The sequence below is a fragment of the Vanessa atalanta genome, chromosome 1 (genome assembly GCF_905147765.1).
Source record: "Vanessa atalanta chromosome 1, ilVanAtal1.2, whole genome shotgun sequence".
NCBI lineage: Eukaryota > Metazoa > Arthropoda > Insecta > Lepidoptera > Nymphalidae > Vanessa > Vanessa atalanta.
In genome coordinates this window covers 4,278,822-4,339,769 of record NC_061871.1, presented here as the reverse complement: position 1 = coordinate 4,339,769, position 60,948 = coordinate 4,278,822, and the positions used below count along the sequence as shown (strand labels likewise).

Genomic DNA, 60,948 nt, shown 5'->3' with positions numbered 1-60,948 from the left:
GCGACCGATATATTGGCACTTTTTCTTAGATACTTATGTTTTTAAATGTGTAAACACTGTATCTGTTTATTTTGAGAGCCTGAAACGATGGTCACACTGATATGTAAACGAATTATATATTATTACAAATATGATGCACCTTTGTAATTGTATAATATTATGATTAAAATATATATGGATATTCAAAAATATTGTCTTGAAGTCTAATTGTCTGTTAGTACAGAATTAGGGATTGCAATACCAGGATCTAGAAACAGTGGGATTCTGCATGATTTTTTCTTTTCATTTAATCCTACTAGTAAATTAATCTTGTCCGGAATATACGGAGTTGGAGTAGGATTTAACAGAACACATTGTCAGACAATGCCGGGCCAGATTATGATAATACTTTACAATAGAAATCCTCTAATTATCTTCGCGATGTCGATGTCGCAACCTCTCGCGTGACTAAGCACTTGCAGTCCTGCAAATACCGGGATTTAAACTATATTGCAAAATTGCATTCCCCTGTGACACTTAAGCGAGATCGCCCTGTGACTCATTATATATTATTATCATTTGTCTAATTTATAACTTTGCTACCTACTGCAAATTATGTTAAGTAAAATTTATTAATTCTTACTTAAGAAATTTATTTTAAGTTAGAATATTTAATAAACTATGTACTATTTTGACGAGATTAACTAATTTGAATTTGAAGTAATTTTACACAATCTTTTTAATCTATAAGGGTTTTATTATAAATATCATCGATATTTGCTTTAGGGAATGGCTTATACTGCTTGCAGTGCCAAAGTTTAGATGTGCAATAATGACCACATACTATCAGGAGACGTATTAGCTCTACCTTCCTTAAAAGGTATTGAGTATATACTAAGTATTTTATCTACCTAAAAATCAAAATAAAATTTGAATGGATTACAATGAATGTATACAACTATAATTAATTATGTGCTATCATTTTAGTTATTAGCTACACACCTAGTATAACTTACTTCCGGAAATTAAAAAAGTTTCTAATGTGACTGCAGGGATATAACATTATTGTTATAAAATCGCAAGTTCAGCTACTAGCTCATAATCTTACTGACATAACATATCTTTAACATAATTAATGGCTAAGAACAACCTACTTTATATATGTATATTTTTATTATGTTAATCCGCATAATTTTTCGTAAACAGTACGCGTCTTCTGTGTCGTATATATAATACTCAAGTATTCGATATGTAGGTTATTAAATATAAAGATCACAAACAAAAATCTAAGAATAAGTATAATATGCAGGTTAAGGATTAAACAATAAAATAAATCAAACGGTTTATCGTTTCGTAAATACCAACAGGCCTTATTTCTGAAAACCGTAAAAGCCCAGCCTGCGACATACATTGAGATTTGTAACTAATAAATCATCTCACATATATTGTTATATATTTCTTTATTTAAGTTTAAAAATCTATCAAAAAGTATTTCCTACAAAAATGTAGATCTATATACATATAGTTAGATGTAATAAATTTGGATATCGATTCAAATTCCTCTTAAGTAACTTAATTCCTCTCAGTGTCGCTATCAAGTTTAGTTTATGGTATGTATTTATAAAAATATCAATGTAAAAACTTGTAATTTGACAAAAGAATGTCTTGTAAATAATAATATCAATTTTATTCCGTCATTAGTTTTCAATCTCCAGCCTCCGATTACTTATTTAATGAAACTTTTTGTACTTATATCCTTAAATTTTTTCAATTATTCATTTATAAAGTCTCATATACGGATTATCAGAATATTCGTAACATTTTAAAATAAATATATTTTTCTGTTGCCTGGCTTAAAATGCACGTTGTGAATATTAACTTATTCTATTTAAATTTTATATTAGTACTTGTTTTAACTGTAACTTAAAATATTTTCGTGTCAATTTTCACGTAGAAAATTTACAAAATAAAATATATACATTTATATATGTTAGTAAAAATCTCGCTTGTAATGAAAAAGCAGATTTAGAATAGATGAACAAAACATCACCCAATTATTTTAACATAGGCAAAACTAGGTCGATGTCAAAAGTATAGTTTTTTTGTATAAGCAGGTAAATCATCGCATCAGTTTTATAGGTATTCTTGTTCTTAATAATATTTAATTGTAATAATATTTAACCTAGACCTTGCATCATACTTACTTAAATCAATAAGTTTTAATACATTTAACAAACACTTCACAAAATTCAAATTTCCCGCGATTAATGTTATTGCTTTACATACACGGTCGTCATGACAACGCACGATAAGACAATATGGCGCACGGTGCGCGCGCACTGAGAACGAACGTAGACTGCCTGCGCGTGCGCCGGCCAACGACCACCACCCAGCTCTTCAGAAAGCGAGAGGAAGAGCAAGCCTCAAGCAAGTTTTTATTGTGCGAGGACATATTTTCATTAATCCAGTACTTGTGTGAGGCGCTTTATTATTGCAGCTTTGTTACCGAAGTTTGATCATAAGGCTTCAACTGATTAGGCAATCCTTTGTAATCAACTTATATTGTGTATATGAACGACCTTCCCCTTGAGACGTCAGCTAATATTATATAAAATTGACGGCTATGCCAAATCTGTACGGACAATAATATATACATAAATAAGTCACATCATAAGATCTTCGGATATATGTACGGGTAGGACTTATTATTAAATAAAAAACAGAAATACAATAATACCATTAGATTTATTTCAATATATCATAAAATACAATGAGATAAAATTTTGTTACTTAGTACTAAATAATTGTCTAATATCAAAAGTAATATTGGATAGAAAAGTTTACATTACCTTATCTATAAAGATTAACAAAAACCTACATAAACTAGATGTGCCTTATGTCCATTCCATATAAAAAAGTACCCGTTTCGGGCAGATCTTGTGAAACAATGTGGGTGAATGATGAAATGGTCTAGGTTAAATAGAAATCTAGACATAAAAACGTTACAAAATACATGCTACGTAATATGTTATAAGTAAAAAAAAACGCGGATACATTAATTCGGTAACGAAATTAAAATTTAATTAAAACAAATGATATGATGCATTCTTGTAGCGTTCGACACGAACTTGCGACTCGCAGGACCTCAGAGACACGTGACGAGATGTTGCATATATAAGTCCTCCAAGTAAATGTATCATTCTAATGATAAAATCAAAACAAAACGAGGCATTAACGCATGCAACACACATAACGAGTCTCCCACATTATATGATAAAACACTAAACTAAAATAATAACAAAGCAAATATGATATTGTTAGAATAATATTCGAATGCAATAAGCTTTGAAAAATATATAACAAAACAAAATTAACAATATTAAATTGTATTAAAAATTAATTTTACACAATCACAAGTACCAATAGCACAGTTTACGATTTAACCTTTAAACCATATGTATCTTAATATCCATATAACAAGATAAAATTTACAATCAGTGGACAAACAGTATATTATGTATAATGACAATGCCACAGTAATACTTACACTAAACTCAGCACCACTGCATTAAATTTAATTTAAACTAAACGGTATTAACGACTTGGTCGAAACATTTTGCGACAAATTGTTCCTTTTCATCCAACTTTTTGACATCTCCACTTGTGTGACGCGTGAGCATCGCGTCCTGGAGGGCGTTAAGTGCTTCAGACGTAAACCTTTTCCCTTTCATATGGGTGATCACGGATGCCTCCCCGTGGAATCCTGATTCGACCAGGCCAGGAGGTATGTTAAGAGTGACATCATTTATAAGACCTTTTTCCACTGTCATGCTGATAACCAACTCTTGAGCGGCTGAGTAGACCTTGGATGGCGCAAGTAGCTCCGACGGCACGGGAAAGGATCGGCTCACCGTGAACATAGGAGTGCGGCCAAACGACCAATCCCACGTTTGAAGATCGTTCTTCAATTCTGATAGACCTGACAAAAATAATTAAAATGTTAATTAATTCTTATGTAATTTCTAAATTAAGCAGACAATCTTAACATCTTACTTGTAACATAAATGCAGTTGACCCAGCATAATGTAATAAGGATTTTATCTGTATATCATGCAAGTTGTAACTAATATGCTACCTATCTAAACAGATTTAATTTGAATATTTATCATAAAATTAATTCCAAATGCAAATTCAATAAAAAGCTCATAAAAACACACGATATTATATTTTACCTGGAAACCAGTCTTCAGTGGGATTTATGAATTGAAATCCTCTCTGTTTTGAGATGTGTCGTTCACCACCATCTTCCAACTGCAGAGCAGGTGTTCGGAGATATTCATAGCCGACTGCAGTTTGAAGACTCTCAACAGTAACCCGATTGTCCAAGTCCGATAAATTCACCACGGGAGATGGCGTGGACGGAGTCGCGTTCGTCTGTATGCCATGCTAAATAGAATTAAGTGTTCTTAACTTGTGTGCATGGAAGGAATAGGGCAGGTATTAATGTTAGTAGCACAGACAGGGTTAAAAAAAAATAAAAAATAAAATGTAACTTAGTTACAAAACTACATATGATACAAAGTTGTATGTTAATTTTATTAAAACATTATTAAAGCATCTTCTATTAATGAAGACAATAAAATGAGTCATATTCAAGTAACATGATCTCTGACTTTAATGAATAATTGAAAATGTAAATAAACTGTAGTGTGGCTATTAGGTTAAATACTGTCCTCAAATTTCAAAACATTGTTTTTCATTTAAAAAGTTGCTCTAATGTTCAAAGATGGAGTTCATAAATAGTATAATAGGCCAACATACCTCTCTTTTAGCTAGTGCTTTGCTGAGATCTGCCTTATTGGCATTGACTAGAAGTGTGCAATGATGATATGCTGTTAAACGTCCTAATTTTGCAGCCGTTCCAGAAATCTTACAGCATCATTAAGGAAACAATCTTGTATGTATTTTATTACAATTATTCGTCTAATTCAAGTCATTACACTTTTATTATTGTCATAAGCTGTATCTATCATTGATTTAAACTTTAAAACTAATTTAAGATAAGAATATATTTAAGACCCTTTAATTTAGTAGCATAACCATAATTCTATATTCATCAGCATGAATACAACCAATGTGACTAGATTAAAAAAAATATAGCTTCTACTTTGTACTTGCACAGATAAACATACATTTAGAACAAAAGAGACAAAAGCTTCTATGTACTGTGTATATACACAATGAAATTAATCTTAAAAAGTAATGTTGTAGCAGTAGTAGTCTATTGTTAGATAAAGTAAATTTTTAAAAAGGATACTTTGTATTTATCTCTGACTATAATGTCATGACGATCATTGATGATAGATTTAATTCCAAAACCCCTGAATAATGCTCTTTTAATGAGCTCCAAGTTATACTTTCTGTCATATCTTTCTCTAGGTGTAAAGAAAGTAATATTTAAGTTGCCACGGTCATGATATACAGTACCACCTCCACTGTTGCGTCGAGCCAATGCTATTTCCTTCTCAGATAAGAAGGGCACATTAGCTTCAAGCCAAGGGTTCTGGTGTCTTCCGATGACAACACATGGCTCATTTCGCCAAACCATCATAACATGATGCTTACTAAAGTCCATGTTACGGTACATCCAATCTTCTAGAGCCAAGTTTGTGTATATGTCTGTTGACTGTGACATAAATACTGACTTTGTGATTTCCTCTTCTGGTGGTAAATCATTACTGGTCTTCTTCGCCATCAAATTTTTACCTGTAGCTAGACTTCGAGAGCTAGCTCTTCTTGTCAAACCCACCATGACAAACATGTTGCTCAAAGCAATCTTTCTCATCATTGATTGTGCCATGTTTGCTTTTATAATTATTTTATGATAAACGGATACTTTTTTCTATGAACCTATGACAGGCAATGCCTTATATCTAAATTTCTTAAATTAAAAGTCTTAAAGTCACAAAACACTATAAATACAAGTCCACTAATGCATTGAGCAACAAGCGTCAGTATCAGCCGACGAGAGGGAGATCAGGTATTCGTGTAAGGCGATAGTCTGATGCAGCCACTTCCAGGTCTGATGCAGGGTGTTAATTCGAAAACGAATCCCCAAACAGTCCCGACAGTCACTTGGCATTCCTCCTCTTGGATGCAGGATGGAGAAAAAAATCACCAAACAAGTTAATTAAACACTAACTTGATATGTTTTTAAAGAAAATATACAAATTATAATGGCTATAAATAAATGAAATCTACCAAATGTACAAACGTGCACGAGCGCGTAACTTAGTGTGAATTCTTTACCTTCCGTCGTCTCATTTTATTCATGCTGATAGTGATAAGCGGGCCAAGGAACTAGGAGGTCGGGCGAGGGCATTCGAAGTTCACTTGAAGACTAGCAAACAAATATATTGATAAGAGACACGGATCGGGCACGAACAGCACTGTTTTATCATTCGTTGTCGTGTCGTTGTATTTATCTGCAACATCGTATCATGATTAAAACGCGGTATTGTTATATCTGTAAAATAAATATAAAATCTAGTTTTCTTGATAAAAACCTATGAATTCTAATACCTACAATTATATAATCTACTCTTTGATTAATCAATTAAACATTGTGATTATATTCACCGGACTTGTTTAAATAATATATTAGAAGATAATATATTTTACATTTTGTATAAGTATAGTACTAATATATATAGGTGGTCATTGATAATATGTTTATCTCAATTATATACTCTTTTTATTAAAGATAAAGGTATACTCCTAATGTTATTCCGTAAATAAAACTGTCAATGTCAAAAATAGAAAATAAATCATCTATATCAAAATATACAGATATTATCTTTGATTTGTCCTATCGATAGACTGTTAAAGCCGAGATTCGAGAATACGTCGAAAAAATAGTAACTAACAGTTGGCCACTAAGTACCCGCACACTAGTAAAATAGTATGACGTTTGGCGAGTGCCAAGTGTAACTGTCACGCACACCAAGATAATAAAATTGACTCGTTTGTTTTATTTTAATTCTTTACTAGTACGGCGCTCTATCTAAACAATCTAAATATAAATAATCTAAGGATCTTATATTTATTATTTTCATAACTAGTTAAGAAACTTTCCTAGTCAATATATCCAAAACATACAAATATAAAGAAGTAGGTTTTATTTAATTATTAATTTGTTTAATATGTAATGTAAAAGTATAAATAAATCCAATTAACTTGGCAAGTACGAAAAATCACTAAAGCGTACCTGTAAGAAATAACTCACAGTTAATTTACATTTTCAAGTGAATATAAGGGAAAAATAACGTCAACTGTTCATTAGTCTCCTGCCACAAAGTATAAATTCTTATTAAAATATATTACTAATTTTATACTCTTTATATAGATAAATACTGCCTTTTACACTTTGCAATATAAACCAGTAATTTTTAAAATATTAGGATATATTAAAAATTAGTCATTAATGTGTGTAGTATAAAAAATATTAAAAAATCTTACGCAATACTCGCATGCCCAATGTATAACATAATAGTGCATGTTAATTTAATAATGTCTTGAAAACAATATTATAGATAATTATTTTGTTGGATACTTTGATTAATTTTATTGTATCAGCTGTCTAAGCTCTTTCAAATTGAAACATTGATTTTTCGACGACAATGTTATTGTCACTGTCAGATATCGTCCCAGTGACACAACTTTAATGTAGTGCGAACGTCAGTTTCTATCGCCCATCTTCCGCAGAAAAAATATTTCACTTCCGAAGTATACGAGTTTACGCTTATCACAAATTATAATTGATCATCATGGCCTTAAGGACTACTGCTGTGCTTTGCAGTAGGTGTTTGTTTCTTAATAGATGTTAATTTTCTTGCGATTTTTTTCCTGTTATATAACCCTTTTTAATGATTTTCAGATAGCCTGAGTAAATGGGCTTATAACCTATCAGGATTCAATAAATATGGTATGTTTAATTTTATTAATTATTCAGTATTTGCCCACAAGATTACCCAGTTTTAAATCGTTTTTTTTTTAGTACCACCTTTGTATTACTTTGAATTTTTAACTTGTATACTTTTTAGATCTGCCTAGAAATAACTAAAAACTCTAGCCCCGCATATTTGCACTTTAAAAACGCTTATTCCATTCCAGGCCTGCATCGTGATGACTGTTTGTATGAGAATGAAGATGTGCAAGAGGCACTGCGCCGTCTACCTGGACATGTAGTAGACGAACGTAATTTCCGTATGATTCGTGCTATTCAACTTTCCCTGCAAAAATCTATCTTGCCAAAGGAGGAATGGACTAAATTTGAAGAAGACAAACTCTACCTTACACCTATCGTTGAACAGGTCAAGAAAGAGAGGAAGGAACGTGAGGAATGGGAGAAGGAATATTAGACTCTTTGCTTGTTAATATATTAATTTAATTAAATTTAGCAGTACTATATTGTTTATTTTTATTTTAAGAAAAGACAATAGATTGAAAAACATTTTATTTAAAAAAAAATATAATTAATAAAATATGGCATATAATATGGTAATTTATAGCCTTAAAGGCAAACAATTGGTGTTAGGTATATAATCAATACACAAATTTCATTAAAAAATGGTCCCAATAAAATAATAATTTTTACTCCAATAGTAATTATAAACTTCATAATAATTACAATGCTTAAAATTATTCATGCAATTCCCAACAATTTTGTTCAACATAAGCATTTTTTTAATAATTAATTATCATTAATATGTATTAGAGTTAGAATATTTAAAAATTGGATAAATAATATATATACAAATAAATCACATTTTATCAATTATAAAAGCCTCAAATGGAATTTAAATTTAAAGCAGATTGAAAAAGTTTTTTTATAAAATTAGGTGTGATTTTCAAATAAAGAATGAAAAGAACTTCATAAAAATATAAGAAGACATTAGAAATCATGTTTAATAAAAGAGATTGAATAGAGACTCATGCAAAAACTACTAAACCAAACATAACATTAATCACTTTTTTAACTTATTGTTTACTACAGCATTTGTGGGAACAATACAATCCTGTTAAGATAATAGATGAAAGGTAACTGTATAATTCTCATTTTTACATTAAAAAAAATATCACTGATAAAATCTAACTAAAACTGTACCAAAATAGGGGCATTGTGGTACTAAGTAAAAGACCCGAGATAGACTTGGATTTAACATAAGGAAAGATAATGTCCATGCTATATTTCACAACTTATTCAAGAGATTATTGAGATACATAATATAGTGTAATTATAAAAAAAAACACTCTACTAACAAATGCAATTAAGTCCAATTAAGTGACTTTACAAAGTTAGCAAGGTTTTACCCCCATACACATTTATGTTGAAGAAAAGCAATTCTCAATCTGAAGTACATTACAATCCAGTAAGGACATTAACATAACTACGGTAATCTATATGTTATAATATGATGCAATAACAAAATATAAAATGAAACTTCGTGCAAATTTAATTAAGAACCAAAACTCCACGATTATTTTGGTATATTCATTAAAATTTCATTTAATTATTTAAACAGTTGTTTTGCCTTCCTATCGCAATTTTTTGTGGACCTTTACACTAACAAAAATTATAACATCACGGACTTCATATTTTAAATACATTCGTTGAATGATTTTAAATAAAATTTCAGTCTGTTTTAATAAAGAATTCAACGTATTATTACATAAAATATTAATTAATAATCTTCAGTAACATAAAAATAAATGAAATATAACTGAATTACGTCATGGCCCTCGGCTGCTGATGCCTGATACTCTATTGACCAATTCCTGCGCCTTACCGTTTTTATTTTTGATACTGTTTATTATTGATGTCAATGACGCTGATTTAAATTATAGTTTTATGAAAAAAACAATATTTATAGTACATTCCTATCAATTCATTGGGCGTATAATTTCGCGTTGATCCGATACAGCTATTAAGTCCAGTTTGTATTATATAAATTAGTAGTCTTTTTTAAAATTTGTATTTTTTAATATTATTTTGAATGAACTTGTCTGGCTAGTTGAACACTGTTGTAGCAGTAGGTGGCAGGCGAGGTCATGCACACCGCTCTATCAAACATATTGACTTGCTTTGCGGAATTTCAACAGCCAAGGGTTAAAATAATTGACTGCAAATCTTAAAAAAATACTTTTCAATACATTCAGTACGAAATATTTGTATTATTTTCTTAAAAATAAAATAAGTCTCTTTAAATTTAAATTATTCTACTACAATTGTTATGAAATTTATCATAGAGATTTCAATTGAAATATAATCTACACTTAGGTACTATTTTACTACTGAAATCTGTTACAAAATGTTTTCTTGATTTTACACTAGTTGTCTAGCTTTCCTACTGTTAGATCTTAAAAATATATTAAAAAAATCATGTTTAATTGAGCTCTCTCAAACACACCAAACCTTCATCATTAAAGTATTTAAATGCTATTACCCTATTCATTTTCGTTACTTAATTGTAATAAAATTAATTTTGAGACATAAATATATATAATTTTAGTTACATAAAAATGTATGAAATGTATATATAAAAAATCTTATTTTTTTTTTTAAATATATAAATTTAAATACTGAAGCAATATACATTTAGGTTGAATAAAATCAATTCTTCGACATTTCATAATGGACATATGGCAAGTTAATGGCCTAGATTGGAATAGACAATATTATAAGTAAACAAAATCATAGCCGTACTTTTTCTTAAATATAATTTCTAATTTTTAACTAGAAAATCTTTACAAGGATTATTATTTATTATCTGTACAAATTCGAGATAATTGGGGCATGCATATATTCTATACAGTATTGGCAACGGAGTTTATAGAGATTTACTCTTTAGAAATAAATTTAAAGTTCCTCGTCGCCTATCGCTTCGAAGGCGTTATTTTCCACGCAATCTTTTCCCGATTTGAAGGCAACTGACGCAAACTTTTCCGTAAGCTTCTGAACAGAAAATATTTCTCTTGAACTACCCGATGAATCGCCATTCTGGAATATTTAAATATTGGTTGTAATTATAAATTTCATGTATTATTATGTTTTTTTTTTGTATTAAAATACCAAAACAAATTATTAACCTGGAACAAAAGGTAGATTGAAAACAAAAATAAAACAATTTTTCCTCAAATTATTGGGAGGAGTATATCATAATACATAAATAAAATAGCGAATTTCTTTATGTACTAATAAAAAATATTAATGATAATTATTTTTTTTACACTTTTAGTTTTTATTAATAATTATGATTTAATACATTAAAAGTTTTGAAAAATAAGAGTGAAGTGAGGTAATAGAAGTCAAATGAACAAGTTTGACTTATAAAATGGACTTAAGGAAACCGGAAAAAATGCGTTTTTAATGTCGATACATGTTTGGGGGCAAAATAACTAGGTAAAATGAGGTTCCACTAAGATGAACGCAAAACTATAAAGTAAAATATTAAAAAAAAAAAATAACAGCCTTAATGTCTCTTCGCTGGACTACGGTCGAACCCAAAATAAATTATAAATACAAATTATATTCTTCTAAGCACATGAAATTTCAGAGGTTAACCTTAATCTTCAATGAATATTCACCTGGGCCATTTTGGCTCAAAACCTTACCACATAAAAAATAAAATAAAATGTCTAACTAAAATCCGTTTAATATTTCAAGTAAATATTATCTCTTTATTAACTTTTAGGTATTGTGAGACAGTTAGGAACATTATTATTCTATATAGAGGTTCCTTTCGGGTTCAAGATTTTCTGAGTGGACTTACCACGGAGCTGAGCGTGTCACTGGAGGAGGATGGCGTAATGAGGTGCGTGGAGCCGTCTCGCCGCAGATAGGCGAGACTGGCGCGCTTGCAGCGCGGGGACGTTGGACCCTCACCGCTCTTCTGACGCATCAACTCGTCTACTATCGACTGAAATTACACACTACGTTATAGCCATGGGGACTGGTGAGTGGTTTAAGCCCTGTCCCATTCTTGAGCGTTTTAATCTGTAATGTTGTCTTAGATTTTCGCGATTATTACACATTGAAATAAAACTAGTTTTTAACGGATTTAATCACCCGTGACCACGAACACTGCTAAGTGCTCGAAACGTCGGGATGTTAAAATAATTAATATACGCGATTAAATCCGTTTAAAAACTAGTTTTATTTCAACGTTTTAATCTGTGTTATTAATTTTTACCGTGTACCAGCCAGTGGCGTAGCTATCGTAGGGCCAGTTGGTGCAGTGCACCAGGGCCCCTGAGCTCTGGGGGCCCTCTAACCTAAGCTATGAAAAGAGCTTTGAACAGAGATGAAGTATGGATTTAACTTACTAATGATATGTTCAACTCACTGTATCCTGTATCCTATTCTTATTCCTATCTATAATTTTGAAGGCCAATATACGTTGAAGAGGGGGCAAGGGCACGATTCTTTTTCTATGCACTGGGGCCCTTACCCACCTAGCTACGCCACTGGTACCAGCGTGAGCACAATAATTAATTAATTTTAGGAAATTTTAACAATTTGCCTCTGAACAGCAATAGACGGATAAAAAATCTAACTTTTACATTAATAAAGTGTATCTAATAAACATAGATCATTATTTAAATAAATGTTTTAAATAGCTTGTAAGTGTTGTAGCCCACAGCTGGGCTAAGGCCTCCTCTCCCTTTTGAGGAGAAGGTTTGAAGCCTACCCCACCACCTTGCTACAATGCGAGTTGATGGATACACATGTGGCAGAATTTCATTTAGATGAGACACTTGCAGATTTCCTCGTGATATTAACCTTCACCTCCGAGCAAGAGATAAATTATACACACAAATTAAGCACATGAAAATTCAGCGGTGCTGGTCCCTAGGTTCGATCCCGCAATCGTCGGTTAAGTTGCACGCGTTTTAATCACTGGGCCCTCTTTTATTTAGATACTTATTCTAAAAATGTAAACAAGTCATCGCATGTGCGTCATACCTGTAAACAAACACTTATGAATATTGCATGTTCTGTCCGAAGTGTGACCCATACTAAATTATCTTTGCTAATGAGATATTCAAATGACAGCTCGAAGTTTTTACTCGGTACATCGAGAAGAGAATCGTGGCCATTTGCTTGCGATCGTTCGACCTATAATTCAAATAAAATAGTTAGTATATTAATAATTATTAATAATTTTACTATTTTTTTTTTCATCAACTCCGCTCTTATGTTCCTTTTCGTATACAAGTATACCACACACCGGAAAATCACTTTACTAAAAATCACAAGATTTGGTTGCTCTGAATACTGGTTGAAAAATAACATTTCGCATTTATGATTATTTTTTAATAATTGTACTTATTTTAATTATATAATGCCAAAACTGCTAAGCGATTTCGAATGAAGCTTGAAGAAGGAGAAGAGGTCAACAAACCTTTAAACACATTCCGTGTGATTTGTTATTTTGCTATATTATATACATATATAAAAAAACGATTCTCGAATATTTTATCTTTATATTTACCTTGCCGCCATTTAACGCGAGCATTTAAAAATACATTGAAGTAATTAAATGGTTGATTGTACTTAAATATTTAAACATGAGAAACAATAATATTATTATTTTATTACGTCAGAGTTTAAACGCATGTGAAATGCATAATAATACAGTTAAATAAAGGAATTATAACTAATATGTTATATGAAATGACATATCTGAAACTCCAGCAGTATCGAGTTCTATAATTTTATCGACACCTACGTGAGCATGTGACCTACATCATATGGATTTGATTGACATCTGCCGAGAATGACGTCAGGACAGCAACATAATATTGCAGGTAATCATTTGTACATTTTAAAAAGATAAAACTTATAGCAATTCATTCCATTCATTCGTTTAGTACGTTTCCGACAACACTTTAATTTTATTTTATCTTTAAATATAAATTTTAAATAATTTTTGCAACATAATAAAAACATTTTGTCATTGTAAATGTGCTAAGTTTTCCCTTGTGTTCTATAACAGTAGAGTTGCCATTTTTATAAGAGTCCATAATGAATACATTCGATTTTATTACTTGTGCAAATTTACCACCTCATCTGAGGTATTGGGAAGTAATAATGACCTGATGAATGAGAATAAGTCTCAGTTGATCCATTAAAGGTCTAATAATATCTTGCTTTTTTTTAAGTTACTTTACTTACCATCGCAATTTATCACAGTAAAGACTGTAGTGACCATTTACCATCAGTTGATCCATTTGCCTGTTGTAAGCTACCTATGAAAAACTATTGTATTATTCACAGAAATCTTTAGAAGTTAAATACTTACATTATGTAAGGTTGTAATACGCCAGCATCGCATTCTAGTGACCTTATATCTCTGTTCATGGCTCGGATGAGTGACACTCGTCAGGGTTAATTCTTTGGATGCTAGGGAAACTCGAGCACGGATAACAGTCGTATCCGCCTCACCTATGTTCACGGCATCAGTCAAAGCTTCCCCAGCTGGAATGCTGCCATAGTGCCTCAGGGAACGAGCAAGTTCAATATACTAAAAATAATTTAATGTGGCAATTTAATTAATAAAATACACACAGAGAAATATTTTCTTTGACAGAGGTAACTTTTTAAATATTTATTGAATTATTTTTGTTTGACTTGTTTCAATATGATGTAGGTACCATTTTATATAATTTTATTATCATTCCGAAAGTTCGAAAGTCGAAATCTTCCGAAAGTCTTTCTGTTAGCTTCTCATTTCCGCAAAAACTGGACAAATTTGGAGTAAGTTTGGAATAGACACACCTTATTTCTTAACTTCTAACATATGCTACTTACACTAGTTATTATTAATGGAGCGGCATATCGAAATCAGTTGGCAACCTGATCTTTTATGACGATAGCCAGTGTTCCCGATTCTACCAAACATTGCTCCATAAATGACGTACATAAAAACAATTCCCCATAATAATAATGTTTCGTTTCATTTATTAGCTAAACGAAATACATTATTTCCGGAAATAATTATAACTTATTGCGAAAGTCTTACAGTAATTTGTTATCTAGTAATTTGGTTTTAATCAGTTTAAATATACTCACGTAATAAATGATGTAAGTTATTTCTAAGAAATTCAATTTCTAATCATATATATTTTAGAATTACAAAAGGCCTGTTGACATTATGTTATGTTCAACAGAATTAACTCATCGACAGTTGACTCATCACACACTAAGATCATTGATAATAATAAAGGGAATGAATATGATAAAATACCAATATACAGATTAGTGACCATATGACTAAAATACATGAATATAGCAGTGTGTGCAACTTGCACACATGTGGAATTGAGTTTGTGACTATGACTTTATTTTTATTTTCTTTACTTTGATTATTAAAATAAAATAAATCTATCTAAAGGTGCAAAGGATTATTGAAATTAATGCAATAGTTTTAGAATTTATCAGTCACAAAAAAAAACTTTCCGCTTTATAATATTATAGTATAGATAAATACATATTAGCCATTTCTGTTATTTACACGAGATCATTTTAAGCTATTGTTTATTTTTGGCTCAATAAAGGCACTAAACACTCATCATCAACATTTTCAGTCATGTTTGTAATATGATGTAAGTTGCATTTGAGCTACACAATATATTAATAAAGAAACTGTGAAATGAGCTCAGAAAGAAGTTATTAACTAGATAGAAACCTTCTTAATTTATCACTCTTTCTGTTAATGAGAACAATATCAAAATCCATTAAGTGGTTTAGAAATAAATGGAGTGGTGATAAGTAACTGATACAGACAAAAACAGAGAACACTTTGTTTTATACTATTTATCAATGAAGACTAGAATCGGTTTCTTGATAAACAAATGTTATAATATAAGTTTTATTTTAATTCATAAGGAGATTAATAGTTTCCCAATTGATTTCTTAGCTTGATGTAGCTTTACCTTTTAGCCATACTAACAGGGCATGGATTATTTTTAAAACGTCATTTTATGGGTGTATTTTTTGACTACATATAAAAAGACATTAAATGGAATAGTATTAAATCTCTCACCTCTCGCTTTTGCTTTTGAGCTTCATATGATGACAGAATTTCTTTGGTTTGCTGATCAGCAATTATCCAACCCAAATCTACTTCTTCAATAAGCTGTAGGTATAATAAGTCTAATGATACCCTATCTATCATTAAGTCCATATCATAACAAGGGTCCCAATAACTGTAACAGTAAATATTAAATTTAACAACCTGTTGCTATTCATAACAGGAATTATTTATATATAGATAATTTAGAATAGTGTTGGTCGTCATGTACCTTTTCCTTAAAACAATCTTATCCTCAGGCCTGACATATTTTTGTGATATGTATGGAGATTCATAGTCTTCTAATTTCTTTAAACAAGGTTGCCCATCTTTGGCACAGCTCCAGTTAAGTAGATACAAAGAGAAATATTTTGTCAAGTCTTTTGATAAATTCACAGAATTACAAGCAATATCTAAAACGGTACTAGAAGAATCTGTAGATGACACAGACAGAGGTATTCTATAGCCATTCATTAGAGATATTTCTATGTCTACTACATGAACTCGAACAGAGTGAGTTTCCTGTTGAGCCGAAAATAGGAATGTGATCAGAATTCCCGAATTTGCAAATACAGGATTTTGTCCAACTACAACAAAATTTTGAAATTTAATAATACATATTATCACAAATTTATCAAGAAATAACTGCAAATAAGTTTGTATTAATTGTACATTACCCAATTGTATATATTTTTCTAACAATATTCTTCTCTCCTCTAACTGAGAACTAGTTAAGAAAAATTTCTTGGATGGAAACCCAGACAACTTTAAATGCGGGTATTGAGCCTGCAATTGTTCGTGAAGGCTGAGTAGTTGTTTGTACCGAGCGGTGCAGTGAAAGAATCCATCAATATAAATGTTGTAGCCCTAAAACAAGGAAATAAAATAAAAATTAGTACACTATATTTTAAGACAACACTATTCAGTTTTCATTTTTACTTTATTAATAAAAATAATTGTAATTAAATATTAATTAGCTAACATAATTTAATCGAAAAAAATATGTTTGCAATTTGTAAATAATGAGACTAACCGTATAAGTGATCCCGTTGTCGTCGCGAAACTGTTGCAAATCAGGAATAGAAAAATGCATTTTCTTGATATATAGACGTAAAAAATATCATAACTCTTCAATCATGAAATATTTGTTGAACTTCACAGTCTCATTTTATCGAAACTCCGAAGACAAAAGCAAAACAGAAATTCGCCCACTTCAGGCTGTCACAAATCAGACATCAAACTTCAAAGTCAAAGTCAAAATGTCAAAGTCAATATTTAAAAACAATGTTTTTTTTCTTAATAATATGTTTAAATTTTACTGTAAAACCTTAGGTTAGATTTTAGTATATGGAGTATAGTATTACGAGAAATTTCTCAGTATATCTCTTGTGACCCGAAATGTCTGAAATAAAGGCAAAATTAGATTAATAGAACAATATGAAAACGGCGTCCTTTGAAGGGGAGTCTCCAACATTCTTAATGTAATTCAATTTTATTGTACTGACTAAGTGACTACTGAGTATAAGCATGTTCTTTCAATTTCACGATGTAGCTCAAGTGGCGCTTTTCAATTATATACATTTTCAAAACATGGAATTTTGAATGTTGGTGAAGTTGATATTGGAACTTTGGAGGTAAAATCAAACTGGATAATATAATAGTAAATTTGAGTGTTATATAGATATATTATTCGATAACTGTCTGTATTGCATATAATAGTAGAGCAATAAGGAAATCGTATGCATTATGTAAATCTAAGGTTGGTTAATCCTTACTTCTTCTTCAATTGAATAGAGTATAGCATTATATGATAAAATTCTTGATGTTGGCATCCCTTCCCTGATCGCAATGTCACTTGTCAACATATTTGTAAAATCATTCAAATAATAACTCAACTTAAATTTTAATGATATCTTATTTATAAAATATCACATACACAGAATAAAATACTATTATTTAAGTACTAAAATATAAATATGAGTAAGTTATTACCGGTTATTAGCATACAGTGGGATTGGAATGATGTTCTGAGGTAAGTTCTATTGCATTAACATTTTCTGGAATTCTTAAGAAAATACATTTTATAATTCATATATTAAATACTTATCCCAATTTTGAATGTCTCATTGTTTGCAGATTGCCGAATGAAGAGGCTTGGATATCGTCAAAATATTTAAATTCAACTAGTACTCACGATAAAATAAGGACAACAGTAAATAAAAATGATGGAAAAATAAAAGTCAATCTATCTGATAACTATCAATTTATTTCACTATCTAATTTAAGTCTTGTTATTAAACATAATGAGTCTGATCTGAAGGTTGCGTTTGTTGCACCAACAAAAGCACATAATGTTCACCAGAAAGCAGTACTTTCTGTTTCCACAGCTGAAAATGCTTTAGCAGTATCTTCATGTGAAGGGGATAACCTCATTGTTTGGGACAGCAGGACAAGTAAGATTTAAAGTACATCTACAAGAAAATATTACTTTGATTACATAAATATATTTTTAAAATTAGTCACTTTTAAAATAAATTAGCCTAATCAACTTTCTTACTGATTCATTGTAGCCATTTAGTTTTACACAGTTGTGATGTATTGAGAATAAGCGATCAGCTTAATGTATTATCTTTTTTAGATGAGAAACTTTTAGATCTCAAAGGTCATGGAGGCCCCGTTTACAAATGCAAGTTCTTCCCTTCTGGCATAGTTGTGATATCTGCAGGAGCTGATGGTAGTTGCAGGATTTGGTCCGCTGAGTCTGGAATAAACCCAGTCACATTAATAGGACATACCATGTCAGTAGCAGATATATGCATAGTTGATAAAGGGAGAAATGTCATCTCTGTTAGCAAGTAAGCTAAATTACATATCAATACAAGCTTCTATTCAGTGTAAATTGAAAAAACGGTATAATATATTTGTGTGCCTGTGACTATTTATTGTATATTTTCCAAATCAATATTATTATTTATGAATGATTTAAATAATTCTATGAATTTTTTAGCTATGTTACTTTTTCTTGAATATTTAATAAAGAAATATGTATAATGTTGTGAATTAAATTCTTTTCAGGGATGGTTTAGCCAAGTTATGGGATGTTGGTGAATCCAAGTGTCTGGATAATATCATTCAAGCAGAAGGACCAATAAATTGTTGTGCTCTTACTGTTACTACAGATAATGTTTTAGTTGAAAATGATAGAGAAGTAAATCCTAAAATCTTTTATACTAGTATATTATATTCCAATGGCAGGAGTAAAATAAGTAATCCTTACTAATAGCTTCACCTTAATATGTACTATATTAAGTACATATTAAGGTGTGTTAACTGTTAATATTACAAAAAGAATATTTAATTTAATATTTATAATGTGTTTGATGTCAACTATTACTTCATACAAAAGAATATTACTTTTTGCTCAACGGCTTAAGTTCTTAAAATCTCTGCAGGTGGCGACTGGTGACAAAATTTTAGTAGTGGGTTGTGAAAATGGCCTTGTAATATGTGCTCATGTAGCGAAAAGAGAAGAAATATTTAGAAAACAGCTTGGCCATGCTTTTAATGCCTGTAATGCATGTGCTATTGTTGATCGAACAATTATTATTGGATGCAGTGATGGAAAGGTATTAATAAAATTATATATGTATTATATATTATATATAAATTATATAACTTTGCTTATATATATTAAGCAAAGTTTAAGATGAAGAAAGTTAATGTAAATAAGTTTAGACAATTAATGTCTTTAATTTATATGAATCAGTATTTTATTGTTTGTTAAGAATCACCTTAACAAATCATAAATAGATATGCATACATTCTATTAGACTCATGTTAAATAGTCAACTCAAACACAATTACACATTCTCATAATAAATATTAACTATTCCTTCCATGGGAACTAAATTGTTTATGACTGTATTTTACTGTCTTAATCACTCTTAAAGTCATAACACCGTGTTATAATAAAAAAGTATATATTATAAGTGTAAGCCTCCTTGATGGTGTCCCTCCTTGGGGGTAAATCTTGCTTCATACCAAATTTCATCAAATTCGGTTCATTGGTTGGGATGTCTAACAGCAACAAATAGACAGACAGAGTTACATCCTCATTGATAATGATGTTTGCATTGCTATTTGATAGAAGATTATCTTACAAGTGGTTAGTCCCTAGCCAAATAAACTTATTCACTTAATAGTAATAGTATATAAATTTTACTGCTTTAACTTTACAGATAATATTGCTCAATCTTGAAGGATCGGTTATAAGTGAAATTCATGAATCAGCAAGTCCAATTCTTAGTATTGCAGCATTACCTAATCAATTATTCATTGTTGGAAGACAAGATGGTAATTGTAGTGTTATATCCTTACAAGAAACATTCTCTTTAGTTAGAGTACAACTTACTGGATCTGACTGTGATGGAATAAGGGATTTAGCTTTTAATGGTAAATGGATCTTTGCTGGATGCCGGGATTCCTATATAAGGAAATATGATTTTAACCAAATTAATGTACATTTTAAATGACATAAATAAACATTAATACTAGTTTAAGATATATAATTAAGATTAACAATAAAAATGTATAGAACCTTCTAGGCTATGATTTAACTCTTTGTATATTTTAAATAAAGAAGACTTATAAACATGGATAAAGTGTGTGTAATAAAGTTTATAATTATAATACCTGTACCTGTGTATTTGTATATTGAATATTTTTTTCTTTTATGTGGTTTCAAGGAAAATTTAACACATTCAGAGTGAAAATTAATCTTTAAATCCTTCTGTTATATTCTTATATATAACATAAAAAATATAAAAAAAGATAATTTTAGTATAGTTGTTGTCATTGATGATGACATAACTCAATTTCGAACAACTAATCAAAGGCAGTAGTAACTAATAAAGATCCAAGGCAGTTAACCTAACGAATTACTAAAGTTTTATATTTTCAAATTGTACACCAGTAGAAAAGAAATTGCAAATTTAGTCAAAAAAAAGGTCCTGTGCGATATCGTTAGTAGAGATTTGGAACAATCTGCGATATTTTTTATGGATACACGAAAATATTTCGTATTAAAGTCATTGAAGTTGTTATCGGAACTATAAAAGTAAGATTCAAGTGGATTTACGTAGATATATGTGGAATAATGTTGTATTATTAAGAAAGTTATATTGTTATATTCATATCTACTAATCCCAGGCATTAAGGTTTATTTTCTATACGTGAGCACCATGTATCCATAATTTCCTAAAATCCTGAATAGGTCGGTAATAACACAATAACATGGAAAGAGGGTAAGTCGACATTCGAGCGGCGTAACGAATTTGAAGGGATAGCACTCGAAATTCGATAGACAGTTCAGTTTAGATATGTGAATTTTTTGTGGACAAAATACTTCCAAGTTCCAATAATAATTTTGCAACGGTTCGAGGAACGTAACAGTTAACAAATATTTATTAATTATTCGGATTTCATCTACTGTGTGCATTACACTATAACAAACGCAAAAACATCTTCAAGCTCATTTAATCGCAGTGAACCAACCTTTTTTTGCGTGAAAGACAATAACTAAATACCTAAGTTATTTTAAAAGCAATACTATCAAAAAAATAGTGGCTATCGATACTATCGATAGTTTTGGTCTATACGATTGGACTATAGTATCGATAGGATCGTTTTTTCAATATTCAATAGTATTATTGCTAGCTAGTATAAGTGTATCTATGATTATTGCTCACGGAGAGCTATCAATACTGTCAAATGTCAATAGTATTGACTCGAGACGATACTGTCAATGTCTAATCGATACAACACTCGTGTAATTGTATTTATAGTTCAACTTCGTACCTGTTGCAAGTTGTAGTGATTAAGGTAAGTGAAGGAAAAAATATTGACAAATACTGACAATGATAATGTGAACATGGAACTGTTAGAGGTAAGAAAACGTAAAAGACGACCGTTTTCGTCAACAGAAAAGACTTTAATTTATAATACATATAACGTTTTAAGAAAGTCTTGTCCCTTAGAAACTGCTAACAATGAAGTAGCACGAAATGTTGGCCAATCTATGGGTATTCACTGGAAGTCAGTGTTAAGTATTGTCAGCGAATTAAGTGTTAATGCAGAACCTTCATCACCAAAGAAAAAGCGGCCAAGGCCGACAGCAGACCAGAAGATAGATGAGTTTACGAAATGTGCCCTTAGAAGAAAAGTCTATTTTTATTATTCCAACAACGAAAATCCTACTTTAGATAAAATTCTGTCAAAAATAAATGAAGATGTTGATTTACCGGTTTTCAGTAGAACGACTCTGCATCGTATTTTAAAAGCACTGGGGTTCAAATACACCACAACAGGTAAAAAAAGCCTGGTATTAGTAAAGCCAGAAATTATATTATAATCCAAAAAATATTTGGAAAGAAAAAGAAAAGTCATCAAATTGTTTTACAAGGATGAAACCTGGATAATTCACACCATGTTTCGAAAAAAATACGACAAAATATGACTGTATATTCATAGACAGAGGTGTTTGCCATTTTTAGTGGGAATGTCTATCAGGTATGTGATCAGAGTTTATTAAAAGGCTGTTATCATTTGTTTTGAAAACTAAGGATGTTACGATAACTATCACTAAGACATGAACTCAATAATATTAAATAAATAATTTCCTTTGTATTTGTTATCAGTAAATTTTTCTTATAATTACATAGTTTTGACTTATGTGATTCATTGATTTGAGATAAAATATGGGCTATTCTGGCCAGGCATTGCTGCTAAGCTGAGAAAAAAGTTAAAAATCTTTTTTGTATTACAGTGGGTGTATTCCTGAAGGTGCCGTTGTGGATAACATACTATACCATCTAGGATTCTATAATCTGAATTCAAATACAAGAAAAAAAATATATTATTGACTGACTTCAAATTAACAACATATGGGATATACAGCAAGAATTGTTAGAAATTGTAAAATAATCTTGGTTATAAAAAATTGTAGATGTCCTAGTGAAATCAATAAGATATTGTCATAAGATTGCCACAATATTATTGCATACCCAACCCATTTGCTCTTATATAGGCTCAAACCAAAGACATGCTGGGATGCTAAACAGACAATGTTTACTAATTGTTAAAAAACACGAATAGTTTGTGTAGGTCTAGTTCTGCTTATTTTATGCATGTTGTTAAGAATTATTCTTATCAGAATGCCATATAATAGAATCATTCATAATTTATGTTGGTCCACTTTTTAATTCTGAGGAAGACAATGTATAATGATAAACACCAATTTAGGTATATTTCATAATGTTAATTATTGTAATATTTATAAACATAGAATTGTACGATTTAGAACAAAGTACCTGTGGGTTTCAGTGTAGTTATGAAATTAATAAATATTTCAGTGTATATTATTTTTACAGCTCAAAATCATTAAAAGATTATGTTGCATAAAAAAGTTGTTTTTATAAAAAAATATGCATAGTGGTTACCTACCAGCATGTAAACCTTCCCTTTAGAGTTGACCGTCTAAGCTTTTCTAGTCATATGCATAGATAAATGAGATAAATGAGATAAATTCGCGTGTATTATCTAATACGATTGAAACCATGGTACTGTAAATATAAATGTTAATCCTTTTCAGGTATTTTTGGACGTATTATTTTTCTGTTGGATGTGTGATATTTTTCATTATCATCTAAGTAATACGTAAACAGAACACTGCTAGATTCGCCGGCGCGCGAACCCATCACTAGCTGTAACTTTTTTTTATTACACACTGATATAATAAAGAAAAGAATAATTAAACTAAGGAAGAATTACTTCGTAAGAATATTTTTACACAAGAATTGTTGATTTATGTTAAAAAAAGCAACTTACCCTAGGCTTTACATAAAAACTTTTATAATTAGTAATTCCTCTTCTAAGTCTTTTGCTTATTTTTCTCCAAGTTTTAGAATCCAAATCGATGTTAATTATCAGCTTGGTCCACATATATTTATTATCTTCTTTGCGTTTATCAGCTTTATAGACTATATTTAGGTTTTTATTATTTTAAAATAATGTTTAAATGTCGACATTTAAATTCAAATGTTTTATCAATTATGACAGAAAAAGTGAGTTAATAACGTTTATAAGTAATCCCGTACTCAAGTAAAAGTTTTAAATTTTTTCAAGTTTAGTCCAAATTACAATAAATATACTTTTTGGGAGCTTTTCTAAACTATTCATTGAAATAATGCTTTTATAACATCTATTTACCTTTATGGTTGAACGATATGATGTAATTACACGTAATTTCCACCCATTCTATCCATAACTCCAAATTTTGCATCACATTTTCTAACCCATGGCACCATTTTCGAATTTCAGATTCTTTTATATCGTATCCTTCAGGAAGATTCATATCTTAATATACTATAAAGTTTCTTATAAAAACGCAAGGGATTTATTTTAATTATGACATGAAAAACAATATAATAATATGTTGCACTACAAAATATATAATACATATTCTGAATCATATTACTTGAGACATATTTAACAATTGGATATATGTATATCCTATTGTTAAATATGTCTCATAAAAGGTCGACGTGGATATAGTATAAAGTTAATAACAGTTTTATTCGTGTAATAAGAATGTAACGATACAAAAAAATACATAATCTTTGTATCTTTGTCGCATCGCATGGAAGTGTGTTTTACGTTGGTCACTATAATCTGCTGATCGTTTATTCGTCATAGTTGGTTTGATATTAACTTCAGATAATCTCTTGACTGATTTCGTAGTCATGTTATATACTTATACCACAATTATAATCACAAACTCTCAGACCCTGGCTACCGACGGCCAGTCACGACAGATAATCAGTAGGTTGAGGTTGGCCACCACTCTTGTCAAAAAGGTGGCACAGTAAATTTTATAGAGACAAATACTTTATAAATGAAATACCTTTAATGAAAGTACCACAACTGCATATCGCTTTAGATTCCTTAAAGATTTTATAGCTCGGTAAAATGTCTACTGTTGAGGCGATTTCTGTAAATATAAACTCATATAGGTTCAAGTAGGTTTTAAAATATGTTTAATGTATGTTTATATTATCAACTATAGTCCATTCCACGAGTCCTCCTACAGAACATGATCGGTCAATAGTCGATGCACACGGCTAGATATAAAATTATAAACTATACGAATCCTAAGAAATAATTTGGTTACTAAAGGTCACGCGCTTTAACCAATAAGCGAACATGGGCAATCTCCTTTGGGAGGTTGTTTCGTGGAATGTTTTTCAGTTGTGACTTACGTTTAAAAATATTGTTGATAACTTCTTGTTCTGTTTGTATTGATTTTTCATGAGTTAGTCTGTTATAATGAAAATTTTCTTTTGGATATATGTCAATTACTGGCATACGCTCTATAATCAGTTTTACAGCAATATTCTCCTTTTCAAATGTATCAATTTTCGCTATTTGTTCTTGTACTACATCAACATGATATGGTGTTGTTACCGCGAAATTATTCTGTTTATAATGTTTATTTTTCGTATTTGTATAATTTTCCCGTGTATATTTTTCCGTTTCAGTAATTACTATATTTCCATCGTCTTCTTCTATTTCCTCGTTCTTGTCAGCTTGTATTGTATGAGTAAGTGATATTTTTCTGTCTTCATTCGAAATGTTATCTTTTTCATCGGTTGTTAATTCTTTCTCTTCGTTTTCTAAAATGTTTCCAAGCGACATAATAGACTTACTGACGCTAACGGTAGCTTTTAATACGGGGAATTGTAAATTTTCAGGCCATGACTCATCGGCATCACCTATTAATGTAATATCTATTAGAGATCAAGCATTATAATTAAGACATCAAACAATTTTCATACACTTACTAAGCAAATTGTCATTGGGTGGAGCTAAGTGTAATTCAGGTTTTATACTTCCATCTTCGGAGAGGTTTATTGGCATATGATAATGACCCTCACGAACATAAATACTATTGCTGAAAATCAATTTTATTATTATTTTAGATATTAAAAATCTTTAAATGACATATTTTTGTATTATTATGTTTACCTATCGTCGCTTATGCCTGTTTTTCTGCTGTTAACACCTAAAAAATAGTTTGTTACATAAAAAGGTCTTAAATAAGTTTAATTTCATATTTATAAATTGTACTCTTGTATTAAGCTAATATTTATGTATCACTTTAAGTTATTACCGATATTTAAATTAGAAAATTTTACTTTTTTAATGCTATCATCAGGAGTGGTCTGCATTTCTTCTTGGCTTCCATTTCTCGATATATTATTATCTGCACCGTTTAAGTTATTTTCCACTTCTGTGCTAGTTTTTATTATTCCTATCGAGCCTTCATCTGAAGTCGCCATAATATTGATTTGTTTAGTTATATCGCTATCATCTAAGTTTTTGCTGTCATTGTCAATGTTATTTGTATTATTTATTTGCGAATCAATCTCATTTACATCTAATTTCTGAACAACATCCACATCACTTCTATTAAAATGATGATGCGATGTTTTATTTTCTTCTAAGGGTACATTAGAATCTGTTACATTCTCATAATTATTTTCAATTATATCATTGGAAGTATGCAATGTTGCATCTTTTTTATTTTTATTCACACTGTCTTCTTTATCTGTACCCAGCGCCTCAACATTGTACGCTATATTGTCTAATATATAATCTATTATTGATTCATTCTCATATTTGTTATCCACGGTGTTGGCACCAATACCATTTTTATTGCTCTTACTTTGTGTATTTATTATAAGACTTTGTTTTTCAGTCGAAACTGACTTTGAAATAGATGATAATGATAGCTGACTTATACTTGAGCTAACAACAGTCATGGGTTCACAAACAACCTACAATTGTTACTTTGTATTAGGAACATTGTTTCAAAAATATTAAAATGATACATTAAAAACTTACCACAACATTATCTATTAATTGATCGATCAAATCCCATACCGGCCCTTCCACTTCTTTGAGTTCTAGGATGATACATATTTTTTTAGTACAACGTATTAGTTTTTATGATATCAGTAAAAGATTGCGGGATCAAATTGGGGTAATTCTACTTTCTAGCTTTCATATACTGAATTATTATTCATAATTCATTTATTATGTTCGACGACCAGTTATTAACATCGCCAAAACCTGCATTTGTTAGGCGTTGTGGAATAAGTTCCAAATCTCGATAAAAAAGGAGTTGTCTTTTGCTCAGCGGTGACTATTTACCCTACGGTTTGTAACCTGTTTACTACTATAATATGACAAGACTATACCTTGAAACTCTTCCATTAATATTTTGTATGCCGATTCTTCAAGTATACTTGTTATCCAAATCGTTACCTTCACAAAAATAAAAATTAGATTTTAACATATGAAGCTGATAGTAAATAATATTATTCTGGGCAAACTTTTAACGTATTCTTGATACATCTTAAATTGATATAGTAATAAATTCGAAACCGTCGGGAAAAAGTATAAAATAAGGCATATCAAAGTATGGTTTCATATCTTATTGTCAACTGATTCAACCGTTTGTAGGACCAAAATAGCATAAATTTAACAACTATATATTTTGTTATTAAAGGTAAATTTGGTCCATTTGGTTATGATGATGTCCGGACCGTTTTAGGAAACTAACTATTACACAGGATATATTATATAATATACTGGATATGCAAGGGTATGCGCAAACACGGGTGCAATTTTATTATCTTACTCTCATAATCCGATTGGACGGCAAATCCGACTAATACAAAAATAGTTCAGGCGAAGGACCTTTACAGGTTTTACGTGTTTGCTGGGGCATGGGAGTATATGCTTTTAAATTCTAGACTACGCGCTGCTACTGAGAATTTTTCAACATAATAACTCTATAACTTATTATCAACCAGGGTCTTGGGATGAGACAGACCTCCCAAATCGATACACTAAATATAGTTTATACTACGTTAGATAAACGCTAGGTTTTATATTTATATAACATTTTTAAATCATTTTAGCGGTGGGCTATGATGATTTTCTACTTGCCGCATCTGCTATTTCAGTTTGAATTTTAATATTTGTATTCAATTCTGTTTTTTTTGGGTTGTACAATATACTTGTAATATCTTCGTTAACAACTTGCGACAATGTTTTCAATCTAGAAATATAAAATAAGTCTCAGTTCACTTTGTGACTTGTAATATATAATGGTCTAAAAATTCATTATTGTGTTACTGTGAGTCCAAAGTTAAATTAAGTGGTCGTTGTAACTTCTGTATTACTTTATACGACAATAAACCGCAAAATAATTTTATTTGATCTTGATGTTTCGTATTTATGTATCTTTTTGAATTCAGTCTGTAAATAACAATAAATTCAATTAACAATTCTTTTTTTACTTTTCGCGTCCAAAACATACGCTGGTTACCGAGACTTTGATAACTTTTGCCTTTTGAAACAATTAATGGCATCATATATTTTTACGATTGGCTTTTCATCCATAACAATTCTTCTTAACCTTTCTACCTGTCAAAAACGCAATCAACAAACAATAAATCAAGAAATCTAATATAGTATATATTTTAAATCATGTATATATTAAAAGCGCTCAATTATACTATAAATCATAAATTTTCATTTCATGAAGTACCATGAAGTCAGGAAGAATATCTCTATTGCTTCTCCAAGTTTCCAAGCAATATCTTTTAGTTGGCACAGATAACTGCATTATTCTCATGGGACATCTTATTTTAGTGCGTTGGGATAGGATTTTCTTTCTTGTTTTCCTTATAACGGTATGGTCTCGTATGTTATGTTTCCTGTATACAGTGCCTTTGTAATTGCTAGTAAATCCAAATCCTGTACTAAAGTCCCTTTTATGATTACTAAAAAAGGTGATTAAATGCGATATATAAGTTAAAGTTAGAATAAAAATAGTGACGCAGACTAAGATCAGAAATTTTTAATTATAAACTTACCTTTCGAGATTGTGCCAACGACTTGTATTCGAGCATGATGGCTCACCAACATCAATATCATTGTAGTTATTGGATATTGGACGCAAAATATTTTTTTTTTGTCTTATATTTATTCCTTTTAGTATTTCTCCATCAACAGTGTTCAAACAGTCAAAATTATTCATTATTATATAAAGTATTGCCTATAGCTTATTAACTGTATACCATGTTCAAATTAAACTATTGTGGCGCCCTATTGTAATTTTACACTCACAAAAATTTACTTCTTGATGAATACCCCAAATTTATCTTTGTTAGATATTTGTTATTTCTAAAATTAAGTTAATTTTTTAAACAAACTAAATCTATAAGGCTCTGAAATTAACCTTAATTAAACACTCAACTTTTATTGAATAATCAATGTGGTTATTATGAAGGTATTTTAAGTTTTAGATTTAATATTTCGTCACTCAAAAATATATTATCCATATTAATAGTTTTAGTATTAGAATTATATTATATTATTTAAACATGGTTATGAGAAGGTAAAAAGAAAAATAACTTAACGAGGAGTGTGTGTGTTTTATAGTGAAGCTAAATAATCGTTGTTACAGAAGGAAGAAACATTTCTAAAGCTATAACTATGTTCACATCACTTAATGAAAACGAGAAGAAAAGATAAAAAAAAAAAAAAAAACGGAACGAGGGGCTAGTCATTGGCAAACGAACAAGTCTCTAGTGGCTTTCGTTGTTTTTTTACAATTTACTACGCGTCGTCAATATGTTAGGTATAATTTTCAATGTCTTTTTTATTTCAATAAGTATGTGTATTTTGTCGTGTTAACCTAAGCAGTTTATAATTATCTCTATATAAATTTATTATGTTCTATTTATCTAATAATATTTATTGTTGCTATTATGAAACCAGTCATTTCATCAGATAGTATTCATTAAATGGAAATCGATTTTCATTCGATCATTGCGAGTTGACATTATATTTCAATTGACAACTGATGTATCTAATATGACAAAACGCTTATCGTAATGTGTCAAATTTTAACAAATACAAACCACAAACGTCAAAATAACAACACTGGACGGAGAAGAATTAACATTGATGATTGAACATCCTACTGCAGTGACGACTGTCCGCTTTTTGTTGTTATCGCTCCTTTTGTGTAATCGTTTCGTATGTTTTCTCATATATATTTCACGTGAATTATAAAATTAACCTTGAATCAAACGGGATAACAAACAGCAAATTATAAAATAAATCTGCTTCTTGAAATTATTATGCCTTAGTAATAATTATCATAGAAAGCCTTTGTTTACAAACAATAAAAAAAATGTGGTCACATTTAGAACGTGGCAGTTCCCCAGTGGACTGGTGTGAATCGAATTATTCTATATCACCAGTTATAGCCGAATTTGTCAACACCGTAAGTACCTATAATATTTTTATTTATAAATTCTCAAATACTTACATAATTAAATCTGATTAAAAATCATGGAATTTGTGAGCAAACTAAAAATTGATTATATAGTTTTTCACAGACAATGATATTTAATTATATTCCTTAGTAATTATCTATTGTAATTTTTTTTCAGATTAGCAATGTATTGTTTTTCTTATTCCCACCAGTACTCATTCATTTATTCCAAGAATATGCCAAATTCTTTAACCCAGCCATAAATGTTCTGTGGGTTCTTTTAATGGTCGTAGGACTGAGTTCAGCTTATTTCCATGCAACACTGAGTTTAGTGGGTATGTATGATACATATTACTGCATGAATATATCCCTGTTTTCTGTAAAACCCTTTTATGCATTAAAACTATTTTTTTAGGCCAATTACTTGATGAGCTTGCTATTTTATGGGTATTCATGGCTGCCTTTGCAATGTTTTTACCTAAAAGATATTTCCCTAAATTCTTAGGAGGAAACAGGTAAGATATTTTTACTACTATACTGTTCTTATAATTTAATAATTGAAGACAAATCAATAACTGATAATTTCATTTGCAAGTAAAAACAATTATATTTTGAGTGTTTTTTAGTTACAAAGTTTTTATTGAACAAAAATAGCCCTGACCTTACTATACCTAAGTACACCTAGTCACCTAGGCCTATAGCGTAACCGCTTTATGATATTATGATTATAAAACTATACATAAATATTTATAATATTGCTATGGATACATAACAAACAAATATTTATTACAAAGCTGTTACAAGCTAATAATATTGAGTTAATTTTAAATGTATATTAATCACATATTTTTTATTTTGATCTATTTATCATATATTAAACATAATTAGTGTCTATCGTAATATTATTGCAAAAATTAATTACTTTTACATATTTTTATAAACTATCGCATCACATCAGACTCGATAGTGGGTCGTATTAGGTGACGCAACAAACATTTCTCGTCTTTTGTAATGTTGGGTAATATGGCTACGATATGCACGATTCTCATTTTCGAAAGCACAACAGTATCTATTAGTATAATGAATTATCACTTTAATTGTTTTCCTAATAGGATATATGAATAAGCTATAGGCAATTAATTGACTTACGAAAGTAATTTAAGACGATTTCAAAAAAGGTAGCATAAATGCTAACAACTTCGGATCTGTTTATTTGTGTGTAGTTTTTTAAGATATTTTCGCCGATTGTTAACCGTGTTAAATTTTATGACTGAAGCAATTTATATTTGTGGTTCCCATATAAATTTAAAGATAAGTCTACCGAAAGAGTAAGAAGGTTATGAAAACTAGAGGAGAAATCACTTTGAACTAAAAAAAACAGTTGTATCTACAACGAGCTGACTTATGGCTGATACATAATCTGGATGCAGCCATATATTTTCATACAAAAAAATATATTGATATAGTAGATAATAAAATTATTTGATATAATACATATCTAAATCTAACTCTAACGGAGTCGCGGCAGCTAGCTACGAATATGTTCTCTATAATAAATTTTTCACGTAGGTACATAGATATTATATTCTTACACTAAGTTATTTTCAACTGAGTCTCGATTAAGAAGTGGAAACAGCTTCACGAAGAGTTGATTGTCGACATCTGATTACTTTAACAGATTAAAACAAAGTTTCTTAATCAACATTTTATACGTAACGTAAATGATGTCAATTTACTTATGTTTTGAATATTAAAACTTATTGTATACTTTATACATTTACTTTGACGCAAAAATCCTTTAATATTGGTATAAACTAATGAGTTTGTTTCGGCTAAATTTATTAAATCTGGTACAAAATTATGAAACAACATGCAAAGTTTGAAATTATGCAGATTATTTAATTAAATCACTCATTTCGTTTCGATAATTACTTCAAACTGAGGTTAAATTCATACATAGTTAGCAATGATATACTAAATATTAACGTTCTTGTAAATGTGCCAAATTGTATAGCACGCATTGTATTGTGAACAAGCTGCAGTCTCAATATTGTGCGATTTTTTGCGGTGTACTGGAATTACATTTTTAAATATCATATCAATATAATATATATTGTATTGGATATAATATAAAAAGTAGAAAATCTTCTTGGTTGTTCAATTTGACTATACCTACCTATAGCCTATTCCAATGAAAGTAGGAAAAAAGATAAAAAAAACCTTAGATTTACGTATTTCATGCGATTTGCTAATAACTCAGCTATATTATGCGCTACTAAGAGTTTATGATTAATATATCTTTATTTATAATACAAGACTATTCCACTTAACCACTTATTTCCACTTAAATTTTACTTCCAAAATTCCGATAACAATTTCGTCGACGTTCAAAACGCAATTTTTTCGCAATTCTATAGTGAATGTCATTGATTAATCAAGCTCTCAACCAATGATATCGCGTCAATTTGCTGTCAAATGTTGTTTACTTTGATTTTTTCCTGCTATGGTTGGAATAGAGTATATAAGTAGGTTAGTCATGTACAATATTATCAACTATGATAAGATAAATTTGGTACATACAAAAACTAAAATAACAAACATGAAAGTCTATGAAAAATATTATATTTCATTACAAATAAGGTGTTATATGCTGGTTGTAGGTGTTCGATATTTGTCTTCCGCGCATTTAACATTTTTCAGTGAAATTAGTATACGAACGTAGATGTAATAAGAAGGATTTGTTTTGAAAATAGTCTATTTGTTTTTAACTCTCAGTCCTTTGTAATCTGTACGACATGCATTAAACTGGGGGAAAATTCTACTAATTTATAACGCTTTCCATACGTACCGTGGAATAGTCCCCTTATACAATAAACAGTTGTGACCAATATTTAAACGATAACAATAACTAACTGTTCTAACATGTTTGTCTTCATATTATATTAAAATAGAAATAATAATACATAATTAAATAATAATAATATATGCTGGTTCAACCGCAAAAATATTCGCATTAAGAGGTATATAGATATATTCACTTAGAAGGTGCGCCCCGCGAATTTAAATTATTGACGAAATGCATTATGCATTGAGAATAAATGTGTCTCTGTATTTATTATCATACTAAGTATACAATATAATGTATATTCATTGCGTAAAAAAAAATAAAAAAAATACGCGAAACAAATTACGAATAGGTACCTATAGCCTATTCCAATGGAAGTAGGAAAAAAGATAAACAAAACTTAACATTTACGTATTTCATGATAATTGCTAATTTATGATTTACTTTATTTATAATACAACACTATTAATCTTAATAACGTATAACCACTTTAATTTTACATCCAAAATAAACTATACTAACTATAAATCCATAGTGAATATCATAGATTAATCAAGTTCTCGACCAATGATATCGCGTCAATTTTGTTGTCAAACGTTGTTTATCTGGCTTTTTTCCATAATAAATAAACTATTATGGAAATTTTCGAGAATAAATGTACGTGACATGGCAATTATTTCCCCTGATATAAGACTCATTCGTGAAATCGAAAATCAAAGACGAAAAGTCAGAGAAATCGTTACCTAACTTCGAACACAGTTGAATGAAATTGAAAATTATTTTTGTTAAGGCACAATCGTAAATATTTTATGGTCACATTAATGCAATATTCGTATTTAACGCTAGCAAATTTAAATTACGTCTGAAATCTCTGACATTGGAGGACCATCGACTCATTTTCTATTTATGACTATTGTACCATAATTACTGGGGCACAAAGCATAATTTGCAAGTTTATTTCTATGGATATCTACATCAAGCATCTTAAAATTAAAAAGTAAATAAATATTTTATTAAATTAATAGTAAACACTTATTATTCGTTTGCATTAATAGCAACTGATTGACTAGTCGCCGCCTAGCTATTAATAGCAACAGGGTCGAGCTATTCGATCTTAAACCTAAGGCCTTCTCTCCCTATTGAGGAAATTTGCATTTCCTAACGAGGTTTTCCTTCATCACCGAGCATGAAATGAATTATAAACTCAAATTAAGCACATGAACCCGCAATCACGGGTTAAGATTAATATGTTCTAACTACTGGTCCATCTTCTGTTTTATCATTTATACTTTAGCTGTTATAACTACAATTATAGAATAAAACCAATACAGGAGTCACACTTTACAGTAATAATACTTTGTATGCCTTATCTCATGAACTTGGATGACGTAAATCTTTATTCGCCTGACAAAAACACGTATCAAATAATTGCGTCAAATGTAAGTTGTTCCTTACAACCTTGGCTATTTTTTCTACGTCAATTAATTCTACACCATTTGTCACTAGTTCCTATCCAAATAAAAGATACAGAAAAAAATGTTTTTTGCAACTTTATTGTGCCTTAGTTTCGTAATATTGTACGCAATAAAATAATAATTTTTTCGTTTACAGGAGGGTGTTAGCATTCTATTCGAGTGTGATTTCTGTGGTGTCGACCGGACTTCTAGTGATGCACCCGAAAGCGAATGCATTTGCTCTCATGACGCTTGCTTTACCGGCAATCGGATTCTTGTGTAAAGAATTAAACAGGTAACTAATATTTACAAAATATATACAAAATTACAACAATGTACAAAATACACATATCATTATTAAAATGCGTAATATTCTTCGTTTCAGAGTAAAGTGTGCACGCGTTTATCGTTTGGGCTTGCGATGTGTGGCGGTCTGTTTCTTAGCAATATTCTCTTGGATAATAGACCGTATGTTCTGCGATACATGGCTCTCCATAGATTTCCCATACATGCACGGTGTGTGGCATATTCTTATATTCATAGCTAGTTACACTGCTCTCGTTCTCTTCGCATACTTCAACGTGTCTGAGGAGCGACCTGAACAGAAACCTCAATTGAAATATTGGCCCAGTAACAATTTCGAACTTGGCGTTCCGTATATAACTATAAAACATCCGTGCAAGAAAGATACACATTTAGCCATTTAAATGGTTCTATCTGTCAATGAATTAGTATTGAAATGCAAGTAATGCAATCAAATCGTATTATAATCGCACGTCAATCTAACAGCAGCTCGACACGTTACGTTGAATTTAATTGTTTGTTTGATTTGTCAGATGTATTGAATATGTCTGTGAGTGATAAGACACGTTTGTAAGGCCTTTTTTCTTCCCAAGTAGAGTTAGATAACTGTGTTTTGTTTGATCCTAAAACGTGTGCCAATCTGTGATTATTAGGCTACTCAATTGCAATGATAAAATTAATTATTATTATTTTTAAATTTATATTTATTAATTTTTTTTTTTATGACAGCAGCTACCTGCACCTACACTTGCAATAGCTCGACAATTTATTATCTATATAGGTATATGCGGTAAGATATAAATTATTGGAGCTGAAATATCGATGTATTATATGTTAAGTCTTACCGTAACGTATGCAAACAATATGGTCTTATTGATGATAGTTTTAGAGAATATTATGAAAGTTTTAATAGTCTTCTGTAATCTGAAATAAATTTACATTTTTTTTAATATATGTATTTAGGTAAATGTTACCTTTTTTAAAAACAATTTACACTCAGGTCTTTTTTTAAACTTATTAAAGTAGTGTTTGTCGCAGAAACAAATAGAAATCATTGATGATTTTTTAATGTATTATTTTTTTAATAAATATCACAAGTATTTCTATCTCGTTATTTGATATAATTGTGCTGTCGATGTCTTTGGATTAGCTAAAGCAGAGACCTCCCCTACGACTTTATGAATCTAGACAAGACATAAAACCTAGAACATTAGGTTTTATGTCTTGTCTAGATATCATAGAAAGCCTTTGTTTAAATAAGACATAAAACCTAGAATATTAGGTTTTATGTCTTCTGAAAATGTTCTAGATTGTTTAAAAAACCGTGTATTTAAAACAAATTATTTAACAGTATCCTAAAATATGTATTAGAAATAGTAATAGTTAATTACAAAATGTTATATTTTAGTTACCTTGATTTAGTCAGCGAAGTATTTATAATAATAATTTAAAATTGTAATATTTGATGTGTTATGCATTTAGATATATGTGTACCAATATATATGCACATATAGCCTATTGCAATGGAAATAGGATATACAAACTTTAGATTTACGTATTTCACACAATTTGCTAATAAATTAGCTATATTGTGCACTACTAAGAGTTTATGATTAATATATCTTTATTTATAATACAATACTATTACACTTAACTAAAACGTTTAAAACGCAATTTTTTCGCAAAACCAGAAAGAATGTCATAGATCAATCAAGCTCTCAACCAATGATATCGCGTCAGTATGCCGTCAAATGTTGTTTATTTAACTTTTTTCTTGTTATGGTTGGGATAGAGTATACATATTATATGAACTAATTTGACACAACAAATTTGTTTTGATCACCCGTGATAATTGACACATAATTGATTCTCTTTGTTCAACATCAGTCAGAAACAGAAAACAATATTTATATGTTGTCAAATTAGTTAAAGATTTGATCTGAATAAGCTTCCAGTGCTATTTTTTAGTAACAAATTAAAATGTATAAAATTTGCTGGTTTGATGTAAACAATATGGGTTGAAAATGATCCAGTTCTTGTTAAAATAGTTCAAAAATATTTTGCAATTACCATTTTTTTTATATAGAGTGCAATATACAGTATATTTATAATTGAGACTGGTATAGATCTATAGAAATGTTTTGTAATTCTAGATTAAATATAGTATTTATTAGAACCCACTATATGTGTGTAGGTATTTCACATGACAAATTCAAATTTTACTTTTAGGATTATATGATAATAAAATAAAATTCATAAATAATAAAATATTTTTTTTATTGTACACTAATTTTACTAACATTTTTATTAATAGTTTCTAATTTATAGTCGTCATGAGAAGCGTTCCACTTAATCTTAGTCTAAAAATTATTATAAGCGGAATGTTGTCCAAAATTGAAATAAAAATTTACAATAATGTAAAAATATCAGATCATAAGAATAAATTCAATTTAAATCATAGTGTTTGTTATGAATCAGTCAGAGTCAGATGAGACATCGTGATGATTTGGGTGTAAACTGGACGAGTCAAATTTCTTCTTTCGGTATGTAGATCCGCCACGGTAAACTACATGATTCTTTTCAGTTTCTAATATTTTAACTTCATGTAATAGTTGAGGCTTGTCCATAATTTTTTGCAACTGATCCCAAATAAATATTGCTAAGTTTTCTGTTGTGCTTACCTATGAAAATATAAAGGTTCTTTATTTATTCAATAGGAGTTGTGAAACCAGTTCACTAAACATTTATCTAAATGTCAACAAAACTATTTTGTATGTGAGATATATTCGAGAAATTGCAGTAATTCCTGGAAGCTCTTTGTTGCTATGTATAAATTAATCTTATCACTTAGAGTTGCATAAATAATAAATATATAATTATAAACAATGTAATAACAAAGAATCATACCACGGTTTTAAAGTATGGTACATCCTGGTCCAAATTTTTATGGTCTAGTGGGTCCATTATTGCCTGGTGCATGTACTGTTTCAGATCATGGACATTCATCACCATACCAGTTTGAGGATCTACTGGTCCTTTTACAGTCACCAAAACTAGAAAAATAATGTAGGATATACATACTGGAGCTGTAATTCTATAGAAATAAACTCATGTAAAGACCATAAGGACTGTTAAGGCTGAAATATTAAGTCTATTGCATTTTAAAAGATCTTCAATAACTTGGGATGAAAACACAAAAGGTCGATAAATTTATTTTTAATCTTTGACCCAAGTACTAAGACAAAAGTAGAAACCAAGAAACAGGCTGCTAGCATGGCTATAAATTTGTAACATGTAAAATTTTTTTTAGTATAATTATATAAAGGATGATGTTTGATTAGGTGTTTACTGAATTTGTGTTTTTGTAAAGAATATTTTAACATGTTGGCCAAGCATATTTGGATCACTTAACTTAAGTCTCCAACAAATGTAAATACCTTTTTTTTAGTCACAAGTAAAATGTTATCTTACCAACATAATTGTGTCCATGTCCATTAGGATTATTGCATTTACCAAACAACTTTTTGTTTTCTTCATCACTTAAAAATGGACTGTAAAAAAGAAAAAAATGGTTTCAATATTATTAATTTCATATTACCTTGTTTTCATTTAATTTTATGCATCAATAGTTACATCAAGTAAGAATTAAGACGAAATTATATTTACATTTCTATTATTTTATTTTTAACTTGAAATATAGCTTTTTTTTTTAAATATTGTTCTAAATTCAAATAGTAATTAGAAAAAGATAATTAAATATATTGTATATTAAATAAGATACTAAAAATTAGTAACGCAACTTAACTATGAACTCAGATAAAATAATAAAAACTGATAACCCTAATAATCATGGTATTTATCGGTATTTGAATGGGTAGAGTAATATGTATATATTAAATATTTTTTCTTTGTTCTATTGAAATACTGTATTTGTCACCCAAATGTAGGAAAAAGTTTTATTTTATTATTTACCTACCTATGCAACCTGTGGCAAGAACTGAAAGTTTCACGACGTGTAATAGAAACAATAGGTAAAGATGCCATTTTCTAAATGAATTAATAATTGTAAACAAAGCTAAATTTGACCCTTTATAAAAATTACACACGATCTCGAATTAAATGGCAAGATAAAAAATTTACAAAACTCCAGCTCAACTTCAAATAAAAAGTGATTTTAAGTTTTAACTTTCAACTGACGTCTGACTTTTGACAGTGATAACATAGAACTCAGTCACTCAACATTAATTATCATTACTAATTAGTAATTACTCAATACTCAGTTACAACGAAAATCCTAAGTGACAATTGAAAAATGTTTTCTACTGATAACTATTAGTTATAAAAAGTTCTTTTGTACGATTACTGCTGAAAGTATTTTTGATCTTTGGGATAACACTAAGTTTTTGTTTGTTTTTTTTGGATATTTTATTTTTTACTATTGGATCATATTTTTTATTAAGTCAAAAAAGATTACATTAAAAAAATTATTGTCTTTCATATTAATTTAGAGCTATAACGCATTATTGGGTATTTTTTCAAAACATTAAGTTTCGAATATAAATAAATAATATTTAGAAACTATTTCAAAAATAAAAAATAATATTACGGTTTTTTATTCTTACCCTTAATCATTAACTTCTAATACTATTATAAATTAAGTTTTATTAGCGTTCAAGAGTCAAACATTTTAAGAGCTTGTAACACTAAGTTGAGTTGTGGACTTGGACTTTGGCATTAGATATTTTTTTAACCTTTTTGTAAATAGTTTATAAGTTAAATAATCTATACTAGAGTTAAAATTAAAATGTTTTCCCCGTGCACCAGGCATTTGTTTTTGTCATCACAGGTTGTTACTAGAATAATAAATATTTTGTGTATTGTTTCAACATTTTTATTCTTTTTTTTTATCTTTTGGTATAATTTCTAATGTACAAAGTTTTCTTTGCAGCTTCGTCGGTTACAGAGCACCTTGATTATAGCTGAACACAACAATGAAGTCTTAACACCTGTAACACAAAATACTTTAAATGCTGCAAAAAAAATTGGAGGTGAAGTTTCTGTGTTAGTTGCTGGTACAAAATGTGGTCCAGTAAGTATTAATAAATTTTAATTATTGCATATTTAACAGCAATACAATTGTTTATTGTATTATATTAATGTTCTAATCGCAATTCCAATTTTATTCAAGGCTGCAGAGGCAATTGCCAAAGCAAATGGAGTATCTAAAATCCTAGTTGCGGAAAGTGATGCATTCAAGGGCTTCACCCCAGAATCTCTTACACCTCTTATATTAGCAACTCAGAAACAGTTCAACTTTACACATATCTTGGCACCTGCTACTGCATTTGGCAAAGCATTACTGCCAAGGGTAGCAGCCAAACTTGATGTGTCACCTATTACTGATATAATTGGAGTAAAGGATGCTAATACATTTATCAGGACGATCTATGCAGGTGATTTAATTTGTATATACTAAATGGTAAAATGAACCAACTACCAACTTTCATAAATTTCTTGTTAAAAATAATGTCGCTATAAAATTATTCTACTAGTACATATTTGTTAACATCAAACTCTTTTTATAATAATTAAATACAATGCTTAATTCATTCAAAGGTCATCTTAGACAAGTTATCTTATCAGTTGTTTAGAATAAGATATTTACATCTTCTTTATCACTGTTAAAAAATTAACATATTTAAATTATGATAATTTAAGAATATTTACATTAAATATTTAAAGGAATTGGTTTTAGATATGAACAAAATGATTACACATGTATAAGAAAATGTACAAAAAAATATTTTTTGAATACAATGTTCTGTTTTTAAATATACAATTTTTTTTGTTTATATTACAATGACCAGGTTTTAACATTGTTAATTGTACCAACAGGTAATGCAGTTCTCACTTTAGAGGCAAAGGATGCCATTAAAGTTATCACTGTAAGAGGCACTGCTTTTACTGCTGAACCACTAGAAGGAGGATCAGCTGCAGTAGAGAAGGCTCCAGAAGGGAACTACAAAACAGATTTGGTTGAATGGATATCACAAGAACTTACCAAGTCTGACCGCCCTGAATTGACTAGTGCTAAAAATATTGTTTCTGGAGGTAAGTTACTCAATGCAATAAGTTCAATAGGTAGTAACATAAACACTAATAAATACATGATGGTTTATGAATCATTTTATGTATTAAAATTCATGAGGTTCTATTAATCTTTATTACTTTGATTAGAGGTAAAAAGTGGACTAATTCTAATATAAAAAATGTCTCTCACCACTCTGGAACTTGTTCACCCCAATAGTTTCTTTTACTGTATGTATTGATAAGTTTAGTTTTTTCCAGGTCGTGGTCTGAAGTCTGGAGATAACTTCAAGTTGTTGTATGATCTTGCTGACAAGTTGAACGCTGCTGTGGGAGCATCTCGTGCAGCTGTTGATGCTGGTTTTGTACCCAATGACTTGCAGATTGGACAAACTGGCAAGATAGTGGCGCCTGTAAGTATATTTTCCAAGATTTTTATGGCTATCAAGTGATTGAGGCAAATTTTTGAATTCTTAAAAATCCCATATGAACTTACATTAGAGTCAACTAGCAAATTTTGTGTTAGTGGGGGGAGTAACCAAACTTCAGTTAAATTATAATATACACATATTTTATGATATAGTCAAATCTTTCCTAAAAAATCATAAATACATTAGACGAACGAAATAAACTAACTTTTATATTAACAATTGCAGAATCTTTACATTGCTGTGGGAATCAGTGGTGCTATTCAACATCTTGCTGGTATGAAGGACTCCAAGACCATTGTCGCAATCAACAAAGACCCGGAGGCCCCTATCTTCCAGGTTACAATTTATTGTTTAATAAGCTATGAAATTTTACGATTGATATTTATTATATAATACCACAATACAAAACATAACATTTATAATAATAGAATTATTACTTAGGATATTTATTGAATACTAGTGGGTCAACCGCGAAACATTGCATTTATGCAATAGATATTTTAGGAATTTTTGGAACACAAGGTTTATTTTGTTTTAAAATGCAAATCAGTCATCCCCATTTGGTGCTAAAAGTTATGAGTCATAAAAGTTAAAAGTCATTAGTTCAGTTACGTTAGAGTCAGGAGTTTGTTGATAACAATTTACTTTAATTTTGTCTCCTTTTTTTTATGCAGCCGTAGCAACACTCACTAAGCCCATCTGGGTAGCTACCACCTACTCAGATATTCTGTATAATACTTGTTATTGTTGTGTTCTGTTTTGTAGGGTGAGTGAGCCAGTGTAACTACAGGCACAAGGAACATAACATCTTAGTTTCCATGGTTGGAGGGAAGTAATATGGCTGGGACCCATCCCAGCCATATTACTTCCCTACTTAATATTAACCATCCCATACCCATATGGGATGGTTAATATTTCTAAGTCTATGGGCTGTGGTCCCCACTTAACATCAGGTGGCCCATTTGCCGGTCAGCCTACCGATTACATAAAAAAAAAATAAAGCATATTATTTTTGAGTATTTAAAAATAACACATTAAGATAAGTGGTGAAAAGTATGTGATTTTTCTCTCTCTATTCCAGGTGTCGGACTTGGGCTTGGTAGCAGATCTGTTCAAGGCAGTCCCTGAGCTTACATCAAAATTGTAATTTTCAGAATATTTTAGATAACCTGAGCACAATTTTTAGATAACCTCTGTATTCCAAATTTTTATAACCTAAAAATCTTTATATACATTTGTTAATCATGTGAGATCATGAACTAAATGTATTTATTGTAAATAAACATTTTATTTGTATTTTATTGCAGTTTTTTTTCTCAAATGTTAACTAACTCTAACACAAAACATATGACATGCGCGTATAAACAAAAGCTATATAAAGTAAAAATAATTTAAAATTCGAAAAAAAATTATAGCTTATCAAATAAATATAATTACATTATAATAAAAATTTCAGCATAACTACTTGGTTATACAGTTTACTAGAATTTATAATATAGAGAGAGTAATATGGTTGCTAAATATCGAGTTTTTACTTATTTTGCTTTCTTATAACAAGTATTAAACTATACTACTCAATACTAGATGGCGCTGCTCAAAAGTGACTTAAAATAACGTCACTGATTTAATAATGTATAATGATGATATAAATTGTTTGGTTAAAAAGTATACAAAGCTTACTTTTTTAGTTAAAAATTTTATTACAGTATTATATTTATAGACTAAGTTTGTTATTATATCTATTTATAGTACAAAGTGTGCACTTAAACGTAAAACCAACAGGAGGTAAGTGTGTAGTCAATCATGTTTGTAATGATATGTACCAGAGCAGGGAGATGCGGTTTACTCGTGAACTGGCATCCTCGTTATCATATTATTTGCGGCAACAAGCGTAGGTTGTGAACGGGGCGGGGACTCCGCAAGCTCCTCCCGCCGCTGCCACGCCTGTCGGCGCTGTGCGCGTTTCTCGCACTGGCCAACATGCCACGGCCGTCGCGCGATTCCTACGGCGATCAGAAACCACCCTATTCGTATATATCTCTCACTGCAATGGCGATTTGGAGTTCGCCGGAGCGAATGTTACCGTTGTCAGAGATCTACCGGTTCATCACCGATCGTTTCCCCTATTACCGGTGTAATACGCAGCGCTGGCAGAACTCCTTGCGGCACAATCTGTCTTTCAACGATTGTTTTGTGAAAGTGCCTCGAAATCCAGACCGACCAGGCAAAGGAGCCTATTGGACAATGCATCCGCAAGCCTTCGATATGTTCGAAAACGGTTCTTTATTGCGTCGCCGAAAACGTTTTAAGCTACACAAAGGAGAAAAGGATAATTTGAAATCTGAATTGGCAGCTTTGGCAAATTTTAATCGCATGTTCCTTGCGAGTCAGAATCGAATGCCATCGACTCAAGTAGATACGCAAATATTTGACGACTCCCCGAAGTGTGTTAAAAGCAGGCCGCTAAAATCATTTACGATAGATAGTATACTTAGCAGTGATGTTAATTCAGAAAACAGTGATGTTAATAGTGTTCAAAGTTTAAGTGTGCCAGTTTATCCACCAGATTTATTGGCTATGGCTGCTATGGTTTGGCATCCTCAATGTTTTCATTCGCCTTTGCAAACTTCTTTTAATATTCCGTTTCAAGATTGGCAAAAAATATTTTACACTCAATTGTTACAACGATAAAAACAATTTAAGTGACGTACAATATTGAGAAATAACGGTAGATAACATTGTAAAATAAAATAAACACGCTGTAAAAAAAATTGTATATTAATTATGTGTGTTATTGTTATATTAAGTAAGTATATAAATGTAATAAATATTAATAATAATAATAATAGGTATTTTTATTACAATAATGTAGTAGTTTTTTTTTTAAAAAAAAACGTCCTTCAATTAGGCTTGCAACGAATATTCGGTTACTATTCGGTATTCGGCCAATTCGGCTGCTTATATTATATTCGGCCAATTACCGAATATTAGGTAACATATTATTCGGCCGAATACCGAACAATGAAGTAATTTATTTTGATATAGAGAGATAATTGGTAAAATGAAAAAAAAATCGGTTCATTACATACCTGTAGGTTTATTAATCTTTTCGTTTCTCTTATAATCATTTATCTAAGTAGTAATTGGTACATAACACAGGTAGGTACATAATCATGTTCTGTATTAGAAAAGTTAAGGATTCTTTGTATTACAATTATTGTCGTAATCAAAATTTTTAGGGGTAAGGTTTTAATTTCTTTTATAATAATTTAAATAGTCATTGGTACATAACCGTCTTCTATATAAAAATATATTTAAAAAACGTTTTTCTCGAAGTTTTGGCGCTAAAATCCAGCCTAATACTTTTGCCTAATATTTGGCTATTTGTTCAGAGGGCTCAACGAATATTCGGTATTCGGTATACTGCCGAATAGGTACACTATTCGTTGCAGGCTTAATAATTATACCCAATTATGCACATATCAAAATATTTATTATCCTTGTACCTAAATCGCGTGACACTGGATTTATTTTCTTACCAAATATACACACAGGATATACTGATTTTAAAGCTTTTTACAAAATTGAATATAAATGATTACATTATACTTTTAAGAAAAATTGTCGTTATATAATTAGATATTTTATCCATAAATGAATTAAAATGATTTAGTAATAACTTAAGTATACACTTAAAATTTCGATGTAGTTTTATGAAGAGCTAAGTTATCATTAAAAGTATTATATTTTAATTAAACGTCGTTATCGTTACAAATCAGTTGAAATATTGATTATTTTTATGTTTAAATTGTTTTCTTTCTACCCATAAATAGATATTCATAATTTTAAATTAAGTAGATAAGAATAAATTATGTAGGTACCTACCTATATTCTGACTATCGATAGAATCGTCTTTAATTATAATTTCCATTTATTTCGTATATTATTTATTCCATGTAGAATATATACAAGATTTAATCTATAATAAGTTACATAACATTTTTCTTTTAAGGGATGATAACATGTTTCTTTACCGTGACGGCTCGATTCCTGTTCAGGGGCGATTTTTTTTTTATTATTAATGTGTCACGGTTAAAGTTTTTAAGTAATGAATACATGGTTGAATTAAGAACGTTTTACCCCCGGGTGTAAGTTAAGCACCTTTGATGAAAAATTAACTCGGATATCAACAATTATCTACATTTGTTGAGAACTGGCGACAGTTGTAAGCGATTATTAATTTTATGTAATTTACAAAAAAAACTTGTTATATATTTTTTTAATGCCGACTTGGTTTAACTTAAATGATATTTAACGAACTTCGAATAAATAAGTTGTAAAGGAAGCTTGAATCAAATATATTTTTTTAATCTTTTATGTCTGTACTTAATTGTGGTTTTCGGTAATTAGAAACTTTACAGCTTTATAAGAAATACACTTGAGTAATAAATAGACTTTATTCATAAAATTAAAATATATATAAATAATATTTGTTCTATTTACCTCTGTCAAGCATACGATCATTGCCATGTAATATTTTAAATATAAGGTAAATTAATATAGAATTCTACAAAGTATTAAAACCTCATTTATAATTTTTAATACACTATGTCTTTCATTTCAAAATTCTAACCCTAAGCGTGTGTTATGTCTGATAGAACCACCTTATTGTATTTCATTTTATCTGTGGTGTACAATAAAATAATATCCATGTATACCTTAGCTTATAATAATTTAAATTTTTAAATAATTTTATTATAATACTTATTTAAATACTTTTTATGTAATTTTAATTACATATAAAGTAAATTGAAATAATTGTCAGAAGCGTTGAGTTTTTTTGGCTTTACTTCGTCTTTTCTTAACTTACTTGAATATCTGTCATAATTTCTATCAAAATAGAGATTTTAGTTTAATTTGGAGATGCAACCGCGGTTTTTTCTTTCAAAAAGATAGACAGTCTGGCAAATAGGCTGTCAGCTAAGTGAAAATCACCCATAGACACAATAATAATTATTGTTATTCACTATGCCATAGATTGTCAATGCACCACCAAACTTGGGGATTAAGATGTTATGTCTCTTATGTCTAGAGTTAAGTGAGGTTTAATTCAGTCTCTTGTTTGAAGAAGGGAACTCTAGTTACACTGACCTCTCAATCAAAACGTTTTAATTGGAATATAAATTTAATTTAGTAATTATTAAAAAAAATGTATATAGGTATATATATTTATCTCAAATAAGCTGTCGGCGCAATAGTAGGTAGTTTTTCCATTCATTCCAGTCTAATGTAATATCGTTTCATGTAAGTAATCTATTCATTTTTTTTTAACACTAAATAGAGTTTATTAAATTCAAGACCTCGGGCTGAGTGCCCAGATCAATAAATATATACCTACCTATTGTTCCTAACAAGAAATTCTGATAAGCAGTTCAAAGTAAGGAAATTGCCCTGTAAAGTATCTACGTGAAGAGGTACATATCTCCTGGTCTGCGTCTGATATGTATTTCGCACGAACCCGAAATTGGTTAAAGCTCAAATAAGGTATTTCTTTACAAACAGTTTTTCATAAATTAACTTTGTAAGTCTAGAAAAAATAAATGAAACTATTTGTGATTTTCAATAGCTAAACAACCTGTAGATAGATTCGAAGAATCGCTGTCAATTGCGCTTTAGAAGGATGTTAAAAAAAGTTTTACTAACCGCAATTATTGTGGCACAAAGTATTGCAATTGTGTCAAATGTCTTACAATTGATGTTTTCATCGTAAAAAATCTGTTTAATTTTGCTCGATATTTAAAATAAATTAGCACTAATAGTTTGAAGAATTATATGAAACATTGTAATTTTTTATTTTCCGACGAGGACAAAAATAAAAACAGGTTAATGCAAATTTCACGGTCTGTTGAATTTTGTCTAAATAAAAAATATTTTCCGTTAAATTACCAACTTTCACAGAACTAACTGTACGAAATACGTTATTTTTTCTTTATTGTATTGTGTTTTTCATTTACTCTGATGCGGCGAATATACCAGAATCGATTATTTCAATAAACAATGTAGGTATGTATTGTAACTTTGACAATGTATCTATAACTATATACTTAAGGATTTATTTTAATAACTAAATTTTTTTATAAGACATCGATCTTGCGAGATTGCAATCAATAATGGCTTGAACAAAAATTGATTTCTATCAGATTACGGTATTTCAATATAACTGAATCTGTGCTTTAAAATATTACAGTTTTACAATACTTAGTTATTTTTAAATATAATACTATTATCAAAATTTTAGCTTCGTATAGTATAACAAAATAATGTGGGTTTAATGTAAATTATTACTAATATTATTATTTAAAACAAAAACTAAAAAGCAATATAAAAGAATAGGAGCGAGGTAACTACCGAATTGGTGGGAAATAAAATAATTTTACTTTGCTTCATTAAAACGATACAAAACATTTCTTATTATTAGGTAACTAATACATGAAAAATGTACACGGATTGAACTTGGATTAAAATGTTTTTTAAATTTGTTTTTTTTTAAGACGTACACTTTTGTGTCTTTGCTTAATATATTTTTACTTAACAATCGAATGGGATAAAAAACCCATACCTCTCAATGATATTTTGCTTGTGTAAAGAACCACGTGAAACACGATCTCTACTGACGTATTTCGAAGATGTCTTGAAAACCGTTCTCACGGACACGCGCGATATCATCGCGACAAAAACTTCGAACACGGTAGCGCGTATTATCAGCTACGACTGTTGATCTATCGGTACAAGCGAGAACATCAAGTTGTTATATAGTATATAGAAAAGTTATGTTTATTTTTAAAACATCATATAAGAAAGGGTGATGAGTTACTTGTACCTACTTACTCACACTTGAATTCGTATATATATTGAAAAGGATTAATATAGTTTACGATTTAAATCTATAAGTGCCTATAGTAAGTAGATAATACTATACTTATAAATATATATATATATATATATATATATATAACACTTGTCAGGAGGCTTCGCTCTACCATCTCAACCAACATTAGTAACTGTAAGCAATATTGTGTATCTACATACATAATTATTTGTTATTATTAATTCTTAATTAAAATAAAAATAGGATTTTTGGGATTTATCCCCATTCGCATAAGGCAGTTTATATTTATAATAAATATGTGGATTTTTTTTTTGGAATAGTTACAAGGAACAGAAATAAAATGTAAATGAATTCATTGTTTCAATTATGTACGTTAAGCTACCATTACATATATTACCTATATTAAAAATGTAATCGTAGAAAGCTTTCCCGAAGAAACTGTAGGGAATGAGAAATATATTTGTCGCCGTAGATGACTCTTACTACAAAAGCTCCAAGTTGTATTCATTAGTAGAGGCGAAAGTTAACTGCAAGAATATACTTCCGTTCATGTTATCTAGTACGAATTTAATCTGAATGGCCATTGGCAATCAATGGACTTCGCATTTAGGCAAATTAGTAAATCTGACTTTGATCTGCGTTTCAGAAACTGGTCGTTAACAGAACATTAATTTAACAGAAATGTAAGTAATGTCTTTTTTTTAAAAAAAATTATGCAAGAAACACTTTATTTGATCTAAAAAATCGTAATGAAATTGATGATTTTATCAGTTTTAATTTAATGTATCTTTTAAAATACATTTCAATAATAAATGTCGTGTTACCGAGTGGACTCGATGGTACTGAACTAGTACCGGTCGGCTCAGTGTCCGTGCGTGACTGATCCACTCAGCATCGAATTCACGGCAAGTCAAATGTTTAATTTGCTCTATAAATCACGCTATTAAAAACATTTCAAGGGTGTCATCGCGGCACCGATTTCATTGGAAACGTGACCACTGCTCGCTGTGTGGTCGCGACTCGTGGTACGCTTAGTACGCGGTAGCATTCACCTTACACAGAAAATATATTCTTGAAGAGTCAATTTCGACATTCGATGTTCGACCCGATCGTGAAATGCTGAAAACCGACGCTCTGATTCGCTATTTTGATGCTTATTTACTGTTATTAATTTTAATTATTCTTCTCTCTGTAATCTGTTGAACTAGTTCTACTTACGTTGACTTATGAGATTGCCTTCCAGAATACTTGCACATCGTCAAAACATACACCTGTAGCTTTATATAAATAGTATAAAAGATATTGAAGTACATTGACTTTTATTTGCTTTTCTTTATGGGATAGTTGTTCTTAAACCGTATAGAATAAGGCTTATAATCCTTCAATATATTACATAGCAAAGAATACCTAAATACAGATGGTAGAACAAATTCGTTTTAATGGAAAGAAATTGAATTAGCTGTTAGTTTTTTTTAATTCGTTTGATAAGTGTTGAAAACATAGCGTATGGGAGCTTAAAAGAATATTGGAATTTGAATAGGATTAGTATATATCGATATTGATTAGATACGGACGATTTTCCTATTAGTGCAGTAATGATTCAATGTTTACGTGAACTCCGCTCTGATAAAAAATAACCAAACGATTAAAAATAAGTGTAGACAAAAAAATAATCCATCAACATTACGTTTTACATTTGATTTTTTTTTTTTAGTTTATTGTCTTTAACTATAGTATCCGTTATTTTTACGATTATTACTATACTCTTAATAATTTTTTGGTAAAAATATTTTTTCAAAGGAACAGAACTTTGTACCTGGCTACTTGTGTAGGTACCTACTACCTTGTTAATTCCCGTTCGAAGTGTGCACGAAAAAGAACGATATAGACTTTGGTAGAAAAGTTTTATTAAATTGGTATAGTTTTTGTCTATGAATTATTATCATGAAAGGTAATTAAATATAAATATATGTTTATTACCTATATTTAGTATAAAATTCGACAACAATGTAGGTTTTCTTGGATTGTTCTTATAAACAAAAGATGTGAAAAAGGAACAGAATCATAAGTATTATAATTTCGTTCATAATAAAAGCATTCCATGCATTTCCCCGTGGACCAACAACGATCAGCAATCTTCATCTATTAAAAGGTACCTAATATTGCGTAGCTTGCGTGACGTCTGCGGGAGGAACTGAGCTTAAATTGAATTAAATTAAATTGATTTATCGAGGACCGCGAGGGCCGTCCCTACGATACTCCGCTTCGTTCCGCTGTGGCCACTCCGTCTTTGTAATTAATGCTATTAGTTTCGGAAACTAAGTGGAAAATATCTACCGCTAAGTTAATGTTATAACAATTATTATGAAAAAAGTAATGAATTATTTACAATATTATAATTTCGGACGATATATTTTAGATAAAAGTACTTTTTTTTTTAAACAGAAGGAAACTTGTAAAGGGCGGACTTGAAGTTTAGTGATAATTGCTATCTACATTGATATTTTGAAAATGCGTTCTTTTTTATCGCCTCAATGTACAGCGTTCATACAATGAGATCAAAAATGTGTCATGTGTGTATGTGTGTGAATTGCTGTACACAATTCCATTATTTCAGTGTACTTTATTCTGAAAAAGAGCAACATAAAACTTATAAATGTTGTTCGCTGGTAGAAAAATTAGTCTGTAGATGACACTCATATTTAAGACACATCACCTGACTCACCTGATAACTATTTGATAATTGTATTGTTTTTATTTAATTTTGTATTTATTAGGTTGTTTTATTTTATTTAAACCTTTTGTGACTTTATTCCTTTTAGTTTTGGCTTGGTATACCAAAATCAAAGTTAAAAATCTTTATTCAATACAGAAGTGTTACACTTGTTTTTTGATAGTCAAATCTAACACCGATTCCGAAAGCAACACCTCGGACCTGAGAGGAACCAGCGAAAGAAACTCAGCCGATTTTTTTTTAAATGTATAATTTTTGTCTTTGTACAATAACAATGAATCTATTTTCGTTATATAATAGACCGGAGGCGATCATCTCATCTCGAAAGTGTTCAATCAATTAATTATACCATAACCACCATAACCACATTAAATAAAAGAAATAAACGAAACGATAAATTGTCATAAATGATTATATACATACATTTCATATTAATCTTTTGGATATCTTCATAGACATGATTTTATACAATGTCTGGATTATAAGACTCAAAAATACATTTACAGTATGTTTTAACAAACAGTATTACATAAGTACTGTGATATTATAAACATAAGGTAATGAATTTAAATTATATTACTTTCTTATTCATTTAATATTCGCCGCAAATATAACTCCATACCAATGTGTAATAAATCAAAGCGTAATGTTAGTGAATTGCGGAAGAAGTACAAAACATTTAGGCGGATACACGACCGTAGTGACGTATAAAGCGATTTGTACACGATAATTCCTATACATAAAACATTTCATTATAGGGAGCGCTCCATTATTCAAAGATATTTATTCATGTCGAATGATTGCCTTTCTTTTGTGTATCGACAATGGCGTCGCTCCGTTTTTCATTTGCGCGTTCACCGGCTCATTGTGCACGCCAGTTTTGTTTCGACTTAGACCTTTACGGTCCGTCTTCGCTTGCATGTATTCTATTCCAAAATTAAATGGAGTCAAGATTGATGAGCTTAGCCCGACCTGTGACACGCACTACCGACTACCTCGTACAGCGAGCCGAATACATTTGTTTGGTATGCGAGTTTGTTTCACCCTTTATAATAAACGGTAATTATTGGTAGCGGCCGCTCGCGTTTATATGGATATCGGCCTGTTTTTGTTTAATGTTTCGGGGCATTCGACCGCCTAATAGGATTTTTTGTGTGAATGCTGTAGAGGAGGTACATTAAATTTACTTTAATTTATCTTTTAAGCGGTGCCGCCTGGTAAGCGTCTATCACTGCGATTGGAAACGTAAACTAGACTATTTCGAATTTAATATGTTAATGATTCATTATTATTATTCTTATTTCATTATTATTTCGAATTCTCCGTTTTTCCAAATACGATTTTTTTATATATATAATGAATAGTACTTTCTAAGCTGCAACCAATCGGGGTTCCAATATGGGGAATCTTTTGACTATGTGTGCAGTTCAGAGGCCTCCTTAATAACTCGCTCTTCGTTGATAGGTTGTCACTGAAACGACAAAAACAATATCCGTTGAGTTTATTCAATATAGCGATCCCTCAACTTAACGTATTTCATTGCATTCATTTTCTTCTACGTCCTACAAGAGAACACTCGCTAACTTGTCCACTATTACTTCATCAGTAGAGCTAATCTGCAGAGCTATTATGTAAGAAAAAAAAACTAAAAACACGATTTTCACTTCGAATGTCAAACAAAAGAGTATCAAAAACGTTTTAAAAAACGACTATTAATAAAATAATACTCCAGTTTTAAAACGATTTACAGATGAAGACATCTGTTTTCAAATTTGTTCTTCATGTTTTACCACGATAGTGAAGATTTAGAAGGTTATATGTAACATATACTAAAATAAATATAATATATAAAAGATCCTTAAAGTAGTATCACCATAAGTGTGTTTACTTCATTTTATCAACAAACAAAATCTCTTTTAGAACAGCTTTGTAAATTATTGTTTATATTCTATAGATATACTAAATGACTTTAATAATTATGAGCCGATCATTGTACACCTATAAATACTTATTATTTTCAATTATTTTATATAAATATCTAAACACCTATAGGTAAACAGGCAAAGGCAAAACGGTTCAAAGCCTTCTTCTCTTCTTTTTGTCAACCGATTTCCTTTATTCTGTTTGGCAATTATTGCCGAGCATCGATTTAAACAATAAAAAAAAAATTGAGTAGAAAAAAAATCGTAGCATACAAATGTATTTATAGTGTATTAGTTTGTTAAAGCCTTTCATTTTATATTAAATATTAACATAGAGAAATGCGTACCATGTGTAGTGTACCATTACAATCAGCGTTGGGTTTTGGAACCCAACTTGGAAGCTGAATTTTACACCTATTTAGGACACGATTGCTGTTATTGCTTATCAAATGTCTTTTTTTTTTTTCTTTATTGTGACGGTTTTTATTTAAGTGTATACTTACTTTGTTTATTTACTTTTTCAATAGTGCCTTGTCCTAAATAAACTTTTCTTTCTTTTATTCGACTTTCATGAAGACGAAATAGTTTACAAGTTCTGATAATACAATTGAGTCGAAGTTAAAAATAGAAGTGTTGAAACTCATTTGTAATCAAAGTTTTTGAATGAAATCGACAAACAGCAACAGATGAAATGCTATAACATAGAAAACTAGAAAAACAACTCAATTGGGGTTATTACAGCCTAATAATGTTTGGTTCCTGAAATTAGAGCAAGCAGTGGCGCCTTGTAATTTGTGACCGCCGAACCGCAGGCTTCTTGGAACAATAGACGTATAACGTGGTCTGCGCGTTATTTATTACGGCTTTAAGATAAATATAACACGAATTAAAGTCTTCCGTTAATAAAGACAGTGATTGAAATTAGAGTTTACATTTTACAGCTGACCATTAAGTATACGCACTCTAGTAAATAAGGATGAAGTTTGGCGAGTGTCAAGTGTAGTCACACAGACAAATATATTAAAGCTGGTTTGTTTGTTTTAGTTATTTTGTAGTGCGACACTCTATATAAATAATCGAATCTATCTAATATATAGGTAATCTAAGGATGATACATCGATTGGTAGATCAACCAACATCTAGTGAGCTTGCTCGAAGGACATAAGTACATATAAAATAACGTCAGTAACTAATAAATGTAAAAGCAACATAAAATAAAAAAAGTTATTAATGTTATATATATAAGAAACTCCTCTGCGCAGTCCATGCTATAGGTATAATTTTAGAAATAACATATATTCGAAATTTTGTTTGTAAACAGAGTAAATTAGATATCAAAATTGGAGCACAGGCAAAGAATACATTTATTTTTCCTTCCATCGTGTAACATACGTCAAATAATATTTAATTTAATATTGTTGTTTTTAGTAAAATAACATTTGTATTAAATGCAAGTTCTTAGTAATAAAAGAATTTGGCGTACTTGCGGCATCGCCCGTGTAGAATCCACTTTGTGGCATTATGCGTATAAACCTATATAGCCTATTCCAATGGAAGTAGAAAAAAAAAAACCTTAGAACGAACGTAGCCTTGTAGTGGTAAAAAACATATTAAAATCGTTTTAGTAGTTTCAGAGTTTATTGGTTCTAATAAAAAAAACCTCTTTATGGTATTGGTATAGATTAGTTTAATTCTTGGTTTAGATTAAAATAAAATTGTCTATGCTCAAACTATTGTAATTATAATTTATAAGCTTTTTGAGTGTGTTTTGCGAATGTCTAATATACACTTAACTATTATGACGACCAATTTGTAAGCATCAAAGGCTGTAATAAAAAGAAAAACTTTTATAATCTATACCTATAACATTTGATTTCAAAATAAATGCGTTTGATTAGACTTCTGATATTTATTTACAATAAAATTAAATCTGTTAAAGGATATGTAAATGAATGTTTATGTTGTTAAATAAAACACTACTATTACGGAGGGAAGCGAGTTCGTCCGTAGGTTTGTACGATTTTTATCTTTAACAGTGAGCTGAACCGACGTTTCCATCTGCGTAATTACAGAGTTTAGAGCTAGAGTGAATTATTAGACGTGCCGTTGCTATAATCAAAACAATTATTTTTATATACGTAGGGATGTTCCATAATAAAAATAATGTCGGTATTTTTGTTACTAGTAAAAACAAATTTGACATTTTTCGAAATTACTAAAGTATGACCGTCTGAAAAAAAGTGAAAATTCTCATCTATAGATATTTAGTAATAAAGTTTGTAAGCTATAAGAAAAACATATACGCTGGTACAACTATGTTCCAACGTACATACAGTTTCCGATAGATGATTTCACAAGCAACATTAAGATTTAATGATCTCTTTATCGATAAAAATGTTAACTAGCTCGTGTGCAATAAATCACATCTCTATTACAATTATTTTATATGTATATTACAACATTAAGTCTTTCTCTAATATAATTCTCTATTGCTAATACATATCGATATGTTGTAACCATACATGCCTACTTATTTTACCGACGATAGTGTTTTGTGGAGGTTAGCGTTTTTGTGGTCACTTGAAGCTTTGGATAAATTGAATTTTACACTATTACTGACATTCTTCTGTTTGTAATAGGCTACGACTTGTGATTACATTTGAATTGTAATAGGACTTACCATTCCGTTTGTATTATGGACTTCAATAAGGATATAAATACATTTCTTGAACTAAACCTTTTTTTCAAATTAAATTTCCGAGTCATTTGATACGTTGATATCATTAGGGTTTGATTTAATTTCGTGTCAACAAATGGGACGTGGGACCATTTTATTTTGCATTTAAATATTTTCGATTTTTATGTAATTTAAATACCAACCAATTTTCAATTATGGCCTTTTTGCTCAGGTTTTGTGTACTTGATTATTATTATTAATTATTATAAAAAAAAAATACTAAAAATATTAATTATAATTTCGCTCGACATTTAAAAAAATCGGGTCTTGTAGCTATTTTACATGTCTAGTAATTTAAAACGAATTTTAAATAAACGTAATTACAATTCGGTAGCTTTGATGTAGGAAACGACTTTGTTTGGGGGTAATAAATCGCGTCTAGACGGCTTTTTTGCCTTTAATGTTCTTAACCTGTGTTAAGTTTATTGACTTTTCGTTAATGAAATTAATGTCTCGTCAAACTCATTTCCGAACGCTCAGAAGCAGAACGAACTGCCAATTGTAATAATTATTTCCCGTTACATTTTTAATAACTTGGTTTTCAGCAATATCAACTACTTAGGTATTAAAAACAATTTCCTATCAATGCAAACATCAACAACAGAGAAAATTTTTCTTAAAAAACGTGTAATTATTAAAAAAGATTCTATTATTCTTTTTGACTAAATATATTAATCAAATAGATCAAAACAAACTTTAGTTTTACAGAACACGTTCTTTTTTTAAAATCTATTTTCAGATTTCCCACTAGCCTATTACTCAAGCAAACTAAAGCTTTAAAATCAGAACACGAAAACTACGGGGCAATTTATTTTCATAGGGCGGCCGCCCTCGCAAATTCATTACTAGCGTAGCTGGCGCTTCCGTTTCCGACAACCCTTATTCGAATTCTGTTTATATATGCTGATGCATGGAATTGTTTAGCGGGCTCTGTCCACTGCTCATTTTACATTTAGATCTATCAGGAAACTCAGTCAAGAACGGGTGATGTATGTTTATTTAAGAATTGTTATAATTGTTAGTGAAATTTAGTAGCGGTGATAGCCACGACCTGACGTGACTTAGTTTGCACAGCTGCCTAAAGGAAAACTAACATTTTGATGCACTTTACTCACGAAGTTGCAAGTGTTCTTGTGTGTCATGGTTTCCTTCGTTGTTTTGATTTGTATCAAGTTTGTTAGCGCCGTCTACAGTCAACATGGCTATCTACTAATTTGATTCTAATCAAATAACCTATAAATGTTATTTTTACTCAACTACCAGTCAAGAAAAGTAATGAGTTTAAATAAAATATATTAATTTACTTCATAATTTCAGTAATTTATTTCATTTACTAGATTGAATGAACAAAGGGTTACAAATAGAGTTTAGGGTGGGTACGTAAGTAATGTTTGATGAATTCATTTATAATAAGATAAATATATATATAGATAAAAATGAAATTTCAAAGGCTTGTAAATATATATATGATAGACGGCTGAACCCTGGATATTTTTCGATTCAATTTTATCGGTTGTCAGACGGCAGTCTATAAAGTCGATATACTAAATCGTCTTTATCTAAATCGCAGGTGTGCTATATCTGTTCGTCTTTATAAAATTTATCAAATAACACGTAGTTTTTGTCGATTTATCTACAGTAAATGACACATCACTATGTGACACACACCAGTGTGGCAACAGGGTGTTTTAATACCGTACAACTGTCATAGGCGTTCAACTGTTTTATGTACTTATATGAAATTCATTAACTCGAAGTAATGTATTAAGTTTTAATGACAAAAACTGTATTAGCAAGTGTCACAGTTTAAAAATTACTAAAATATAAGCAGGCAGATTGCTACTGATGTTAAGTGGTCACCACTGCCCGTAGACATTGGTACTGTAAGAAATATTAATCATTCCTCATATCAACAAGGCGCCACCAACTTTGGGAACTAAGGTGTAATGTTCCTCGTGCCTTTGTTGCACTGGATTACTCACCCTCCAAGCTGGAACACAAAAATACTAAGTATTGCTGTTTAGCCATAGAATATATTATGATGAGTGGTACCTACCAGACGGACTCGTTCAAAGCCGTACCACATTACATTTTACATCAACAGCCTGTAAATTTCCCGCTGCTGGGCTAAGACCTCCTCTTCCTTTGAGGAGAAGGTTTAGAGCATATTTCACCACGCTGCTCCAATGTGGGTTGGTGGATACACATGTGGCAATTTTTTGTTGAAATTAGACACATGCAGGTTTCCTCATGATGTTTTCCTTCACCGCTGAGCACGAGATGAATTATAACACAAATTAAGAACATGAAAATTCAGTGGTGCTTGCCTGGGTTTGAACCCGCAATCATCGGTTAAGCCGAATTCCAAGGCCAATTTGGCTCTACTACCAAGTTAAGCTAATTTTTTACACATTTTATTAACCTTAATAGGCAAAAAAACTGAAGAACTTTAGCCTATATTACATTATACATATCAGATCATTTAAAAGCTTATTGTACATTATTTTAATTTTGTCCTGTCCTTGACATATTAGTATATGTAATTTCAGTAGTTCGGGATGGCAAAATAAAATTATGTTGTACCATGATGTTTCAATCTCTCTCTATATTTTTACAATCCCCAATCATCCAATTGTTTTCCTTATGACAGCTCAATCACTTTTAAAATAAGAAATAGTGTTACATGCCAGTATTAAATGTTATAAAATAATACCAACTAAAGTTGTACAAATTATTGATCAATTAATTACAATAATAATTGTAATAATATGTAATAATAATAATGTGACATTATTAATTATGATATCCTATGACGTAGCACCGTATTAGAGGCTAGGGCTAGTCTTGTAACATATAGTATTTACTTGTATGCATTGAGGTATATAATGCAATAATGAATAAAACACGTTAGTAGGTTTTTATATATTTAATTTATTGAAAGTTGAAGTTAAACAAAAAAACATATACAATATTTTTTTTTACAAGACGCTGTCTCTAATTTAACAATGAAAATTTGAATCTATTAAGTGTCCCAAATATAGATTTGAAAAACGTAATAAGAGACTTAATTATCCGTATAAAATACCCTTATTTACAGATAATTAAGGCATATAATCGTTTGTATTGCATGAAGGATGAGATGAACTTCGTGAGATAATAAGACGGCTAGTTGAGCTTATAAATAACAAGCTGTTATATGATTCGTCACGTGTGAGATCAATGCTTTGTAGTTCATGCGTCTTGTTATCTCGTGAGATTGTGTGCACTCACTATGTATGGATGTGTGTATGAGGTAACCAAAATAAATTAAACATCTCACATTTTAATATAAACAAAAAACGTTCAAAAGAATACTTCTAAAAAAAAGTATTACCCTTGTTATTCGAACTGTTTTGCAGGAACAAAATCGAAATCGCAGAATGCGATTGTGAAATATCAGTCAACTATAATAATTAATAATCTAAAGGCATCATAAAAGCTTATCACCGTAGTCGGAATTTAATATTTCTTGTATGAGGTACAAAGTGAGTTCTTACAGAATAGTAGTGTTGATCTCCACGAAAAGACTCGAAGTTAAACTAAATTTAAAGAAATTTATTAGATCATGTAACCCTATTTTACAAGACAGGGAGAGAGTGCTTAATATCGAAAAAAAAATTTATCTCATTTCCTGAACCTGAAAACACTGTAATTTGTGAAAATAAGTTAAATAAGTTTGTTTATTTTTTTATTATAATTAAACAACACTGAGTAGGATAACTTACTTAATGTTGTTCAATATATTTAATAAAGAACCAGTTTATACTTATATCTTTATTTAAGATTTGGCAATAAGCAGAATTGTTTTTTTTTTATTCAATGAGCTATACCTATGTGTTGTGCATTTGTGAAGTTGCCAATTGAAAATGTTGTTTGAATTATCCTTCTCTTTTAACATTAATATTAAAACGACATGAGTTTTATTTGTAGGTTTATTTATTGTTCATAAAAAATACGTAAAAATATAAATTTTATTAATATGCAATTTGCATTAATAATATAAAAAAGCAATTTACATCCGGACATCGGATATCCGGCCATGTAACTCAAATAGTCGGATATCCAAAGGCCGAGTACATCTCTTCCAGATGTTTCATCTATTTACTACCATCTTTTAAAACCTAGTTCAAAGTCCAAATCTTGTGCAAAGGTGAAGCAGCAGTAATTATCAAATCTAATAGTATTCGTATAGTATCGTTTCGCGATTCAGTAAATTAGATTTAACAAGAAAAATATTTTGGGATTGATCTAAACCTACCGGAGCATGAACTCATCGGAATCGTACTAATAGCAATATTTAGTATTTATTGTGTTCCTGTTCGAAGAGTGGGTGAGCCAGTGTATTACAGGCACAATCTTCGCTCCTAAGTTTGTTAGCATATTGGGTAGTAAATATTTCTTTCAACACCAATAGTTTAGTATGAATGCTGAATTATACAATCGTTTTAGCTCAATGACCAGCACTGAAACGACTCGACGATTTTCAGCTTATTGTATCAGCACTCTCTTCGAATGATAAACATTTTTACTAGTGTGTGTTTATTGGCTATTTTTTTGACGCGTTCTCAGATCTGTTAGACCTCTAGTCAGTGTCAGTCTGTCTAGATATATAATTAATCAAAGAGTATTTATTTGATACGTCTCATTATTTGTAATTAGGTTTGTCAAGTATAGATCGCTGTGTTTAAAAATATTAAAAGGAAAAGGAATTAGGAATTTACAATAATTGGTTATAATATTGGAATAACGGTATACCGTGCCTAATTACTGCTCTCTTCCTCAACAAAATAGAATAAAAATAAAAATCTTAAACAAAAAAAAACAAAGACAAAATGTAATAAACCATGAAAAAATATTCGAGATTGACAACGTCATCTTCTTTTTATAGGTTGACAGGTTAGCGAGGCGTAAAACCTCTTTTGCTTCTAAAAATAAATCTACGTATTTATTATTTAGATACTACCGCTATTGATTTTTAAGTGTCT

General features: G+C 30.1%; 9 protein-coding genes across 11 annotated transcripts; 4 read left to right on the top strand and 5 right to left on the bottom strand.

The window, feature by feature from the left end:
* Window positions 1–2,705: 2,705 nt before the first annotated feature.
* Window positions 2,706–5,980, bottom strand: LOC125077497 (lipoyltransferase 1, mitochondrial). Of its 2 annotated transcripts, none has more exons than XM_047689457.1 (4): window positions 5,297–5,980; window positions 4,801–4,908; window positions 4,212–4,425; window positions 2,706–3,958 (listed from the first exon to the last, which is right to left on the bottom strand). In XM_047689457.1, exons 1-4 carry the CDS (start codon window positions 5,837–5,839, stop codon window positions 3,564–3,566), a joined length of 1,260 nt encoding a protein of 419 aa, XP_047545413.1. In that variant the 5' UTR covers window positions 5,840–5,980; the 3' UTR covers window positions 2,706–3,563. The 2 variants fall into 2 exon arrangements, with proteins under 2 accessions (XP_047545413.1, XP_047545498.1); XM_047689542.1 differs by having other exon boundaries at window positions 4,212–4,413.
* Window positions 5,969–6,744, bottom strand: LOC125077640. 2 transcript variants are annotated; one of them, XM_047689744.1, is made up of 3 exons: window positions 6,566–6,744; window positions 6,289–6,464; window positions 5,969–6,128 (listed from the first exon to the last, which is right to left on the bottom strand). In XM_047689744.1, the coding sequence occupies exon 3, from the start codon at window positions 6,119–6,121 to the stop codon at window positions 5,969–5,971; it is 153 nt and encodes a 50-aa protein (XP_047545700.1). In that variant the 5' UTR covers window positions 6,122–6,128; window positions 6,289–6,464; window positions 6,566–6,744. The 2 variants fall into 2 exon arrangements, with proteins under 2 accessions (XP_047545700.1, XP_047545619.1); XM_047689663.1 differs by having other exon boundaries at window positions 5,969–6,464; window positions 6,566–6,741.
* A 929-nt stretch (window positions 6,745–7,673) lies between these two features.
* LOC125077417 (cytochrome b-c1 complex subunit 7-like) lies at window positions 7,674–8,448 on the top strand. Its single transcript, XM_047689369.1, has 3 exons — window positions 7,674–7,836; window positions 7,916–7,963; window positions 8,152–8,448. Exons 1-3 carry the CDS (start codon window positions 7,806–7,808, stop codon window positions 8,397–8,399), a joined length of 327 nt encoding a protein of 108 aa, XP_047545325.1. The 5' UTR covers window positions 7,674–7,805; the 3' UTR covers window positions 8,400–8,448.
* Window positions 8,449–8,491: 43 nt separating this feature from the next.
* LOC125077414 (sorting nexin-17) lies at window positions 8,492–17,751 on the bottom strand. The gene is made up of 9 exons (XM_047689355.1): window positions 17,618–17,751; window positions 17,146–17,514; window positions 16,790–16,979; window positions 16,345–16,699; window positions 16,086–16,248; window positions 14,343–14,564; window positions 13,004–13,156; window positions 11,811–11,957; window positions 8,492–11,038 (listed from the first exon to the last, which is right to left on the bottom strand). The coding sequence occupies exons 2-9, from the start codon at window positions 17,203–17,205 to the stop codon at window positions 10,898–10,900; spliced, it is 1,431 nt and encodes a 476-aa protein (XP_047545311.1). The 5' UTR covers window positions 17,206–17,514; window positions 17,618–17,751; the 3' UTR covers window positions 8,492–10,897.
* Window positions 17,752–18,489: 738 nt separating this feature from the next.
* On the bottom strand, window positions 18,490–29,411 carry LOC125064056 (superoxide-generating NADPH oxidase heavy chain subunit C-like). Its single transcript, XM_047670836.1, has 13 exons — window positions 29,114–29,411; window positions 28,786–29,020; window positions 27,428–27,494; window positions 27,072–27,133; window positions 26,338–27,004; window positions 26,193–26,229; window positions 26,009–26,118; window positions 25,427–25,939; window positions 25,072–25,158; window positions 24,378–24,506; window positions 23,997–24,148; window positions 18,670–18,873; window positions 18,490–18,583 (listed from the first exon to the last, which is right to left on the bottom strand). The coding sequence occupies exons 1-12, from the start codon at window positions 29,275–29,277 to the stop codon at window positions 18,769–18,771; spliced, it is 2,328 nt and encodes a 775-aa protein (XP_047526792.1). The 5' UTR covers window positions 29,278–29,411; the 3' UTR covers window positions 18,490–18,583; window positions 18,670–18,768.
* A 767-nt stretch (window positions 29,412–30,178) lies between these two features.
* Window positions 30,179–37,347, top strand: LOC125066982 (alkaline ceramidase). Its single transcript, XM_047675334.1, has 5 exons — window positions 30,179–30,531; window positions 30,701–30,857; window positions 30,938–31,037; window positions 34,979–35,116; window positions 35,207–37,347. The coding sequence occupies exons 1-5, from the start codon at window positions 30,439–30,441 to the stop codon at window positions 35,526–35,528; spliced, it is 810 nt and encodes a 269-aa protein (XP_047531290.1). The 5' UTR covers window positions 30,179–30,438; the 3' UTR covers window positions 35,529–37,347.
* Window positions 37,348–37,384: 37 nt separating this feature from the next.
* On the bottom strand, window positions 37,385–39,354 carry LOC125064672 (6-pyruvoyl tetrahydrobiopterin synthase). Its single transcript, XM_047671839.1, has 4 exons — window positions 39,101–39,354; window positions 38,596–38,675; window positions 38,032–38,177; window positions 37,385–37,805 (listed from the first exon to the last, which is right to left on the bottom strand). The coding sequence occupies exons 1-4, from the start codon at window positions 39,166–39,168 to the stop codon at window positions 37,599–37,601; spliced, it is 501 nt and encodes a 166-aa protein (XP_047527795.1). The 5' UTR covers window positions 39,169–39,354; the 3' UTR covers window positions 37,385–37,598.
* Window positions 39,355–39,810: 456 nt separating this feature from the next.
* Window positions 39,811–42,943, top strand: LOC125074846 (electron transfer flavoprotein subunit alpha, mitochondrial). Its single transcript, XM_047686338.1, has 7 exons — window positions 39,811–39,970; window positions 40,073–40,213; window positions 40,313–40,577; window positions 41,020–41,235; window positions 41,473–41,624; window positions 41,868–41,978; window positions 42,724–42,943. The coding sequence occupies exons 1-7, from the start codon at window positions 39,929–39,931 to the stop codon at window positions 42,787–42,789; spliced, it is 993 nt and encodes a 330-aa protein (XP_047542294.1). The 5' UTR covers window positions 39,811–39,928; the 3' UTR covers window positions 42,790–42,943.
* A 679-nt stretch (window positions 42,944–43,622) lies between these two features.
* On the top strand, window positions 43,623–44,333 carry LOC125077267 (fork head domain-containing protein FD4-like). The gene has a single exon (XM_047689158.1). It carries the CDS (start codon window positions 43,623–43,625, stop codon window positions 44,331–44,333), a length of 711 nt encoding a protein of 236 aa, XP_047545114.1.
* Window positions 44,334–60,948: the final 16,615 nt, after the last annotated feature.

Coding starts and splice junctions, on each gene's coding strand:
- LOC125077640 (XM_047689744.1), bottom strand. CDS start 6,121: ATGCCAAGTGACTGTCGGGACTGTTTGGGGATTCGTTTTCGAATTAAC.
- LOC125064056 (XM_047670836.1), bottom strand. CDS start 29,277: ATGAATAATTTTGACTGTTTGAACACTGTTGATGGAGAAATACTAAAA. Junction 29,021..29,113: donor CGTTGGCACAATCTCGAAAG/GTAAGTTTATAA, acceptor CACCTTTTTTAG/TAATCATAAAAGGGACTTTA. Junction 26,119..26,192: donor ACAGGCATAAGCGACGATAG/GTAAACATAATA, acceptor ATTGATTTTCAG/CAATAGTATTTATGTTCGTG.
- LOC125077267 (XM_047689158.1), top strand. CDS start 43,623: ATGCCACGGCCGTCGCGCGATTCCTACGGCGATCAGAAACCACCCTAT.
- LOC125066982 (XM_047675334.1), top strand. CDS start 30,439: ATGTGGTCACATTTAGAACGTGGCAGTTCCCCAGTGGACTGGTGTGAA. Junction 30,532..30,700: donor TAGCCGAATTTGTCAACACC/GTAAGTACCTAT, acceptor ATTTTTTTTCAG/ATTAGCAATGTATTGTTTTT. Junction 30,858..30,937: donor TGCAACACTGAGTTTAGTGG/GTATGTATGATA, acceptor CTATTTTTTTAG/GCCAATTACTTGATGAGCTT.
- LOC125077414 (XM_047689355.1), bottom strand. CDS start 17,205: ATGCATTTTTCTATTCCTGATTTGCAACAGTTTCGCGACGACAACGGG. Junction 16,980..17,145: donor ACAACGGGATCACTTATACG/GTTAGTCTCATT, acceptor TCCTTGTTTTAG/GGCTACAACATTTATATTGA. Junction 16,249..16,344: donor AAGATTGTTTTAAGGAAAAG/GTACATGACGAC, acceptor TTACTGTTACAG/TTATTGGGACCCTTGTTATG.
- LOC125077417 (XM_047689369.1), top strand. CDS start 7,806: ATGGCCTTAAGGACTACTGCTGTGCTTTGCA. Junction 7,837..7,915: donor GACTACTGCTGTGCTTTGCA/GTAGGTGTTTGT, acceptor AATGATTTTCAG/ATAGCCTGAGTAAATGGGCT. Junction 7,964..8,151: donor ATCAGGATTCAATAAATATG/GTATGTTTAATT, acceptor ATTCCATTCCAG/GCCTGCATCGTGATGACTGT.
- LOC125064672 (XM_047671839.1), bottom strand. CDS start 39,168: ATGGCATCTTTACCTATTGTTTCTATTACACGTCGTGAAACTTTCAGT. Junction 38,676..39,100: donor TCTTGCCACAGGTTGCATAG/GTAGGTAAATAA, acceptor TCTTTTTTACAG/TCCATTTTTAAGTGATGAAG. Junction 38,178..38,595: donor ACATGGACACAATTATGTTG/GTAAGATAACAT, acceptor TTATTTTTCTAG/TTTTGGTGACTGTAAAAGGA.
- LOC125074846 (XM_047686338.1), top strand. CDS start 39,929: ATGTTTTCCCCGTGCACCAGGCATTTGTTTTTGTCATCACAG. Junction 40,214..40,312: donor CTGGTACAAAATGTGGTCCA/GTAAGTATTAAT, acceptor ATTTTATTCAAG/GCTGCAGAGGCAATTGCCAA. Junction 40,578..41,019: donor TATCAGGACGATCTATGCAG/GTGATTTAATTT, acceptor TTGTACCAACAG/GTAATGCAGTTCTCACTTTA.
- LOC125077497 (XM_047689457.1), bottom strand. CDS start 5,839: ATGGCACAATCAATGATGAGAAAGATTGCTTTGAGCAACATGTTTGTC. Junction 4,909..5,296: donor TAGTCAGAGATAAATACAAA/GTATCCTTTTTA, acceptor TGATGCTGTAAG/ATTTCTGGAACGGCTGCAAA. Junction 4,426..4,800: donor AAGCACTAGCTAAAAGAGAG/GTATGTTGGCCT, acceptor AATTCTATTTAG/CATGGCATACAGACGAACGC.